We start from the raw sequence: 72,089 nt of genomic DNA on the forward strand, positions 1-72,089 counted from the left end.
AAAGGACTTTATGAACAGGACTCCAGTACCACATGCATTAAGATCAACAATTAATGAAAAGGACCTCATGAAACAAAGAAAAAAATCTGGACAATAAAAGACACCATCGTTTGAATGAAAAAGAAAAGTTACAGAAAGGAGAAAATTGTGACTAGTTACACAGCTGTCCTGTTTTTGTAAACTTGACACAAGCTGCAGCTACCTGGGAAGAGGAACACCAACTGGTAAAATGCCTCGATCCCGATTCCTGTAAGTCTGTCATGCATTTCCTTAAATTAATTGCTGATTGATTTGTTGATATGGCTAGGCCCAGCACACAGGGGTTTGGCCCACCTCTGGGAAGATGGTAATAATGGTAATAAGTTGTGTTAAAAAAAAAAACTGATGTAGGGAGAAAAAGTCATAAGGGATATTAGTAAATACCCACTTTAAAAAACCCTGTAATACACACACACACAGACACACACACACACACACACACACACATACACACACACACACACATACACACTCACCTACATGCATGCACACACATAGGCATATGCACATATACACACTTGCAAATGTACACACACATATACATAGACACACATACACACACACATATATATATGCACACACATATACAAACATACACATACACATATGCCACCCCACTCAAACACTCACATGCATTCACACATACACACACAAACACAAACACACACACAATAAAAATTTATCAACTGGGCTCACAATGTTTTCTGCAAAAATGAAAAGCCATCTAACAAAAACTTGACATCAGGCATAAAAAGCCCTGGTGAGTCATTAGCCAGAGTTGTACAAGATACTCTCCAAACATTACAGGCTATTGTTATTGCCCTTGCTTGCCTCCTGTAGGTGGAAGGTAAGTCCCTGGTGCTGCACTTCAGACACAGGGCCCAGAGACCCCTGAGCTGGAATTGATCTGAAAATATCCTCTATGAGCACTAGCTTTCTGTACCAGAAGGCACCATGCAGTCTTCCAAAGGAGGGGGCAACCAATAGTCCTACCCAGATATGATGCCTATGAGTCCTAACAGTAGCCATCATGTCAGGAAAACACTAAGAGTGTAGTAGTGGCATGCATATCTTGGCAATGACCAACAGCTCTCTAGACTTAAGGCCCATACAATAAGAAGGATATCATGCTAGGTACTAGAAACCCAGTCTAGTACCCCGAGCTTGTGAAGTCATGGATCTTGGAGAAGAACCTTCAAATGCCAATTTACAAAACCAGCATAATCTTGAACTACATTCTCAGTATTTGTCCTTATAAAAACAGGTAAGTTATGTGCAGTCTTCATTCCTCACTAAGGAAACTTCTCTTTTCATCATACAGAAACCATTATAGAAAACCACAACCAATTGAAATACAGAGTTGGGGAGCCTAGTCCCAATGTATTCATCTATAATCTAACTTTCTCACCTAAGCATCATGGGTCACTGCTGAGGAGACTGTGAAATATATTGGAAAAGCCAGAGTAACAACGACTTTGCTATGAGATTGTGTCTCCTAGGATGTTAGCAACTCTACCCATGAGGTCTCATGAACATAACTGTCTATACATGTGATGAACAAAGACAAGAACAGATATACTAACTTGGAAGGAGGAATGCTCCCAAGGCCTCAATCCTATACAAAGAACTACAAGCTGAGAAATATTTTTAAAACTTTTCAACATTCTTAGCCTTCATAAAAACTTGAATTAGAACTACTGTGAGTTTTTATGTTATCCCAATAAGAAGAGCTAAGATTAAAAAAAAAAATAAAACAAAAACAAATAATGGCAAACCCTAACATAGATTTAAGGGATAGGAAAACATCGTTGACCATTCATTTACACTATTAACAGAGATGACATGATACAAACTCACAAAAAATCACAAAACTTACATAATCTTATATCAAAAAAGGAAACCAGTCCTGCTGTAGGTCAAAAAGTTGGAAACTGAATCCTAAAACATCAAACAAATAAGAGAATGAGTATATCTAATACCAGAATGGGAACACAATCAGACCTTCCATGTAGTTGGCTTAAACTTTGCTTTCAGGGAACAGTTTTCAGGAATCAAGATCTTGTTATTATTGTCCTGGTATTTATATTGGCAATATTTGTTGCTTGATGACCCTTAAGAGTTCAGAAGTCACTACATGGATTGCTGTAGGATAATTCTCTTGTGTACTGTAAAGATTTGTTACTCAAATTGGTTTAATAAAATGCTGATTGGCCAGTAGCCTGGCAGGAAGTGTAAGCGGGGCAACCAAACCAAGAATGCTGGGAAGAGGAAGGGCAGAGTGAGGAGCTGCCAGTCAGATACAGAGGAAGCAAAATGAGAATGCCAGACTCAGAAAAGGTACCAAGCCATATGGCTAAACATAGATAAGAATTATGGGTTAATTTAAGCATAAGAGCTAGTTAGTAATCAGCCTGAGCTACCAACTGAGCATTTATAAGTAATATTAAGCTTCCAAATGAATTATTTGGGAAGCAGTTTCTGGGTATTTGAGAGTTGCTGGCCAGACAGAAACTTCTATCTACAGTGGAGGGAGGCTCTTCATGAGTACTGAATAGTCAATACTGCACCAAAACAAAAGGACCCATTGAGATTCTGTTTTGTGATTTATGAGTTTCTGCCATATATATATATATATATATATATATATATATATACATATGGAAGGAAAGGAAGGAAGGAAGGAAGGAAGGAAGGAAGGAAGGAAGGAAGGTGAGAGGAAGAAGTATGTCTGAAAGTATTGCTGAGTAGTCTGCCAAATCTTCAGCTCGGCTGAGTGAATTACCAGACAGGGAATTGGTATATACATAAGAGCATAAAATAGGCCCCGACTTCCCTTCTGGACCAGAGGTGAGTATCCAGGCCCAACATGGAACCCATCCCTGGGCACCAGCCACTCTGGGAAGACCTGCCCAACTTGGCCCCAGGTTCTGGCCACCAGGCAGGTCCCCTTCTAGCCCCACCTGGAGGGATCCCCTTCTGCAAGCACACACCACCCCACCCCCCCGGCAGCCCCTGCAATCTCCGTGCCCTGTCCCCATGCCCATCTGCCTGAGACTCCAGACATTTCCTGAGACTTAGAGACTGGTCCCCAGCTCCCATCCTGCCCCCGACTTCCCTTCTGGACCAGAGGTGAGTATCCAGGCCCAACCCGGACCGCATCCCTGGGCACCAGCCACTCTGGGAAGACCTGCCCAACTTGGCCCCAGGTTCTGGCAACTGGGCAGGTCCCCTTCTAGCCCCACCGGGAGGGATCCCCTTCTCCAAGCCCCTCAGCAGCCCTGTAAACTCCACGCCCTGCCCCCACGCCCATCTGCCTGAGAACCCAGCCACCTCCTGAGACTTAGAGACCAGCCCCCAGCTCCCATCATGCTCCCGACTTCCCTTCTGGACCAGAGATTTCCGGTCCAGATAAGAGCTTCCAGCCTGCCCCGGAGTTCCCATTTGGACAAGAGAACTCCCATCTGGACAAGAGAGAGAGACTTCCTGGATCTGTCAGCTCTTTCTGAACCAAGTACACTGATAAGACCAAGAAGGAAAAACAAGGAGATGGGCAGACGTCAAGGCAGAAGTACATACAACAAAATGAAGAGCAATACAGCATCACCAGTACCTAGCCCGCCTCCAACATCTAGACCTGAACATCAAAAATTAGAAGAAGCAGAAGAAAGTAGCCTTATGAGTAACATCATGAAGATGGTAGAGGCTTGTGTAGAGGAAAAGACAAGAAAATTGGAAGAACGCTGTAAACAAGTAGAGGAAAGGGCAAACAAATTAGAAGAAAACCATAAAGTCCTACAAGAAAACAATAAAGTCCTGGAAGAAAACAATAAAGTACTGAAAGAAAATCATGAAAAAGCAATGAAACAAACAAAGGCAACAGACCAAGACCTGAAAAGGGAAATTGAAAAAATAAAGAAGACACAAACAGAGGGAATGCTGGAAATAGAAAACCTGAGTAAAAGATCGGGAACTTCAGATGCAAGTATAACCAACAGAATGCAAGAGATGGAAGAGAGGATCTCTGGCATTGAAGATACAGTAGAAGAAATAGTTTCATCAGTCGAAGGAAACACTAAAGCCAACAAAGTCATGAACCAAAATGTCCAAGAAATTTGGGATACCATGAAAAGACCAAACCTATGAATTATAGGGATAGAAGAAGATGAAGAATACCAACTCAAAGGCACAGAAAATATATTCAACAAAATTATAGAAGAAAACTTTCCCAACTTAAAGAAGGAAATGCCTATGAAGATACAAGAAGCTTATAGAACACCAAACAGACTAGACCCCCCAAAAAAGTCCCCTCGACACATAATAATTAAACAACTAAATGTACAGAATAAAGAAAGAATATTAAGAGCAGCCAAGGAAAAAGGCCAAGTGACCTATAAAGGTAAACCCATCAGAATAACACCGGATTTCTCAATGGAGACTTTGAAAGCCAGAAGGACCTGGACAGATGTAATGCAGACACTAAGAGACCATGGATATCAGCCCAGACTAATATACCCAGTAAAACTTTCAATCATCATAAACGGAAGGAACAAGACATTCGAAGACAAAGCCAGATTTAAACAATACCTATCCACAAACCCAGCCCTACAGAAAGCACTAGAAGGAAAATTGCAACCGAAGGAAGTCAGATACACACTCAAAAAACACAGGCAATAGATAAAGCCACAACAGTAAACCCCAAAGAAGGGAAGTACACACACACTACTACCAAAAATAACAGGGATGAAGAATCACTGGTCATTAATATCCCTTAATATCAACGGACTTAATTCACCTATAAAAAGACATAGACTTACAGAATGGATACGAAAGCAGGACCCATCTTTCTGCTGCATACAAGAAACACATCTCAAATTCAAAGACAGACACTACCTAAGAATAAAAGGCTGGGAAAAGAATTTCCAATCAAATGGTCTTAAGAAACAAGCGGGTGTAACCAACCTGATATCTAACAAAATAGACTAAAATCAATCAAAAGAGATCAAGAAGGGCATTACATCCTCATCACAGGAATGATCCACCAAGATGAAGTTTCAATTCTGGACATTTATGCCCCAAACACAAGGGCACCCACATATGTAAAAGAAACATTACTAAAGCTTAAACCACATATAAAACCCCACACATTAATAGTGGGAGATCTCAACACCTCACTTTCACCACTGGACAGATCTCCCAAATGGAATCTTAACAGAAAAATAAAGGACTTAACTGATGTCATGACCCAATTGGACCTAATAGATATCTACAGAACATTCCATCCTAACAAGAAAGAATATACCTTCTTCTCAGCACCTCATTGAACTTTCTCTAAAATCGACCACATACTTGGAAACAAAGCAAATCTCAACAGATACAAAACAATTAGAATAACCTCCTGTGTTCTATCAGACCACCATGGTTTAAAGTTAGATTTCAACAACAACAAAAACTACAGAAAACCTACAATCTCACGGAAACTGAATAATGCTCACCTGAATCATCAATGGGTTAAGGAAGAAAAAAAGAAAGAAATTAAAGACTTCCTAGAGATCAATGAAATTGAAGACACCACATACCCAAACTTATGGGACACTATGAAAGCAGTGCTAAGAGGGAAATTCATAGCACTAAATGCCCACATAAAGAAGTTGGAGAAATCCCACACTAGTGACACAACGGCACACCTGAAAGCTCTAGAACAAGAAGAAGTAAAGTCTCCCAGGAAGAATAGACGCTAGGAAACTATCAAAGTGAGAGATGAAATTAATAAATTAGAAACTAAGAGAATAATACAAAAAATTAATGAAACAAAGAGTTGGTTCTTTGAGAAAATCAACAAGATAGACAAGCCCTTATCCAAACTAACCAAAAGAGAGAGAGAGAACCCAAATCAACAAAATCAGAAATGAAAAGGGGGACATAACAACAGACATTGAGGAAATCCAGAGAATTATCAGGTCCTATTTCAAAAACCTCTACTCCACAAAACTGGAAAACCTAAAAGAAATGGACATTTTTCTGGATAAGTACCACATACCTAAGTTAAATCAAGACCAGATAAACTATTTAAATAGCCCAATAACCCCTAAGGAAATAGAAACAGTCATTAAAAGTCTCCCAACCAAAAAAAGCCCAGGACCTGATGGTTTCAGCGCAGAATTCTACCAGATCTTCAAAGAAGAGTTAATACCAATACTCTCTAAATTGTTCCACATAATAAAACAGAAGGAACATTACCAAACTCCTTCTATGAGGTACAATTACGCAGATTCCTAAACCAAACAAGGATGCAACAAAGAAAGAGAACTACAGACTTATCTCCCTCATGAACATTGATGCAAAAATACTCAATAAAATACTGGCAAACAGACTCCAAGAACACATCAGAACAATTATCCACCATGATCAAGTAGGCTTCATCCCAGGGATGCAAGGGTGGTTCAACATACCAAAGTCCATCAATGCAATACACCATATAAACAAACTCAAAGAAAAAAACCACATGATCATCTCACTAGATGCAGAAAAGGCATTTGACAAAATCCAACACCCCTTCATGATAAAAGTCTTGGAGTTATCAGGAATACAGGGAACATACCTAAACATAATAAAGGCAATTTACAGCAAGCCAACAGCCAACATCAAATTAAATGGAGAGAAACTCAAAGCAATTCCACTAAAATCAGGAACGAGACAAGGCTGTCCACTCTCCCCATACTTATTCAATATAGTACTTGAAGTTCTAGCCAGAGCAATAAGACAACATAAGGAGATTAGGGGGATACAAATTGGAACGGAAGAAGTCAAGCTTTCCCTATTTGCAGATGACATGATAGTATACTTGAGTGACCCCAAAGATTCCACCCAGGAATTGATAAAGCTTATAAACACCTTCAGGAACATAGCAGGATAGAAGATCAACTCAAAATATCAGTAGCCCTCCTATATACAATGGACAAAGAAGCTGAGAAGGCAATTAGAGATACATCACCCTTTACAATAGCCAAAAATGTCATAAAATACCTTGGGGTAACACTAACCAAGCAAGTGAAGGACCTAAATGACAAGAACTTTAAGTCCCTGAAAAAGGAAATTGAAGAAGATGTCAGAAAATGGAAAGATATCCCATGCTCATGGATAGGCAGGGTTAACATAGTAAAAATGGCAATCTTACCTAAAGCATTCTACAGATTCAATGCAATCCCCATCAAAATACCACCACAATTCTTCATAGACCTGGAAAGAATAATACTCAACTTTATATAGAAAAACAAAAAACCCAGGATAGCCTAAAGAATCCTTTACAATAAAACAACCTCTGGAGGCATCACAATCCCTGACTTCAAGCTCTACTATAGAGCTACAGTAATAAAAACAGCTTGGTATTGGCATAAAAACCGACATGTGGACCAATGGAATCAAATTGAAGACCCTGACATTAACCCACACACCTATGAACATATAATTTTTGACAAAGAAGCCAAAAGTATACAATGGAAAAAAGAAAGCATCTTCAACAAATGGTGCTGGCATAACTGCATATCAACGTGTAGAAGGCTGCAAATAGTTCCATATCTGTCACCGTACACAAAACTTAAGTCCAAGTGGATCAAGGACCTCAACATAAATCCAGCTACTCTGAACCTGCTAGAAGAGAAAGTAGGAAGTAGTCTTGAACGCATTGGCATAGGAGATCACTTCCTAAATATAATACCAGTAGCACAGACACTGAGACAAACAATTAATCAATGGGACCTCTTGAAACTGAGAAGCTTTTGTAGAGCAAAGGATACGGTCAACAAGGCAAAGCGACAGCCTACAGAATGGGAAAAGATCTTCACCAACCCCACATGTGACAGAGGACTGATATCCAGAATATATAAGGAACTCAAGAAATTAGACATCAAAACGACCAAGAGTCCAATTGAGAAATGGGCTTTAGAACTAAACAGAGAATTCTCAACAGAGGAAACTCAAATGGCTGAAAGACATTTAAGGAATTGCTCAACATCCCTAATCATCAGGGAAATGCAAATCAAAACAACTCTGAGATACCACCTTAAGCCTGTCAGAATGGCTAAGATCAAAAACACTGAAGACACTTTATGCTGGAGAGGATGTGGAACTAGGGGAATTCTCCTCCACTGCTGGTCAGAATGCAAGCTTGTACAACCACTTTGGAAATCAATATGGCGCTTTCTTAGAAAATTGGGAATCAATCTCCCACAAGATCCAGCTATACCACTCCTGGGCATATACCCAAGAAATGCTCAATCATACCACAAGAGCACTTTCTCAGCTACGTTCATATCAGCATTGTTTGTAATAGCCAAAACCTGGAAACCACCTAGATGCCCTTCAACTGAAGAATGGATAAATAAATTGTGGCACATATACACAATGGAATACTACTCAGCAGAGAAAAACAATGACATCATGAGGTTTGCAGGCAAATGGATGGATCTAGGAAAAATCATCCTGAGTGAGGTAACCCAGACTCAGAAAGACAAATATGGTATGTACTCACTCATAGGAAGATGCTAGATGTCGAACAAGGATGACTGGACTGCTACTCACATCACCAGTGAGGCTACCTGGAAAACGGGACCCCAAGAAAGACACGGAGAAATAGATGAGATCTACATGAACAGCCTGGACATGAGTGGGAGCAATGAAGGGCGAGGGTGGAGGGAAAGAGAGCGGGAGATCGTAGCTGGATCAAGAAAAGAGAGGGAGAACAAGGAATAGGAGACTATGGTAAATGAAGACCACATGAGAAGGGGAGGAAGCAGAGAGCTAGGGAGGCCCACGGAGATCCACAATGATACCCCCACAAAAGACTGCTGGTAATGGTTGAGAGATGGCCGGGACTGACCTACTCTGGTGATGGGATGACCAAACACCCTGATAGTTGTGCCATAAACCCCATCCAAGGACTGAGGAATCTGGATGCAGACATCCACGGCCGGGCCCCTGGTGGAGTGCTGGGAGTCTAATTACTGAGAAAGAGGAGGGTTTATATGAGCGAGAATTGTTGAAGCCAATGTTGGATAAAGCACAGGGACAAATAACCAAATGAATGGAAGCATATGAACTATGAACCAAAGGCTGAAGGGCCCCCAACTGGATCAGGCCTTCTGAATAGGTGAGACAGTCGATTGACTTGATCTGTTGGGGAGGCATCTGGGCGGTGGTGCCGGGTCCTGGGCTCGTTGTATGAGTTGGCTGTTTGAATCCTGGGACTTATGCAGGGACGCTTGGCTTGGTCTGGGAGGGGGGGACTGGACCTGCCTGGACTGAGTCTATCAGGTCGATCCCGGTCCTCCGGGGAGACCTTGATCTGGAGGAGGTGGGAATGGGGGGTGGGCTGGAGGGAGGAGGAGGGGAGTAGGGAGGGGAGAGCCGGGGAATCTGTGGCTATTATATGGAACTGAATGATGTTGTAAAATAAATAAATAAATAAATAAAAATTTAAAAAAAAAAGAGCATAAAATAGAAACAATGGAGTTAACATATCCTAAGGCCAACTTCTCATAATCATGCAGTGGGGCGGTAATTCCACTTGACTTCTCAGAACTTAAGTTCTAATCAGAAACACAAAACGATGAGTCACAGAGTTATGCTGCAAGTATTAAATTTTATCACATCACTAGAACTATAATCTAAATGTTAGTATCTCTTAACATGACTCAACAAAATTTTGTGAGTTATCTCTAGACACACCAACTCAAAAGCTTGTTTACTTTCAAAGTCTATGTTAAAATGCAATGTCCAATATTAAATCAGACTAAAACACTTTTATCATTTTCTAACATGCTTGCTTACTTCATTATAACTGCCACAGATTGAGGCTTTATGACATACTATCTTGCAGTTTCCTAAAGCATGATTTTGTACTTTAGTACTGTAATAGGCTTTATGACTTGCTTTGATTTTACTTTTTGCTTTTACTCTTTCTCTTACATCTTCCTACCTTAGACAAAGATAGAGCTACCCTTCTGTATTCCGGCTGATTTTTTTGGTGTCTCTTGAAGACATTTGGCTGGGAAGGTACCTGGACTCACAGTTGGTGTATCCCATCCACCTTTCTCTCTGAATAACCCTTTAAGAAGCATAGGGACATGACTTTTTCAATATGCAAGCAATACAAATATGATCAGATTGTGTATTAAGCATATATTACATAATACAAATCAGAATTTCATAATATTTTTTATACTGTATCATACTAATCCACTAAACTAACTTGAACTTATCTGATAGCATCTTTAGTGGGTGCCAAACTGACTTTAGGAATTTTGCTAGATAAGCAAGCTAGAGGACATCACTTAAATATTCTTTTTATCTGCAGTACTATTGTAATATTTAAATTTACATTGTACTTGTTAATACATTCCTTTTTAAAAATGATAATATTAGGCTGAAAAGATGGCTCAGCAGTTAAGATTACTGGTTTCTCTTCCAAAGGACCCAGATCAATTTCCAGCAGCCACATGGTAACTCACAACCATGTGTAATTCCAGTCCCAGGAGAGATGACACCAGGTGGCCAAGATAGAGCCAAGCTAAAGATAGGCTTTGGTGTGCTAATGAACTAACCACAAGGTAGCAATGATATGTGAGTAAACCAGATGTAAGCTGTGACCCCTAATAGCATGAAGCTAAGGCAAAATGAAAAGTGACAAGCATTGGAACTTTGGAAGTGGCTCCTGGGATCACATGCTGTGCTCCTTCTGAGAACAGTTTACTGATCCTTTGTGTTGATACTCATCTGCAAGAGGACTTTGAAACTGGCCTCTGTGTATGGCCCTAGATTTGGTCATACTTCAGCACTGTTGCTAAGCTCACACATGCCGGTTTGTGCTCTCAGAGACCTCCTGGACCCTCACATGTGCTGTCCTGACACAACTGTTCAGAATCATGGCTTTGTAAGCATCCTCATGGTAGATTTCCCAAAGGAAACCTGTAGTAGCATTTACTGCCTGACAACTGTTCCCTGCTTGGTGAGGCTTCTGTTTGACTTTTATTAACATGACATTGTAATAAATGTTTGTTGTGAATAAACCGAGTATATTCAAAAAACAAATCTTTTTTGAGCAAGCTAGTTGCTGAGGTCCTCACAGCCCACTGGCCTTGCCCTCCGCATCCTCACTCTTACTTGGTTGCCTAATTCAAACGGTACAGCTGATGAGCAAAGTGCAATTGTGAGAGCAACATTTATCCTTAACCATAAACTTTGATCTTTGAAAAAAATGCTAACTGGGGAAAGATGTTTGCCAGAGAGTGTATTTCCAAATTTATTAAATATAGAACTTTCTTTCTTCAAGCATTTTCACAAAAAAGAGAGTACATTTTATTTACATTTCCCCCCTCTTTTACAATACAATTTCATTCTTTTCTTCAATTCCACTTCACCTTGTCTGCTTTTCCTATTCTGAGGCAATTATCAATATGATATTATGATAAAATATATGATTTTTTTCAGTTATAGTTTTTTTTAATTAATCATTGATCTAACTCACTCATATACATGTAATTACTCAACATCCAGCTGTAATCATGACACCTACGAATATGAGAAGGTAGGACAGGATGAGGTCATTACTCTTTTCAGTTTTTTTCACACCGTTATTTCATAATAGAGTATGGTTGATTTCTTTGTCCAAATTTCTTCCAATAATTTTTTATTGATTTTTTTGTGAATTTCACACCATGCACCCCAATCCCACTCATTTCCCAGTCCTTCCATATCTACCTTCCACCCCTATAACTCAACCATACACACACAAAAGAAATTAAAATTACAAAAAAAATCTCATGGTAGAAGCTGCAGTGTGCCATGGTGTCTCATACAGTATACACTTTTGTACAAACAGCTTACTAGTAAATGCTGATTACAATGAGTCATTGGTCTGGTTCAGGGCCTCTGGCTTCTGCTACACTATTGGTACTGGATCCTCACTACAACTCCTCTAGGATATCCTGTTTTTGCCCTGTGTCATGGAGATCCTTCAACTTTGGTTCTGCAGGTCCAGGCCCTTCGTGAACTCCAGCAGTTCATAAATGGTAGTATGGGCCAGCTCAAAGCCCTACATCTGGGCCTGGGTGGTAACTGAGTTGATCAGCCCTCCAGCTCTCCCTTGCCCGTGGCATCAGAGCCAACTCTCCCATAGTCCCCAGGCAAGGAGTGGGGCTGTCTCTCCTGTGCCCATGCTACCTGGGGCAGCTCATCTACACTGCTCAGATGAGGGGCAGGGCCAGCTCTCCCATACCAAGTTATGAGATAGCTCTTCCACACCTCATCTGGAGCCAGCTCTCCCACACTGCCCAGGCAAGGGGGCAGGGTCTTCTCTTCTGTGCTCATGTCACCAATGGTGCTACAGTGTGGTGACTGGTGAGTGGTTGGACCAGCTCAGCACAGTACTCAGACATTAACCTGGCCTCAAATGGCAGCCAGACCAAGGAGGTCCACATCACCATGAACACTGACACAGACCCCTGATACAGAAAGTCCACCGACCCAGATATGGCCCTCTGTGGCATCACAGATACCACCATGACCTCAGGTGGCAGTGCAGGCCTCTCACATGGGGTTGTTTCCTGCTGCCTTCACGTCTGCAGTTCTGCCTCTCTTCATAGAGCACAAGCTGCTTCCACTTCTCTTCCTCTCCTGTCTCTCCACCACGTATTTACTCATCATAGTGGTGCCTGCCCCTGCCCAGGCCCAGGCCTCTCCTTTGTTTGAATTTTTTCAAAATATTCATTTTTATTTGAGAAAGCAGAGGGTTTATTTCATCTCATAGCTCCATGTCCATAACTGAGGAAAAGTAGGTCAGAGGTTAAAGACAGGAATCAGAAGGCAGAACTGAAGCAGATGTAATGGAGGAACTTTGCTTACCATATTGTTCCTTATAGCTTGCTCAGCTTTTCCCTTTTAATTACGGTTTTTATTTTTTGAGATTATAATATAATTACATTATTTTCCCCTTCCCTTTTGTCTCTCCAAAGAAGATATGACTTGATAAATTAATCAGTGAATATTTGGAAGGCAGTTCATAAATTAGAATGATGCTGAAATATAGCTCATGTAGTACATTCTCAATGAGATCTACTCATTCTTCATTTTCTTTCCCATTTTTATAAACTTTTGATAAATGAATGAGCAGAATTTTATGGCAAGGAAAGCCATGGCTGCCACACAGGCGAGCAGGAATCCAATCACATCCAGAGAGTGGTACTGGTACCAGGTGAGGTTAAACGCAAGTGGCCTCAGATGCTTTGCTCCTTTGTGGCGCATGACAAACTCAATCCAGAAGATGGCTCTGTCCAGAGGCTTCACGAGCTGGTCATGGTGAATGGTTGATAACCACATAGCATTCTCTTTATAGCTGAAAGAAGTAAAATTTACATCAACTTACATAATGAATGAAAAATGCACGTGTGTAATTTTTGTGTAGATAGTAAAGATAATTACACAAAAGTAGAAGGAAAATGAATTATGTCTTATGTTCATAACTAGAAAGATCTTCAGAGGCATGTCTGAGCTCCTTGAGCATGCAAGATTAAGCAAGTAAAAAGAAAAATTGGAGAAGATCAAATATTCCTAAAGTAGAGTTTGGAGATGGCTAAGCCTTAAATACCAAATATATCAAAATGAGATACTCTTTGACTATATAAAACTTCAGTTATCCATAAGCAATTACTAATAACTTTGTGTGCAAAGTGCACACTAGTGTTAAGAGGTATCAGTAGAAGGAAAACTCCTCTCAAGTCTCCATGGTGGTTCATATCTCTGTAAAGCAAAGAGAGAGAAAAACTATGACACTGAATCATGTTCTAATTTGTCTCTGTACCTACCATTACTTTTGCCTTCAGGATAATTCTTGCTCCTTTGGTCTTCAGTAAAAAGCACAATGAATAATAAATAAATGAATAATCAATACACATTTTTAAAATGTTATACTCACGAAGGATTTTCTATGACTGCCTCCAGTGCATTGAGCAAATCTGACCTTGACATTGTTCTAATATTTAATGCAACAGCTGCTCCTTTGGCCACCATGTTAGCAATATTATCATGTTGTTCTCCAAACAAAGGAATGCCAACCATAGGGATTCCAAAATGGATCGCCTCATAGACGCCATTGGCTCCACCATGAGTTACAAAGGCTTTGGTTTTTGGATGACCTAGAATAAGATGAATTCTGCTTAGCATTAATTAGCTGACTTAGACATGAAATGAGAAATGTATACTATGAGGAACTGAAAGAAGATTTTTCTATATGAAGATTTTTTTTTAATTAATTAAATTTATTTATTTAGTTTAAATCAGTACTGGAGTTTCCCCTCCCTCCTCATCATAAGAAAACCAGCATGAAGATTCTTATGCCCTTAACCTGAGTTAAGTGAAATGTTTTCCTGTCTTAGAGCAAGAAGATACTAAATTTACAGAGAGATGTTCACAGATTGGTTTGTGACTTGAGACTTGAACTATGAAATACTGATTTCCAGTTGAACACATGGAGTACATGGCAGATAAGAGGAAATGAGCATTAAAAAAAGACCAAGTATACATGAGAACTTGTTATCTTAAATAAATAATACATTCATTAAATACAATATAAGGTATTTTGAAGTCAACTAGGATAGGTTTGCTTTCCAGAGTCTTACCTAGAAGGTCATTCTGGGGGAGCCATTTGTAGACTCTGGTATTGGGTCCTAAGGTGTCTGGTGTTTTACCATCAAATCTCCAAAGTACCTGTTAAATGTTAGATAATTTTTATAGCCAGAGCCAAATTTAATATTATACTGACTGAACAGGTTATATTTAGGAATCTAAGTGTATATACATTGCATGTATGTGTGTAACTACATTAATGAATAAAGACCTGTGAATTGAAAGAGCACAAGGAACATGGATATGAGAGGGTTTGGAGGGAGGAATAAAAAGGAAAAAAGGAGGCAATTATATTGTAATTTCAAAAACAGAAATAATCAGAATAAAGCCTTTTATGTTTAGATATAACATAGCTAAATGCCTGCCCAAGGAGGAAGGAAGAAATCAGAAGAGGTGATCAATGCGGACTGTTGAGAGACTGAAATGAAGACTGTGCCAACAGTTTCTGTGTTTATTTTTACATTCAGACTGGTTGAACATAATCATCATTTTCCAAGCAGAGATCTTTAGACAAATGAGATAGTTAATGATGCATGAAAATATTTAATACACTGCCATGGTGATGTAATTCAGTTTCAGAGAAGAGTGGTACATTACTAATAATTTATATTTTATATAAATATATTTTGATAATTCTAATAGTCTAGTTTTAATATCATTATATTGTAAATGCTTTAGAGTTTACTTTTGTTTACTTGTTCTACATTATTTTTAATGAATTTTAAAGTTTTGTCTTTGATTATTTATTTATGACAAATATTCCTGATCTACAATTCTCTGCAGTCTGGATTTCTTTGAAACAATGCCATCATGTTGGCCAACAAGAATAAGGAGTCATCTGACCCATCCCAGAGTAACCTTGTGTAGAGTTGGAACATGGTCCAGGAATGGAGTCCCATGAGTGTTGTAGCACACTAGGCTTCCTCATGGCTGTAACCAGCAGGATTGCATAGAGAGGATGACTGGACCATGGGCCTGAATGCAGGTATTTTGTAAATAGGAAGGGGGAGGTCTTTTGCTCCACCCCTTGACATTGTTATAAATAGACCTTTGGAATAAAGTTCTGCGCCCATATGGATAATGATCAAGGCCCACCTAAGTCGATCCTGTGTTTTCTCTGTTTCTCTCCACCTCTATTTCTAATAAGTCTCTTATCCCCCATTCCTCAAGAGTTTCTGGGGTAAATAAGTGTGGGGGACCAGCCCCCACATATGAGGAGAATTCTGAGTGCTTGAGAGACCACTCTAAGAAAACAGGACAAGAGTCTTGTGAGCTCAGTTTCCTCAACACACATGACTGTTCTTGGCATGTGTTTTCACCCTCCTCCCAGGTGTAGCAGAGAGGAGTGGGTGAACTTCTGGCTAACCACGGCCGCTTGCTACTGTTATCCAGAGAATGTTTAAACTGCCCTTCCTGTGCCTCTGTGGTGGTTTGCATAAAATGGCCCCCTAAGGGAGTGGTGCTATTAAGAGGTGTGGCCTTGTTGGAGGAAGTGCGTCACTGAGGGGGCAGGCTTTGAGGTCTCTTTTCCTCAAGCTTCCCTCAGTGTGACTTTCAGTGGAGTTCCTGTTGCCTGCAAGATTTAACACTTTCAGCTCCAGTGCCATGTCTGCCTGCATGCCACCATGCTCCCCTTCATGATGATAATGAACAGATTCTCTGAAACTATAAGTACACCACCACAATTAAATGCTTTCTTTATAAGAGTTGCCCTGGTCATGACATCTCCTCACAGGAATAAAAACCTAGCTGAGGCAGCCTCTATGGAAAAACACATTTTTTTTTGGTCACACATGACTTGTCTTTATGACTGTATACAGCTTCAATTCATATGATCTTTGCTCATGTGACCTTTCTTAACCCTCAGAGTATGCATTATCTGATTCTCAGAATAAAGTTGGCTACCGCATGAGACTTTAGTCTGCCTCATTTATTTTCTCCATTCTCCCAGAACCCACTGTCTCTGGAGCTGTGACAAGGGGCTTCTGAACAGGGAGCTGAAATTGGCTATGTGATAGGAGAGGGGGGATCCTCATAGAAGGAGGTGAATGAGAAAAATGGGGCAGAAACCAGGGAAGGCTTTGCCTTATGTTGAGGCTTGTGCATCCTTTTTTTTAAAAGAAAGAACACAAGTTGCCAACATCACAGCTATTAGACTCCATACAAATTGCTTGTGATTATAATCCCTAGTTTCTAGAAGAAGGGCTTTAGATAAATAAGTATGGGACAGTGCTTGAATGAATACTGAAAAAGCATATAAATAAGGAGAAAAGATCTCATTCAATTTTGTGTCACATGGGCATTGATTTGGACTATTATTAAAATACATAAGGAAGATAAGGGGGTAATTAACCATGAGGAAAAGATGGCTAATTCCTGGCATGAATATAAACTGGATCACATCTTAAAACTGGTAAAGGAGGCAAAGGAAAAACAAGACAAGATTTTCCCAGTGTAGATTAATCAAAAGTAAAAACAGCACCAGTGATAACTGTGCAGGTGGTGGCTCCCTCAGCTCCCTTACTGGAGTCTCCTCTAAACATGTTTCCTTTATTGCCTAAAGAATATCCTGAATCATGGGATGAGGAGTCTGATAATTAATCTAATATTGAATTCTCTCCATTTTTTTTGATGAAGATTTAGGAGAGCCTGTGAAAAGGCTAATTTACAACCTAGACAAGCTAGGGTATGACGTAGACAAGGAATTAATTTACCAATTATCTCCCTGGCCTCATGAACTGATTTTGGTATTTGCAGTGAAATTTCAATAAAATTAGAATGATTGTCAGGGACTAGATATGGATATAATGAAAGATTTTAAGAACTCTTGTGCTTCTTGTGGACCTACTGTTCCATGTAGTAATGAATATCTTTTTGGTTGTAACAATAATTCACAATGGTTGCCATATGATTTTCATATAATTGTTGAAATGGTTCTTGGCCCTTTCAAGCTTCTTCAGTGGCAATTGTGGCCTGCAGATGAAGCCCATAAAAACGTTCTACAGCTGGGACTGGGGGGTAATCCTAGAAATGTCACATAGAAAATGATGACAGGGAATGGTAGATGGGTGTCATCTGATTATCAGCTGCGTAATATGCCTCCTGAAGCTCTTCCACACATTAGGGATGTAACTATGGCTGTCTGGATGAAAACTTATATGGAGTCTGACTTCAGATCTAGTTATATAAAAAATATACACCATCCCTCTGAGCCTTATGCTGATTTCATAGACTCAAAGATGCTATTGAAAATCAAGTAAAAGGGGAGCAAATTCAAGAGTTATTATTAAAACACTTAGCTTTTGACATCCTCAATGAAGATTTCCAAGGATTAATCAAGCCTCAAAGAGAGATAGAAAATATTGTGGACTTTCTGAAGTAATGTAGAAATGTAGGGACCTCCAAACATAGAGAAAAAATAGCTGCTATAGAAAGCTATGCTGTACAAAAACAGATATTAATTAGCACAGTGGCCACTTAAAGAAGCAATGTAAATTGACCCTACAAAAATTGAATGTTCAAAATCAATGAGCTCCTGGCTAACGCTCTTTATACAAGAAAGGAAAACATTGGCTTAAGAAATGCTGATCTAAATGTAATACGGATGGCAATACATTGCCTGAAAACAATATTAGTACCAGCCAACAATAGGGAAGCATGTTGAGGGGGTCCCCTAAAGACTCCCCAAAACTAGAGGGTTTAAATCCAAAAACAATAACATTTATGGCAACTTCAGATTGTAATCACTCTATTCTTTTGTGACAGGATGCTCCTCAGGGAAGTACTTTTGGTAGTCCTTTCCTCTCTTCAATGTCCCTTTAAGCTACACACTGGATATGGGGGACCTATACTGCCTCATACATTTGGACTTGTATTGGGCTGCAGTAATTTATCCATGAAAGGAATCATAGTTCATACAGGAGTCATTGATGAAGATTATACAGGAGAAATTGCAGTCACAATCACGGTGCCTTCTAATTGGCCAGGAGAAATGATTGCAGTTATTATTATTGTTTATATAGTCCCTTCATGAAAAAAAATTGCTTTGTGAGTGAGGATGTAGTAGTACAGATAAGACTGTAGCATTAAGCACCTTATTTAAGGAAAATGATAAACCATCACTGGATTTTTAAAAAAGAGGAAAAATGTTTACAGGATTAATTGGTCATGGAACTGATGTTTCTATTATAACCATGGAATAATGACCACCTGAATGGCCTGTTATGGGAGGTAAATTCAATGCAGATTTTGGGACCTGTGGGTTGGGACCTGTGAGCTAACAAGATTAAACAAAACGCTACAAATTTTAATGTATGGGCCCAGAATTTATGGAAGTTCTCCGGCTTTACATTACTCAGGTTCTAATTAGTCTTTGGGGAAGAGACTTTCTACAAGTTCATGCAGAAATCTATATTCCCACCTCTAATGCTGTCCATTCTTCACAATCGCAATTGCTGATGAAAAGAGTGTGTTATCAAAACTGAAAAGGACTAAGAAAAGAGTTACAAGCGATTAGGGAACTTTTATTCCCACATGGACAAGATCATAAGCATGGTTTGGGTTTTGCATAGGAGCCAAAAATTGTACAAACATCTAGTGACCCTGTCCGGATACCTCAATGACCTGTTTCTAATCACAAGTTAGTCAGAGAATAGTGGAGAATGGGCACACAGAGCCCACTTTTTCTCCTGGAAGTCTCCTCTTTCTGTAATTAATTAAAAAATAATCTGGTAAATGGAGCTCTTTGATCGATTTATGAAATGTTAATGCCACCTTGTGGCCAATGGGAACTTTACAGCCTGGTTTGCCTACAAACAGCTATTTTTTAAATTAGTATTTAATTTTTTTTTTTTTTTTTTTGCTTTACATAGGAACCACAGTTTACCCTCCATTTTATTTTCCAACTCCCCTTTTACCTCCCCCACCCCATACACTCCTCAGAGAGGATAAGGCCTCCCTTGGGACTCAACAAAGTCTGGCATACAAAGTTGAGGCAAGACCAAGCCCCTCTCCCCCTGCATCAAGGCTGAGCTAGGTATCCCACCATAGGGATGGACTCCAAAAAGCCAATTCATGCACCGGGAGTAAATCCTGGTCCCATTCCCGGGGCCCGACCAATACATCAAGCCACACAAGTATCAACTACATTCACAGGGCCTAGTTCCCTCCCATGCAGGTTCCCTAGCTGTCAGTCCAGAGTCCGTGAGCTCCCACTAGCTCGGGTCCACTGTCCCTGTGGTTTTTCCCATCATTATCTTGAACCCCCTTGCTCATATGATCCCTCCTCCCTTTCTTCAACTGAACTCCAGGAGCTCGGCCCAGCGCTTAGCTGTGGATCTCTGCATTTGCTTCCATCAGTTACTGAATGAAGGTTCTATGATGGCAATTAAGGTACAGCAAAGGAACTTCTAGAGGCATCACCATCCCTGACTTAAAGCTCTACTCTAGAGCTATAGTAATAAAAACAACTTGGTATTGGTATAAAAACAGACACATGGGTCAATGGAATTGAATTAAAGACCCTGACATTAATCCACACACCTATGAACACCTGATTTTTGACAAAGAAGCCAAAATTATATAATGGAAAAAAGAAAGCATCTTCAACAAATGGTACTTGCATAACTGGATGTTGACATGTAGAAGAATGCAAATAGATCCATATCTATCATCATGTACAAAACTAAAGTCCAAATGGATTGAAGACCTCAACATAAATCCAGTTACACTGAACTTGATAGAAGAGAAAGTGGGAAATATCCTTGAAAGCACTGGCACAGGAGACCACTTCCTAAATATAACACCAGTAGCACAGTCACTGAGAGCAACAATTAATAATTGGGACCTCCTGAAACTCAGAAGATTCTGTAAGGTAAAGGACACAGTAAATAAGACAAAATGGCAGCACACAGAATGGGAAAAGATCTTCACCAACCCCACACTTGACAAGGGCCGACCTCCAAAATATATAAAGAACATAGTAGACTAGACGTCAAAATACCAGACAAGTATTGTTAAAGATTGGCCTTTAATAGTTTTACATTTAAAAGGTTGCTTTTCTATTATACATATTCATCCTGATAATAAGGTACATTTGGCCTTTTCTGTTCCTTCATTCAATCATAAAGAAACGTTGCCTCTGATTATCAATGAACTGTATTACCTCAAAGCATGACAAATCCTCTATTACTTGTCACTAGTATATAGGAAAGGTTTTAGAGCCTGTGAGTGAGGCCCTCCCTCAGGCTTATATTTGTTAGGTTTCAAACCTGGGACAAATGGCTGAGGTGCCTATTTCACATTTCAAGGCTGACCTGGCCTCCTGGTTTTCCCTGCAATCCCTCAGTCCCTATCTGTCACAGGGTCCTTCTGGCTGGCATACCCTGCCCCCTTTCCTGAACTCTCCAGCACAGGAGGCTGGTCTTCCCTATATAATCCAACCATTTTGTATGCCCGCTCTTTGTTGTACCTTTGACCTCCTGGCTGCTTCACTTGTTTCCCTCTCTCCCCTTTCCCTTAACCTCCCCTCTCCCCTCACATGGCACAGGTCAGTCTGTTCATGTCCACTCTGGACTCCCCCTGTCCCTGTCCCTGCCTCTGGCTATGCTCTCTCATATATCTATAATAAACCTTCTCCTCCACCATACCTAGGGACAGTCATGTCTTTACCTTTCCTTTTTATTTTTTTCATTCAATATTATTCATTATATGGATCATATCCTGTTAGTCACCCCCAAGGAGAAAGAGCTGTAATCCATATATGACATGATTCAACATGTGCTACATAAAAATGGGCTTATTATTACATCTCAAAAAGTACAATGATCATGCACTGTGTAATACCCGGGGTAACTAGTTCCTAGAACAAGTGCTAAGAACCACCACCTCTGGCCCCCACAAATGTCCATTAGACTCGACAATTTAAAAATACTCAACAATGACTATCAAGCATTATTAGGGAATATTAATTGCCTACATACTAGTCTAGGAATACTTTATTATGTGCTAACCAATCTATTAAATCTCTGACAGGAGAGACAGCATTGGACAGTCCTTATTTTATCTAGAGAGGCAAAGGAAGAATTACAGCTTTTGAATTGAAACTGAAGGAGGCGTTTGTGTATCGTGTGGATCCTTTGCTGCCTTAAAGCTACTTATTTTCACCACTAAATTGTCTCCTACAGGTAGTATAGCATTGGGATGGATTTATTTACACCAAAATGGCCATAAAATACTAATGGCACACCTTACTCTTCTCTCTCAATTAGTAAATCAGGGGAGGATCCAATGTCAACAATTATATGGATTTGAGTCTTGCTGCATTATATTGCCCCAACTAACAATAAGTTTAAAGAGAGTTACTGACCTCTATAGATTTTCAAATTTCATTTATGGATTACTATGGAAGGATAGTACACTGTTATAATTTCATCATTCATCCTATTATTTCCTGGAATGTATTTTTGCTTTCCTCCCAGGTGTAGCAGAGAGGAGTGGGTGAACTTCAGGTTAGCCATGACTGCTTGCCATTGTCGTCCAGATAATGTTTAAACTGTCCTTTAGGTGCCTCCATGGAAAATGTTTTTTTGCCACACATGGCTTCTCATAATGATTGCATAGAGCTTCAACGTATGTGATAATAACTCAAATGACATTTTTTAACCCTCAGAATATACATTGTCTGATTCTCTGAATAATTCTGGCTATTGCGGCCAGGCCATGGTGGTGCACACCTTTAATCCCAGCACCTGGGAGGCAGAACCAGGCAGATCTCTGTGAGTTCGAGGCCAGCCTGGTCTACAGAGCAAGAGCCAGGACAGGCACCAAAACTACACAGAGAAACCCTGTCTCGATGTGCGCCCCTCCCCAAAAAAAAGCTGGCTATTGCATAAGATTTTAATCTGCTTCATTTTATCAGCTCTATTCTTCCAAGTGCCACTGCCTCTGGAATGGTGACAGTGTAGGTTTTAAAACAAGACATTACACCTTCTGTGTCAACTTCACCCCCAAAGACATATCTTTGTAGAGCAATTTCTGTGGACAAACAGGCTCAGAACATGCCTGCATTATCTGCATTTTAGAACTGTGTCTGTTGTCCAAATGATGAATATGACCACACCAAGTGAGACTGTCATTTTGTGGTGATATACTGTGTACTCAAATAAAGCTTGCCTGAGGATCAGAGGACAGAGCCAGCCACTAGATTAGACATAGAAGTCAGACAGTGGTGGCACACACCTTTAATCTTATCACTTGGGAGGCAAAGAACCGTCTGTATCTCTATGAGTTCAAGACCACACTAGAAACAGAGCCAGATAGTGTAAGCATACATGCCTTTAATCCCAGGAAGTGACAGCAGGTTGGAGAAAGGTATATAAGGCATGAGGAAACAGGAACTAAAGCAGTTTAGCTGAGATCCTTTCAGGTGAGGACTCAGAGGCTTATAGTCTGAGGATTCTTGGGAATAGGATCGGCTAAGGTATTGGCAAGGTGAGGTTGGTTGTGGTTTGTTCTGCTTCTCTGATCTTTAAGATTTCACCCCAGTATCTGGCTCTGAGGTTTTTTTTGTTTGTTTGTTTGTTTTTTATTATAAGACCATTTTAAATTTGAACAATAGAATTTCTCTTTCTTTTTCATTTCTTTGGGATTTTCATGTAATGTGCTTTTATCATATTCACCTTCCCCCATCTCTGTCTCATTCTCTCTTTCCCTCCCTGGGTGTTCTGGGTTGTGTTGGAGTATATACAAGCCAATTTGTGTGTGTGAATGCATCTTTAAGCATTCCAAGGTGACTGTGTGAAATGGAGATTACTCTCTTCAGGTATTCATTCTGGTGTTTCTCCTGTTGGAGACAGAATATCTAATTTTCTGTTTGATTTTTTTTTTTCTGCTGCTGGCCCACAGGAATTCTCCTATTTCTGCCTTTCATCTCTGATAGGAGAGTTGGCATTACAGACATACAGTATTGTTTCTGACTTGATTTGGTTTTGGGGGATTTAAACTGAGCTGATCACACTGCACTAAAAACATTTAACACACTGAGCCTTTTGGTAGTTCAGAACTTCACTAAATGTAGCAAATAGATGTTAAACATGTAGCAAATGCCCCATTTTATGAGGTTTATCAGGGAGTTCTTAAATTATTACCTTATTTGGGGCCTGGATTGGAACTGATTTGGATATTGATGAGCATATTAATCTCTACAAGGATTCTTTGCAGTCGATGGCAAATAATTTATTATTCACAAGTGATGATATTGAAAAATATCCCCAAATTTAATGAAACTACTTTATGTCCTGCTGATGGGAATGTAGTCTTTATAATGAATTGCAAAGGTTCTTCCTTCAGAGTTCAGAATGTTCTGTGACAGGAAAACCAGTCCCAAACCAAAGCCTATGATAGGTGCTAATGTTAGAATTCTTAGGCCATCTCAGAAAATAGAACATTATCAATATATCTAACATAGATTATAAAATTATGTAAACGAACAAAAAATTAATGTAGATGATTAAAAACAAAAGAGCTTAAAACAAAACTTAAAAATATTCATGAACACTCAAATTTAATCTGTAGAAAATTACTTTGTGGTATGCTTTATGAAGTGAGACTTCTGAAACTTATTTTAACTTTAAGTTCCTCTGGACTCTGTCTTATTTTCATATTTCTTCCTTGAATGGTAGGAGCTTCACTCTGACTTGTGACAAGCAGGGTCCTGTCTTTCACCTTTTATGATGCACAGAGATCATTGTGAGGGAAGCTCCCATCTCTACCTTTCCTTTATATATTTCTCCTCCACATATTGTCAGGCCAGTCCATAACTTTTTTTTTTTTATCTCTTTCTCTCAATTAGCCAAAAATGTACTTTGGGAGTTGCTGACCCTTGGACTTGCTTCCTTTAAATGCCCCTTTCAACTGTGAACTGAACAAACAGGCCTACTCCAAAATGAAGATGCAGAGTCATGCTACACTTCGAACTTTTTCAATATCTGCTTACTGTTATTCTGCTAAAAATAATAAATACAAATTAACTTCCCCCCAAATTTTTAATGTATGCAGTGACTTTAAATATTCAACAATAGAGCAAACAATTCTGAAGAATTTGGCTGTCTACATACTCTGGATAGCAAGGTCATCATCATGCCAGCCTTTCAGAATGTGCCCACAGTGATCACAGTGTTTTGTCCAAGTCACTCTCAGTCAAAAACGCCAACTGTAGCATTGTTCATCTGTTGTGAATATCTGTTTCTAAATGTGGCTAAGGTAGATGAGAGCTTTCTCACAACTTTACCTTTCACACAGTCATTTCTATAATCAGACCTTTGAGGACTTTCACAGACTTAGTATACAGTTGCCTCCCATGGAGCACTTTACCTCACCTTTTGTGGAATCTGGGCAAGGGCCCACGCAATTGCATTGGCCTTTTCTTCTGTCATGTCTCTGACCATTGACCCCAGAGAAAACACCACAACACCATGCTCTCCAGAGCTCTGGACAAAGTCTTCCATTTCCTGTGAAGAGAATTTGCTTCATGACAAAATAACAATTGTAGAAAAGTTACTTATGAAATCTCAATGAAAAACTAGGAGAATAAAAATTGACATGTTCCTAGGAATTTTTAGAATAGTGGTGTTAAAACATAGAAGACAAAAATGGCAATGTCAAAGACTTTGAACTCCGTAGGCATCAATACAGCGTGTACTCACACATTGTGCCTCAAACATTCTAAATATTTTCCTCTCGCAAAATTAAAACTCAGGAGTGCAAGCATCATATATGAAGTATTATATATCTTCATTGACATGTTTTCATCCTACAGAAAGGGTGATATTTTCCCCTTGCTATTATTTCCCTCCTATTATAGCTGATTTAATATTTTTAACTAGTGTTTGATGAAATAATATATATGTTGCAGTATGTACACATGTGATAGTCAACGCAAACTTCCTATTATGATTAATAAAATGTTTTTGTTCTTTATAAAATAATCATGACTGCATGATAAACACATATACTATATAATAGTTTTCCGATATTTTTGTGTATAAATAGGGTATTTTCAGAGATGACTTCCACAATTGACTGGTTGAATAGAAACTATGTTTATGCTATTTCTCTGGATATTAAACAATTACCTTGATAAATTTTCATCATAGCTTTTGATGGTTTTCAGTTGCTGAAGTGAAAAGTTTATCTGACTTAATGTCTCTGTTTGTATGTGTGTGTGTGCTTGTGTGTGTGTATTTGCGTGCATGTGTGTGTGTGTGTGTGTGTGTGTGTGTGTGTGTGTGTGTATTGAGGGTGCTAGGGGGATCCCTGTCATTATTTAAGTGCATGGACACAAAAATTAAAATCTGATGTTTTCCTCCATCAATATTTAACATAGTTTTTGAGACTGTCTCATACTGAACACAAATCTCACTATTTTTAACAGATTAGTGGACAGCAAGCTCCCAGTATCAACCTGTTTCTGCAACCTCAGTACTAATGTCATAGTACTGTTCTGGGACACCCAACTTTTTACATGGGTGTTGGGATTGAAACTTACATCCTCATAGTTCTTTTCTAAGGGGTTTACCCAATGACTAACCACCAAGTACCCTAACTGACTTAATTTAACTTACTGATATGAATATTTCCCAGGTCTATCACATTCTTTCCTGAGTCTATTGAACTCCTAGTTAGCAGGATGTTTAATTCCACTTCCTATATCTCTCTATCACTGGGAGAAAAATGTAAGAAGTGTCGAATCACTTTCACCAGAAATTAAATCAAATGAAAAGGAGATTACAAAAACATATTTACCTTAGGCAAAGGTTTTGCCGGTTTGCAGTGGAGTCCTCCAACATAGTCAACATTTGGTAAAGTTGGGTGAGGAAACTCCAGATCCCAATAGGATCTAATGAGCCACATTTGTGCTTTGCCTCTTGTCTCAGCTAAGGTAGTGGGCCTTCCTAGATGAAGAAAATGAGCATGTGAGGAGGAGAAAAGTTGACAGGATTGTCATCTGAATATAAAATACATTTTCTTAAAAATGAAAAGAAGTAATGTTCGATGTAGAACATATGCATTTAAATCAGTGTTTATTGACATGTAACATAATTTGCATGTGTAATGGATTTGTGGCTTACATAATATATATATAAATGTTAGCTTTGCTTTATTTTTAAAGCAAACTCTAAGAATTACCTCATATTTCCTCAGTAATTTGAAATAATAGTCATTGAAATAACCCACTAAGCCACTATATGAATGAGCACACACTTTACTCCTCTCTAAATCTTCAAAAGGAACATTGCAAATATAAACACACATTCCAAAAGTCACACCACACTGTGTACCCTGGCCAGATTGACAGGGTCACTGTAGTTTGTGGCTAATCCTTTCTTCCTTGTTTTGCCTAAGGAGCTGTAGAGTTGATGAACATCTGAATTTCTGGTTAGTGTCTCTACTTCTGTTTCATTTTAAGACATTTAATAGTACTTATCCTATATAAACAATCACAGTATTTTCAGAAATTATGAGAATAGAAATTTTTTTTGTCTTTACTATGTCTTATTTTTTAAGAGAAAAAAATGACTTCAAAAAACTCAGACTAAGTAGTGCATGAGTGTCCCTGCTTCTGTGATGTTTGAACAGTGGATGTCACGAAAGCACACAATAAAAAAATGTGGCGTTGGCAAGAACCTCAGTTCCATTTTTTTAGCCTGTGAACTGACATGGTGTCTTTCAAGAATTCTCTAGAAAATACGAAGAAAATATTTTATGATTTATATTTTTCTTTATGTGTCTGTGTGAGTAGGTGCTATGTTTATTCAGGCGACTGCAGATGCCATAAAAGGGCAGCAGCTTCCTGAAGCCAAAGTTACAGGCAATTTTGAGCCACTGAACCTGGGTGGGTGCTAGGAACAGAACTCAGGTACTCAAAATGAACAGAAAACACTCTTAATCATTTGGTAATGTTTTCAGACTCCACAGTTTAATTTTTAAGAGAGACAGTGGCCTGTGCCAAAGAAAATAATTTCTTGAGTGTTACATACATATTGAAACTGTAAAATATGTCATCCTGTAATCTACAGTAATCAAGATTTGGTTAACTAGCTAGTGACTTACTAAAACAGATGAAAAATTACAGTCAAATGAGTAAAGAATCACTTAGGGAAGTCTGCTTCCATCTCTGCAACTGTCTAGCTCACCAGAATGTCCCGTGTCAGGACTGCAGCCTGCTTCTATTTGATCAATATCGGGAGCTTTTACAGGGTTAGTGAGTTTGGTAGCTAATACTGTATTACATTGGATCACCTATAAAAGACAGCTTCACTTTGCATTTCATGGACATAAGAATGCATTTAAATACTCATGAAATTTAGGTCAATGAGTTCCTGATAAGAAACATAACTTACCCAAAGTTTCACTGTAAAACTGACTCCATTTCTTCTCATTAAATGTCTGGGACCAAAAGTTAAAATAAAGCATGCATATCATATTTCTCACCCTCTCCATGAATGTCATTTGCCCACCTAATCCTGACAGAATCATAGGTACATAGGAGGGCGGGAGTGTTAATCCTCCACTGTACTTTTCCATTGTATAACCAGGAGTGAAGCGAAGACTGTACAAGAAAGGGATCTGGAGAAGTTCAGCTATCAGCTCCCCGCAGGGGCCAATGGCATCCGAGAAAAGGACATCAAACTTGGAATTCTGTAATTTTGTCATAAGTTGTTTGTTTGTAACTGTGTCTTCACAAATACTTTGATAGGTATCAGAAAATTCATCAAACACGTTTTGTAGCAAAGGAGAGAATGATAAACATGTATCTCTTGGTACTTCATAAGTCCATACATCCACAAACTTGTTGAAATACTTTTCCAGATCGTCTTTACTGAGAGATGTGGGAAAAGTCTCAAACTTCAGGCTAGGTGATTTTTGGGGATCAACAAAAATAGAAGATGCAGGTCTCAGAACTGTCACTTCATGACCTCTCTGTGCAAGTTCATCCAGTATTATCTTCAGATTCAGCCAATGACTGAATTCCATCGGCCATACCAACACCTTCCCACAATTCCCAGATCTGAAGTAGCAACTCATCTGCAGGAGCAGCAGAACAGACATCCACTTCACAGGCATCCTAGGAAATCAAATCCTCTGTTCACAGTGTGTTCCTTTTTGTCATTGCTCATCCTTATATCTAAGATGAAAAATCATGAGTTAAAATATAACCCAAGTTGGTTAAAGCAAATACACTAATTGACTGCACTGAACTTCGGAACTGACTAGAGATAGTAAAAGCAAATATTCATTATTTCATATTTGCATATGAGTGTTTAATGTCACATGTTTTATAATTAAGTAAATTTAGGAGTCAATGACCTGTTTGCACAACTTTTCTATTTGTAAAAGATTTGAGTAGTAGCAAGAACACTGGTTTAGTGCAAATTTAGTCTGAACTTTCTTCTCAACACAAAACCCAAGATGCAGTAATTACACAGTTTATAAGTATTTTATAGATATAATTTTCAAGAGTTTTTGTAAGAATGCTGATTAATGTATTCACTGATATACAGTTTCTAATATATCTTGACAGTGTACTTAACTAACTTGACTGACAGAATTCCTGGGAAGCACATAGGCAAGAGCCTCCTCCTATCTATGTCCCTAGGGAACGAGTTACACAGATTTGCCTATGTGATATTATCTCATAACGCATCCAGTTGGTTTAATTTATCTGTTCACTGGCCTTTCATAAGCCTAATAAGTAGTTGAATAGCTTATTATCAGAATCTTAGTCCACAAAGGCCTTGAAAAGTAGATGAGTACATGTGTATATATATATATATATATATATATATATATATATATATATATATATATTCCCTTCTCTCAAGGAAACGCTATGATCACACTTCCTGAGGTCAGCAATCTCTGTAAGATTGCCCATGCAGGTGTTGGATACTGACATTTGATCTGCCTGTGTTTTCCTGTGTGCCTTGTTTTTCCTATGAAGGTATACATTTTCAAATCACTCTGGGAGGCGTCATCTGGAGAAACTCTTTGATTATAAAAGCTACTTGTACTATGTAATAACTCATCAAATTGACCAGTCCTTCACCAAAATCAAATGTTGGTATTATAGATGAATTTTGCCCATGATTTGAAGGGGTAGTATCCATCGTTGTAAGCAAGGTCTATAGGAGTGTGTGTGAGGAGAACCTGTGACAGGGAGACCCCCACATCATGGAGAACTGAGAAATTAATTCTTTCTGGAAATCCCCTTACAGATATATACAAATATTTCTTTCAATAGTGCTTTTACCAGTCAACTGAGCAATGAGAATACTACCAACTCACAAAAATGAACAATAGGAGAGAAGAAAAGAACAATTGATACACAAATGAGAAATACAATTAATTAAATGGCAATAGGATTTATTGAAGTATAAATAACAAGCTTTGATGTTAATATGCCAAATTCTTTTATTAAAATATACAAACTATATAATTCAAACAAACAAATAAACATGAGACTCTATATATAAGAAAATTACTTCATAGGTAAGAAATACTTGCATTGAATATTGAAAAAATAAATATACAAAAAGCAAACTTCATTAGTAGATACACTTATAAGTGTCAAAAATAGAATTAACTTATAGAGTATAAAATAGGACCTCTAAGATCACTATATATTTACAAAAATGACAGTTCGACAAAGGAAAATCACTGTAATACATACAGATCCAATTATATTCAACAAAACATGGATGTTAAAAAGAGACTACCTCAGTAAGAGTTGGAGTTCTGAACAACTTACTTGAAATCAATGGAAAGATCACTTAGGCAAAAATTCAGCATTAGACTTTACTATAAATTAGAATTTACTATGAACTCAACTGGCTGAACAGATAGTTACAGAAAATTTCACTCATCAGGTATAGGATATACATTCCCCTCATCAGTGTTGTGCCCAGATTGTAACCCCCAGAGAGACCACCAAGGACAAGCATACCAGAATGCAAAAGCAAGGTTTATCTGTTACAAGTCATGACAGGGAACTCATCTCAAGCCATCTCAAGTGAGGCAGGGAAGAGTTACTCTTTCTTGGGGAAGTTAGTTTTTATAGGCAAAACCCATAAAATTTCTCAGAGGGGAGGGGGTTAGTATGGGTCCATCCTTGATTGGACCAGTTTTTCCCGGGCCTGGACTTTATCTTATTCTAGCTTATCTGTTTGCCCTGTCAGGAGTTTTACAACTCCTCTCCGGGGTCTGGTCATATTATCTCCGGAGAGGGGCATCTCGTGGTTAATTGGTTACCATCAGATATCCTGACTCTGTTCTTTTGTTCCTGGGGCTGGCACCATCATTTCTGGGGACTTGAAACTGGCCTGGGTCTATCTATATTGAGATATCTTTGTCTAAGGCCCCCTTTTTGAGACAATAGAGTGAGGTTCTTGCTGTGCCTAGATCACATCCCCAAAGCCGCCACTGGAGACTTTAGGTACAGAATGCAAAAGTAAGATGTTTTCTAAGTTTACAAGCCTCTGGGGAGGCTCTTCCAAATCTCTTACTCACAGCAGGGAGGTTGGAAGGAGCGCTCCCCTTTCTTTGTGAGGCTAGTTCTTAAAGGCACAGACCATATAATTTATTTTAACCTGCCTCCCTTTTTAGTCTTTTGGTCGAATATCCTGACTGTGTTTTCCAAAGTCCCTGTAGCAGATACAGCCACCTGGGGAAAAGGGGTCTAAGTTCTTATCTACACTTAGGAATCCTGGTTTAAGCTTCTCTTTGTCTGTAGGGGATAGAGTGGGGTTTTTTACTGAGGTATCACAATCAGCACATGTCACACTGCCCTGGATTTACCATGAATAGGACCACAGAAACAATTCCCAATAAACTGATACAAATTAAAAGCATAATTTGTGATCACAGTATAATAAAACCACAGTTCAATGTTAGAAACATTGTAAGTTGTAAAAACACAGAATTTAAAAACATTATTTTGTATAAGCAGTGAGCCAAGGAATAAACCAAAAATGAAATACAACAGTTTCTTGAAATCAATGAAGGATGGAAGCACAGCCTATCATACCCCATGGGGTCAGACAGAAGAGGAAAAAGTGAAGTTCATAGCACACACATCTACATTAAACCAGACAGTGTTCAAATAAACTCAAATGATTTAATTCAGGTCCCCAGGCAAACAAAAGTAATTAAAACAGAAGAAATTAGAATAAGACTCATTCATAAAAGTCCCTGAGCAAATTGCACCCAAGGGCTGTATTAACAAGTGGAGCTGACTGTAAAAGTGTTAGAATAAGCATAATGTAAATCCCAGAGTTGAATGAGTTGTTAATTGAAGACCAGCATATTATGAAGAGAGAAGGATGGATATAAAGCAAAGAATTAATAAATTCTGGAAATAATAAGAACATTCTTTTTGTATAAGTAATATAACTAAAATGTAATATTTATAAATGAGTAAATAAAAAATGGATGCAATCAATATGGATCAGAACTAGTAGATTTCCTGAATGAAACTGACTTGTAATGTTACCAATAGCTCATTCCTGACTGTTCCAGAAGTCATCAGTAAAGCAAATAGATGTACTTTTATCTAATACTTTACAAGAATGTCTCTTTGTCCCTAAATAATGTCTTAACATTCTCTTCAATTTAGGTGATTTATTAAACTTAACTATTTTGTGAATTCATTCAGTGTTGTCTCAATTTATCTCTTCCCAACTTACACCATAGCTTTACTCATTACAATAGCTCAATTTTTAAAAATGTCATCTAATCAGACCCATAATTCTTAATTATTACTAGTTCATCTTACATTGATTTCATTTCTTCTACAGTAATGCTGATTCATTTTCAGCACAACTCATCAGTTTAGCTTAAATAATTCAGCAAAATAACACTACTCTTTCTGTACCTAAGAGGAATAGTATATAAATGTAAAAATTTCCAAAGATATAGATATGCTATTTATATATAATATAAATATATTAAAAAATAAAAATTGAATAGAGCATACTCTTGGAAAAGTGTTCAGTTACATTATTAGACATATGCTACTTCAATTAATATTTTTTCTTACATATTGATTTAATAAGGACAAATATATATCAACCATAATTATAGCACAAAACAACTACTTCTTATGTTTCCTGCTAGACACTTGTGCATATGGAATGATGATATTTATTGGAAACTAGTGGGACCAAAAATATTAATTCCTTTATCTAGCACTGATCTAACTACTGTAGAAAGAGGATCCAACTTACTTTTATTCTCATTTCACATTTGGATATCAGGTGAATTACCACTGTTGTGGCCACAAAAAACATCCAGCTCTAAACTCACCTTTGTCAAAATTCCTGGATGTTCTCTTGTTCAAATATTTCATTTTCAATAGAACTCCAAGCCTCTTATTTATGATAATCTTAACATGAGGCAATACATAGCTAGCAATATGCTACTAGACTGCTAAAATTTGCAATGCAAACAAGTAAGAATTTTGAAAACATTAATTGCTATACCAATTTTTAATTTTCTCTTGGTTTCAAATTTTCTTCGCTAAAAACAATGAAGACCTTGACATATTAGTCATTTCCCAAATAGCTGAACATTGTTCCTGGTGAACCTGGAACCATGAGTGTTTAATTTAGAATATTATAAATTTTACATAAATAATGTAAGAGGAAATTTAACAGTATGTCTCCAAGGCTTATCCTTTAATACCTAATGATTTCTACATGTGTCAATTCAGAATACTATTAGTTATATGATGTGTTCTTGAAGTAGTTGACTCAATTTCATGTGTTTTCAAAATTAAACTCAGGGTTCTCTAAGTTTTGTCTCCAATCTCAATGGTGGTTGGTGTTTCTACTTTTAAGAATTCATTTTAAATTAAACACATATGCCTGGATTATTAAAGATATAGAATTTTATAAATGAAAGAAATCATAAGTTCATTGTTTATATGTGATGTAATTAAATATTTTAAATAAAGTGGAAACAGATGAATATTCAAAAAAGACTAGATACAAAGAGCACTGGAAAGAATTAGTTAATATTCTGTTTTCTTAGTGGATCTTGACTATCTTTGAAATGGGTGTTTCCTAAGTATTCTAGAAGGTACCTACAAATTGCATAACAGTTATGAGTTTTCTTATTACTTTATACAAGGTTGCATCTTCGTTTTTAAACTGATCTCAATTTCTCTTTCTTTCATAATTCACATTGTATGTACTCATTAAGATGGATTGGTTGTTTTTAAATGTCATCGTGTGAGACAATTGATCATTGGTTAATTATTACCAGGATACCTCACAATGATTTACCTCATTTCTTCTCCACTGATGGTGCGTCACTGTCATCATGACTCATGATTTAGCTTAATATAATATAAAATAATATAAAAATTACCCTATTTGTACCCATAAGGAAAGTATGCAAATAGCAAACTTCTCAGCAAAGACAGATGCAATTTAAATCAATTTTATATTTTCTTACATCTTTAATTAGTGTAGCTGGAAGTTTTACTGTGTCCTGCCTGGTCCTGCAGCTGCTCAGATCCAAGTAAACATACAGAGGCTTATATTAATTATGAACTGGATGGCTTATGGCTCAAGCTTCTTGCTACCTAGCTCTTATAACTTAAATTAACCCATTTCTACTCATCTAGAAATTGCCACGTGGCCATAGCTTACCAGTATTTTCACATCTTGCTTCTCCTACCAGTGGCTCACAATGTCTATTTCCTCTCCTTTTCCCCTCCCAGTACCTCTCTTGGATTTTACTGTCTGGCTACCTCCTGCCCTGCCATAGGCCAATGCAGCTTTATTTATCAACCAATCAGAGCAGCACATATTCACAGTGTACAGAAAGACATCCCACAGCACTTTCCCTTTTCTGTTTAATCAAAAAGAAAGGTTTTAACTTTAACCTAGTAAGATTATATATAACAAAACAGTTATCAAGCAAGAATTACAGTTACAATATCTAGTCTATTAATATTTGGCAAATTCAAAGAAAATATTCTATTTATCCTATATTTGTGAGTCTAAAGTTTTATATCTAACTTATCTTTTATCATAACCAAGGAAAATTATAACTATCTTGTCTTCAACTACATCAAAGACCTCAGAAGGATATAATATTAAGTAAGTAAATGGAAAATGCATTGTAAGCAATGTCCAAAATTCTGGAAAAGACAGAGACAGCTGGCTGCCTAGACAGTCATCCAAAGTTCCTCTGCAACATTGGGGCATTCATCTTCAGCCAATAGGCCTAGTGTCTTAGTGACTTTTTCCTGTGTCCTGTAGAAATTCTGGCAGTCATCTCTGTGAAGCAGGAATCTGAAGAACCATTTCACTCCATTTTAGCAAATTCAGTGGTCGTTTTCCTATGAGTCCTGTGTCCAGTTTATACAACATATTATCAGCAGTCCAGGCAAGAGCAGTTTCTTGCTCAAATGGCTATTTTTGCCAAGAAGAACACAAAGTCCAAATAGAGTGTCTTTGATGCCATCTTTCTTTTTGAAGTAAATCAGTGCTGCTAGAAGCAGACATGTCTCACTGCCCAGAAAGTCTGTTTTTAAAACATTTTAAATGCCATATTCTGTAGGTCTTTGAAGTGTTTGAAGATTACCTACCTAAATGAAATATACCTTGATATATCTAAAAAACTTACCTAACATAAGTTTGATTATCCTAGATGACTATTAATCTGTATTTCTTAATTATATATTACAATTTTAAATGAGCTGGACAAACATAATACTCTTCTTAAAGAAGAGTAGAAATATACATATGGTATAACAAAATTAACTTTAAATTTTTATTAATAAACTAAAATCCATAGCAATGTAAAACATTTTAAACAAGTTGTGGCTCTTTAAAAGTAGATTCAATAATCTACCCTTTCATCATATCATATTTATATTCTATCCCCCTTTATTCTTTAGAAGGATACTGTCTATGACCAATAACAATTTGTAACCAATCTCTAAACAAAGACAAATATCCATAATCCATTTTTTGGGAATGTGGTTGTAGTATTTAGGCTACTTCCTGCTGATAGGGGGCACTGGTAGTCATCCTGAGAAAATTTGAGATAATAGTCAGGTCCTAGGAAGACCAGCTATAACCTTTGGTGATAGGTACCATCTGTAAAGGTTCAGGAGTTCTCGATTGATCAAATCTGATCCATTTTAATCAGGAACAAATCCATAGCCTCTTGCTTCCTGTGAAAACAAAAGCAGAGCCTCCTTCCAAAGCAATATATCTTTAGATCCAAATTTTGAACTTAAGATACCTTTAAAATATACATATTGGTTTAACTCAGCAGCCTTTATAATCAAATGTCTTTCTGCAGTTAAAAATCCCAAAAACGATATAATCCAGACTCTGTGTGTGATTTCCATGTTTACATCGCTTATTTTTTATATTACTTTTACTGTCTCTTTAAAGACTTTTTTAAAATATGATTTCTTTATATAACTTTGTATCCTCCTTTTCCTCTCTCTTTCAAGCCTACATGCATTCTTTACACATAATGTAAACCATTTAAAGTCTTATTCCATCTGAATCTGCCTTATTGTGAATCTAGCCAATGGAAGCCTTGACTGCTGACTCTGCCCACTTTAGCTTCTCAATATGGCAGTGGTACATTTACCACCAGCTCTGGGAGCCACGTGTACCACCAACTCTTGCAAGCTGTGGGTCTATGCCTCCATCAAAGCAGCGTGTAGCCCAGAAATAATTTTTTTTTTTGTCTGTACTAGCAAAAGCTAAATCCACTATGCCGCATACTGTGCAGCTTGGAGATGTCTCTGTGTACCATGGCAGGAATCCACCATGCTGCTTAGCTCAAGCCCACACACTGGGAACCCACCATAGATTAGCTCATGGTTTGCCTGAGCAACACATTTAGTGCTGCAAGCCACAGGAAAATGCAATGGAATTCAGCTACTATAACAAAAGCTACTACTTGGAAAAGTCAAGGACTTCTCCAAAGGTCAAGTCATGGCTTAAGAAGTCTTGATGATATTTTAGCTTTTGTATATATTAGCTGGTTCCTACAGTGATTTTCTTGTAATGCTATGTGTGCTTCTTAGAACTCCTAACAGAGTATTTATCTAAAATACCTATCAAGCATCTAAAGCCAAATGAAACAACACCTGTCTCCTAGGTAAGGTAGATAGCTTTATTTCTTATGCTATTTAGGATGAGACCCTCCTTTCTTATACAACCTCACTAATAGACCCCTAACTTCTTACCTAACCACTTCTAGGAATGTAGATTGAGCACATAGATCTCCTTTTTGATATACTAATCAGTCATTAGCACTCAGTTGACCTCCTCTTTTACCACTCCCATTTTGGGTTGTAAAAGAAAGCCTGACGGTGACCCCCTGAGGAAAATTCTTACCTACCTTTATGACCCCAGTAATAATTCAAGCCTGGTAACCTTGTTCTGGCAGAGGATGGCTATGGCTTGGGTTTATAATTGAACACCTCATAGACTTGAGGGGACGTAGAGTTATAAGGAAACAGAGAGGAAGAGAGGAGTGGAGAACTTGAGGATGGAAAACTGAGAGGGATAAGGTAGATTTTGACCAGAGAGAATGTGTAGACAAGATGGAAGATGGGGAAGTACTAGCTGGGTAAGAACAAGATGAGAAGGACCTAGATGAGGCAGAACTAAGATGAGAGAATTAAGATAGAACTTAGAGGGAACAGTAGCTAAAGGTAGAGAGAAATCAGGCAAGAAAGGAGCTAAGCATGAGAACAGAACTGAAGCTGTGTAGATAGGATTTTATCTCAGAGGAATAAAGTGGATAGACAAAGACCTAGGTGTACTTAGATTCATTTCCCTAAACTAATTCTTTCTGTTTGTTGTTTTCTCTTCTGAGCCCTTGGGAAGTATAATATTAAGACTGGTCCTTTTAATATTATACAAGAATTTAGGAACCTGTTTTTCTTCCATTTTAGAATCATTTTTTTTTTTGTTTTTGTTTTTTATTTTTAAAGCTTTCTCAGGTATTTCATGGAAATTCTTGCTTCTACATCTGGGCACCAAATTAGTAAGGATAAGTATCCACCACATCTCATTCTCTAAATACTTTCCTATTCTGGTTCCTGTATGACAGGATGGTGATGGAAACTAATGACTTGCCAACATTGACTCCTTTATTCAACACTGAGCTAATTATTTCAGAAATTAAACAACGGCTATGCTAATATATCAATTATAAGTATGTATCTGGATAGCTCATGAATAACTAATAGTGTTGTTTCAATATGACATCCAACTCTATATTCAACTTTCTAAGAATGTCTGTATATTATACTCCTTTTTTTTAAAGGCATGCAACACCACTGCCCAGCTCTTATATTCTTTTTTTTCAAGCACTTCATTTCTAAAAATACTCCATGTCTCTTTCTTATGGTATATTACCATGAACCAGTACCTAAGTAGTAATGGTGCTAGAGCACTAAAATAGTTATGTAATATCTTTTCTGAAAAAAGTCTCGGCTTCAAATAGAATGAACTTTTGTTAGATCTTGCAAACAAGTTAATAATATGGGTTAATATAATTGAATTGTTGACCAAAGTGGCCTCATGTTGGCCAAACAACTGAGATTGTTTCCAGGGCTCTTCGTTTTTTCTGCAAAAACTGATGGTAATTTCTGTTGCTGGAGATGGCCCCTATATATCTCACTGAACATGAAAAAGTTGAGGTGGTGCCTACATAGACCCTTCACCCCAACTGACTAGTGTTCATGGTACTGGGAGGCACTCTAAATGCTACCATAGGAGAAAGGTAACCAACAATATAGTTACCAACTTTGTGATTTACACTGTTGAGTTACCTACATAAAACACTGTACAATCATGTTACAAACACTGAGTTAACAACTAACCAGTCTCTGATGGAATTGAAGGCCTCCTCCATGAGGTAAATGTTTTGCCTGACACTTCTTGGGTATCAAAAACTTGAGACTCTATGGGGCCTAGGGAAAACCAAAATACTATTGTGCAAAATTAACATAGCAATAAAATGACACCAAATGATATTCTGCTATACCCCTAAATCAGTGTCTCATTCAGTCATCAGTGGAGATGCTTCATTTTGCAGTATAGGGGAGCTAATACAGGGATGCAAAACTGAACAATGTATAGAGAATGAGAGACTTTGCAAAACTCAGTCCTAAATGGGATGTTTTCATCAAACCATTACCCTCAGGACTCAGGGAACATGTAAGAGGAGGCAGAAGACTGTAAGAGTCAGGAGAGATAGATGATATTAAGTAAACAGTTTCTTCAAGATACAACAGGACCAACACATATATGAATTCACAAAGACTGATGTAGCATGTACAAGAATTGCACATGTTCAAGCTGATGTGGTCAAAGTATGAGAGGGGGTCACAAGCTCTCATGTCTAAACAAAAACCTATTAACCATTAACAACTGCTGAAAAGAAAATTGGTTTTTTTCCCCCCATGGAATCTCATAAGATATATAAATAACATTTAAGTATAAGCCTAATGTCTAGCTGTAGATGGTTGACACAAAACAAACCCAATGATATTTTTGTAAATGTATGACTCATATTACTGTGTTTGGGCATTTTTTTTGTCTTACTAGTCTTTTGCTCATACATTAGGATTTCTGATTCTGTGTTTTTAAGGGCTTTGTGTGTATGTTTCTTGTGCTATTTGTTGATAACTTTTTAAATTTAATAATCCATGGAATTGGTTGGGTGAGTAGGGATGATCTTGGAGAAGAGAGAAGAAAAATGGTGATACGAATATACTGCATAAAATTTCAACAAAAAGGGGAAAAGTGTACCTTGATATTATTTAGAACTTTGTACTCAATCTGCTGTCCTTCTGTGTGCTTAGCCTGTTTAAGTTTAACCTGCCACTAAGAAAACAATGACACCAACCTCATCATGCCTTCCAATTACAACCTTTCACAACCTAAGATAAATATGTAGCTTTGAAGTATGTGCTATGCGATGCCTATGATCCATAGTAATATGCGAGTGCATGTATATGTGATGGTAATAACTTTGCAAACAGAAACTAGACTTACATGACCCTTCAGTGATAAAAATATAAACGTTGAGGGAAGTACATGAACATAAGTTGATAATATCCATGTGTTGTTTTGGGTGCTGTTTTAGGTCAGTTGGTGTCAGTAAAGTAACTTCTTCCCTTGTAAAACTTCAGAAAAGATTTCTGTAAAAGTATCTCTACTCCTTTCCCACACAATTTGTTTTCTATTTTGTTCAGTAAATATAGAACAAAGCCCTTTGTTAGAGACAAATAGGAAATATGGACAGGTATCAGGGGCAGACACAGATTATACATAAAACAACAAGCTATACAGCACAAAATATAGACACATTGATAACATGGGGAGAGATGTAGAAAACTCAAATTTAGGTTTACTCTTCTAAACTGCTAGAAGAGGAAGTCTTTCTCTTTCTGTTTAATATAATATCAACACAGCTATTGTCTATGGTACTAGACTTAAAACATTTGGGATGTTAACAAATGCAGTTCTAAGTAATATTATATGCCTTACCGATTTCTATTTTTTCTAGGTTCAAAATTTTATTTTGCTAAATATTGAAACATACTAATGTTTCTACATTCTCTATGGCTTAATGTTGATCTTTATCATAGGGAGCACTAGAATATTTTAAAATATTAAATAACTATTTAAAAACTTAGGACAATACTTTCTATTAGCATCTGAATTATTTAAGTTATTTTTATTGACAGCCAGACCAAGAGCATTCTTCAGGTCCAAAAATTATGTTCATCCCCAACTTCAGGCAAATTCCACAAAGATATATCAACATTAGACGAGGGTCAAAGTAACCTTGAAGTGTTTATTTCTGGCAGAACACGGTAGTTATTTTAGACCTAATTTGTTGATTATTTCAGTTAATACATCTAGACGATGGTCAAGGGCATGGAAATCTCAAACATGTGGCCTGGGCTGCCATGACTGTTGGGAGAGGAAGGGATAGGATGGAGAACTGTCTAACAAAATACAAAATGGAGTCAGAACAGCTGTCTTTTTCTTATAGAGTTGGCTTCAGTGTATCCTGAATTCTCTTCCCTCTACTTTGCTGGTTTAAAAAAAATCTTCTTTGACAGACAGAATGTCCATTTCCTTCCATTTTATTTAAAAAACTATATATCTGCAAATTCACAGTTATATGTCAGGCCCTCTTTTTTTCTCCAGTAAACAGGTCGATGTTTCTGTGATTGTCATTATTCTCAGGATTATTACATCAATAAATAAGTATGAAATATAATTATGTGAGAAAATACAGATTTGGAATTGTTAATCTTTTAAGTTTTAAGCTGTAATATATATACATATAAACTAAATAGCCCAGTTTCTTCTAAATCAAGAAAGATAATCTTGCTGCACCTGAAACAGTGTTAGAGTTGAATGGAATAGTCCTCCCCATCATGGCTGTAGATGTTATTCATGTTATTAAAGAGCTCTATTCTCTTTTTTTCTTTCCTGTCCTTACAAAGAATCGGAAAACAGTCAAGCAGCATTTTACAACAAGGAAAGCCATGGCTGCCACACAGACGAGTAGGAATCCAATCACATCCAGAGAGTGGTACTGGTACCAGGTGAGGTTAAACGCAAGTGACTTCAGGTGCTTGGCCCCTTTGTGGCGCATGACAAACTCAATCCAGAAGACAGCTCTGTCCAGGGGCTTCATAGGCTGGTCGTGGTGAATGGTTGACAACCACATAGCTTTCTCTTTATAGCTAAAGGAAAATATAATGGAAATTAACTTAGAGAACAAATTAAAAACAAACATGTTTGTTTTTCCACAGGTAGTAAAGATGATTACATTAACTGTAGAAGAAAAATAAATTATTTTTTTCACTCAGTATTAAAGAACACTTATCATTCAGACCAAAAAATGTGCACAAAATATTGAACACTGATGAAAAAGAAAAGAACAAATATTTGTTAGCAACAGAGTGCACCACTAAAGTCCTAAGTACAAACAGAAAAATAAACAGAACTGAGCTATCTTTTGGGTGTATGAAACTTGAGTTATCTGGTAAGTAACTATTAGTTTCACAGATGTGCAAAGTTCATGCCAGTATCACAGTTTAGAGACAGGAGGCAAATCTTTGTCAACTTATTTGTGGTGCCTATGTAGGCAAAGAAGAGAGAGAATTGGAATTGTTTTGGACCTTGTATTGACCATTTATCAGCAATTAATTATAACTATCAGTGTGGGTAACTTTTACTTAACGACCCTGATTGTCCATTCCTGCCCTTCATATACCTTGCTGCGAATTTGATCCCATTGTTAAATTATTGTCCAGTAGAATTTTTTCCTTTTGCGACTGAAGACATGGCTAATCCAGCCTGAATTCTGATGTGTGCTATACCATAACACAGTAGAATGTCAGCGGAGGTAACATCCTTCCCTGCTATTATAAATATCATAGAGAGAGGACTGTTTCTCATGTTGGAGTGCTAATCTTAATGAGTTTTATAACATAATACATTATATTTCAAATAAAAGAAAACAAGCCATGTTCCAGAAAGTGGTGATTTAAATTACCTGTATCTCCTAAAATCCTAGAAAAGCTGTTTATAAGCGTGTGTTTTTTATTACCTCTGTACAACCAAATATGTTCTTTTTTTATTTAAAGTCAGTGAAGAAAAGGAAAAATATACTGAATATTTCTGATAAGAAGACAGATGATATAATACAATTAATATTGATGTTTGTACTGAAGATTTTAATGGTGAGTTTGTTTTTTAGATAGGTTAGGTTTTAAATAAATGTTTTCTAAGTTATAATTTTGAGAGGAAACTTTTATTATTATTATCCAAAATAAGACAAACACAGCCCTGACTCCTAAGGATCTACACAGATGTAAAAAGCAGCCTCATATCTCCCCACTGATGTTAAATGGGTCAAACCAAAACCCCAGTACTTTGTCATTTGTCAGCAATGGAGTAAAAATATTTGCTCAAAACACTTGGAGAGCATTAATTACTATTAAAGTGAGAGCTTGATTATGTCCAGTGGTTAGCAATGAAAGTCATTATAGAAGAATTTTTAAAAAGCAAAGAATTATATGCAAAAGAAGTATTTTTTTATCATTTGCTTCATTAAAATAAAATTTTAAGAATATAAACTTATCCTAAAGAAAAGGTTCTATACTTTAAATTTCCACAATTCATTTATTTATTTTTAAGGTTTATTTTATTAATGTTTCTGAATATTTTGCATGCATTAATGTTATATTCACTATGTGAATGCCTGTTGTGCCTGGAGACAAGAAGAGGGAATCCAATCTTCTGTAAATGGGGTTATGTAAGCCTGTGAAGAACCATGTGAGTGCTGGAGACTGAGGACAGGTCTTCAGCCACAACAGCAATTTTTTGGAGGGGTGATTTTTTTATTTTTTTATTTTTTATTTTACAATACTATTCAGTTCTACATAATAGCCACAGATTCCCTTGTTCTCTCCCTTCCTGCCCCCTTCCCCTTCCCCCCAGCTCACCCCCCATTCCCACCTGCTCCAGATCAAGGTCTCCCCCGAGGACTGGGATCGACTTGATAGACTCAGTCCAGGCAGGTCCAGTCGGAGGGGGGATTTTTTTAATTTACTTTATAATTTTAATTTAATTTTACATATCAGCCACGGATTCCCCTGTCCTCCCTCCTCCAATCCCCCCTCCCTTCAGCCCACCCCCATTCCCATCTCCTCCAGGGCAAGGACTCCTTTGGGGATTCAGCTCAACCACTGTCCTCCCTTCGTCCAGGCTGACCGAAGTGTCCCTGCATAGGCCCCAGGTTCCAAACAGCCAGCTCCTGCACTAAGGACAGGTACCAGTCCTGTTGCCTGGGGGCCTCCCAAACCGTTCAAGTTTCAACTGTCTCGCTTACCCAGAGGGCCTGATCCATTTGGGGGCTCCTCGGCTATTGGTTCATAGTTCATGTGTTTCCACTAGTTTGGCTATTTGTCCCTGTGCGTTTTCCAATCATGGTCTCAACCATTCTCACTCATACAATCCCTCCTCTTCCTTGCCGATTGGGCTCTCAGATCTCCACTTGGGGCATGACCATAGATCTCTGCATCCACTTCCATCAGTCATTGGATGAGAGTTCTAGCACGACAGTTAGGTGTTTGGCCATCTGATCACCAGAGTAGATCAGTTCGGGCTTTCTCTCGACCATTGCCAGTAGTCTATTGTGGAGGTATCATTGTGGGTTTCTGGGGACCTGTCTAGCACTTTGCTTCTTCCTATTCCCATGGAGTCTTCATTAATCATGTTCTCTTTTTCTTTGTTCTCCCTGTGTTCTTGATCCAGCTGGGATCTCCCGCTCCCCTAAGCTCTCTTTCCCTTGACCCTTGCCCTTCATTACCTGCCCTCACATCCAGTTTGCTCATGTAGATCTTGTCCATTTCTCTGTCGTTGGGCGATCACTGTGTCTTTCTTAGAGTCCTGTTTTCTAGGTAGCCTCCCTGGAGTTGTGAGTAGCAGTCTAGTCCTCCTTTGTTTTACATCTAGTATCCTCCTATGAGTGAGATATCACCTTACACCTGTCAGAATGGCTGAGATCAAAAACACTGAAGACAGCTTATGCTGGAGAGGATGTGGAGCAAAGGGAACTCTCCTCCACTGTTGGTGGGAATGCAAGCTTGTAAATCCACTTTGGAAATCAATATGGTGCTTTCTTAGAAAATTGGGAATCAATTTCCCCCAAGACCCAGCTATACTACTCTTGGGCATATACCCAAGGAATGCTCAATCATACCACAAGGACACTTGCTCAGCTATATTCATAGCAGCATTATTTGTAATAGCCAGAACCTGGAAACAACCTAGATGCCCTTCAACTGAAGAATGGATAAATAAAATGTGGTACATATACACAATTGAGTACTACTCAGCAGAGAAAAACAATGACATCATGAGGTTTGCTGGTAAATGGATGGATCTAGAAAAAAATCATCCTGAGTGAGGTAACTCAGACACAGAAAGACAAACATGGTATGTACTCATAATGTAATTTTTTTAAACACTGAGCCATATATCAAGCTCTGAATGTTTACACTAATCTCTCTACTGAGGTCTAATGCTAAAAAATCGTAGGTGTGATAAAAAATTCAGATTGCCATTTTACATTAATGCTTCTCATCATCAGTGTTTTCCCAATTTGTCCTTGTAAAATTTTCCTTGACAGTTTTAGTGATTGTTTGCATTACACTTATGAGCTATTTCAAATTTTGTACTGTACTTCAAATTCTGGCAATAATTTTCCACTGAAAGAAGGAAAAGGGAAATTGTTCAGGGTGGTAGTACATGCTTATAATCTTAGTACTCTGAAGATGAAACAAGAAAATTGAAATTATAAAAACATATTTCATCTCTGTATGTAGTCAGACTCACCTAGTGAAAAACCCAGAAAACAACAAAAGTAATTTTACTGTGACAATCATACTGGTTGAACTTTGCCATATTTAATTTTTCTTCACTCTTATAACTGCACCTTTGTCACTCAACAAATAGTTAAGAAATACATACTAAATAATGAATGTATAAATGAATAGGTAACTAAATAAAATATGAAGACAGAGCTCACTGGTAAAACACACACCTCTTTTGTACAAAATCCTGTTCAAAGGCAGGACAAATAAATCAGTAGATACGTAAGTAAATATGGAAGAGGTTATACTCACAAAGGGTTGTTAATGACTGCCTTCAGTGCATTGCGCAAATCTGAACTGGACATCGTGCTGAATTCCAACCCAACAGCGGCTCCTTTGGCTTTCATGTGAGCAATGTTATCACGTTGTTCCCCAAATAAAGGGATGCCGACCATGGGGATCCCATGATGGATCGCCTCATAGACCCCATTGGCTCCACCATGAGTTACAAAAGCTTTGGTTTTGGGATGACCTAACATCAGATGAAAGACAGTAAATACCCCGAGAAAGCATAAAACAGAACATAGAAAGTGGGGGGACTTCCTGTAAATATTATGTCTTGTAACTGCCTTTAACTTGCTTTGTATGTCAGAGCAACAAGCACCAAGTTTACATATAACACAATGGAAGATCACATAGCAGCTGTTGTATGTGACCTAGGATTTAAACAAAGAAATTTTTATTTGATTTGATTTATTTGATTGTTAACTGAACACACTGAAATCATTTAATAAGTAAAATAAAGCACTGTGAGAAGAGTCCAAGGACGTGCCAGAACTGATTCTTCTATAGAAACAGTGGATTCACTCAATGGAGCATAAGAGTATTTAAGGGAATCAGGAGAGCATATGTGAATCACAGGAAGTCTTCATGATTAAGACTGTGAATCTTTAACCACTTACAGTAGAGTAACTAATAATAAAACAGAATGAAGAATGTTTCTTAATGGTATTTGGGAAAACTTTACTTCATTCAGAAAAAAAATGTGATAACTGAACTAGACAAAAAGAGTTAAACTCAAGTAATTATAGAAAATTCTCTTTGAGGAGCAGTTACAATTAAAGTATATACTTTATTTCTGGTCAGAAATATTACTATAATAGAAAATGTATATTTCATTCCCATGAAAACTCAAAAGACATTTAAACAGTGATATTCCTTTGAATTTTCCATGACTAAAAACTCAGTTGTCTCCTGTTCTGCTATCTATCCATGAGAGATTGCCTTTCACTCATCATTCAGTGTTCCAGCCTTACCCAGAAGGTCGTTCTGGGGGATCCACTTGTACACATGAGTATTCGGTCCTAAATTTTTTGGTTTCTTGCCCTCAAATCTCCATAGAACCTGTTAGTTGTAAGACAATGCTTTATTACAAGAGTCATGGTTTTAAAAGTAGTATTTAAAATTTAGAGATTGTATACCTAAATACCTTTCATAGAACAGATAGAGAAACTGAAGAAGAAAAATTGAGTAGTGAGACATATATATATATATATATACATATATATATATATATATATATATATATATATATATCAACAAACAGTATGTGCTTATTTTCATATTCATTCAGGTTTAATGTAGTCATGATTTCCCAAATATGTTAGACAAATGAGATAATTAGTGTTTAGTGGTTTTATTTAAGATACTGTTTCGTCTCCAAAATTCTATTGTAATGAATTGTAACAAATTACCAATGATTCATATTTTGCATATATTTATTAAAATAGCTAAAATGAAGAAACTATGTTTACATGAGATATCTAAAGTTCATGCTACATTAAAATCCTTCAATACATATTAATGTTATTGTGCTAGTGCAGTTATTAAGCAAAATTTACTCTCTCATGAATTATCTTTAGAAAATTATCCTCAGATAATTTTCAAGAAAAAAGGAGCAAGTGACTTGGCAGAATACTTAGTACTCTGTACTCCTGCTAGCATTATTTCCAGAACGCCATAGTGTCTCACTTCTAAATAAGTTAATGTAATTTAGAGTACAATATTTTTTATCTGTCATGTATTAAATTTCTGCAGTTAGATCATCTAAAACTTTACAGACCAAGTACATAGTGGGCTCCTATGTGGACATATGGCCCCACCTTTTGTGGAATTTGTGCAAGGGCTGATGCAATTGCCATGGCCTTTTCTTCTGTCATGTTGCTGACCATTGATCCCAGAGAAAACACCACAATACCGTGTTCTCCAGAACTCTGGACAAAGTCTTCTATTTCCTTTGAAGACAGAATTTGTATCAGCATCAAATAACAACAGCAGGGAAAGGTCTATGGAGAAAATGCTATGAAAATATTGGGATTAAAAGTCAAATGTTATTATGAATTATTAGGTACATCAAAGGTAACACTAAATTTTCCACCTTGCATACTTTGTAGTTTTCACACAGCAGTATTAAATATATTCATACATTTGTGCAACAAGAAATGTACAAACTAAACCTTTAGGTATAAAATTTATCATAGGATGTATTCAAAAAATTAAAATAGCAATTTATATGTATCTTTTACTCTATGAAATGTGTGATTTTATAAGTGTGTTTTGAGCCAGGCAGTGATGGCGCACGCCTTTAATCCCAGTACTCGGGAGGCAGAGGCAGGAGGATCTTTGTGAGTTCAAGGCTAGGTTGGTCTACAGAGAAAGATCCAGGAAATTGCAAAGCTACACAAAGAAACCCTGTTTCGAAAAAAAGAAAACAAAACAAAAAAAGGGGTGTTTTGATGATGTGCTCTTAAGCAAAGATGAGTCCTGCTCTATTGGGGAAAGGCTTCCACATAATAATGTGTAGTGTTAGAAAGGATGCATATGAAGCAGGGAGAAATTTGATATTCACATAGTCATCTAGACCAACTAAGTCAATCCTGGATATCAGTGATGTGTCACCATTAGATCACCCTCACCAATCTACAAGGCTACCCATCCATCATGCTGCCAGGGGACTGCTTGGTGTTATGAGACCACAGGCCCAGGCAAGGTACATATAAGTTACTATTTTAATTTTTCAAATACATCCTATGATAAATTTTGTACCTAAAGGTTTAGTTTGTACATTATCCATACTAATATAATATTGAGTCAACCTTTGACTTTGAAAAGTTAGTATGGATAATCCTAATAATTCAATTGAAGAGTAGTATTTGGTTTTATTAAATAAAGGGATATAATTCTATTAGCAAAAATAATTCTTTCATAAATTAAATTTAGTGATTGTCTTCACTGAAAATAATAAGAATTATTGGGTTTTCACATGCAATGAAATATTTTTCTCTATGTTTAATTTTCTAGTCAGCTGTGATGTCAAGAGCCGTGCTTCTCAAGAAATCTTTAGTGCAGTGAATCTCAACCCACGAGTCATGAGATCATTTGAGATTGCCTAAGACTATCAGAAAACACACATTTCCAGTGGTCTTAGGAACTGAGACACACTCCTCAATCTATCTCTAGGCAGGTCTGCCCACATGCAGACATGCCCATATATAAGTGCAACTATTTTAAAGGGTTTCAGCCTCAGGAAGGCTGAGAATCACTGTCTCCTGTAGGCATTGCATAAGACCTTAAAAATATATACCAATGACATAAACTTCCAATTTGTATCCAAAACTGAGATCCCAAGTGATGAATGTTTTAAATGATGGAGTGAAAGCCAGTAATATTAGTTTTGGCCAAAGTGTTACTGAGACCATTCCTAGAATTGTGGAATGTATTTTTTGTTTGAGCTAAAATCCTGGTGAACAACTTTCCATCTTCACCTGTCTATATGTGTACTATCTGTGATCTATTCATTCTATGGTTATATTTGAAAATATAATCTTAATATTGTGGCATACTTTTCCTACTCAGCAAGATACTTAAAGTATCTTCACATACATTAGGTAATTATTAACATTAACAATCATTATAATTTGAAGATTAATTGCCCCCCACAGTCTCGGTGCTGAAGGAATCGGTCTCTAGATAATTGTACTGTTTTGGAAGGTTCTGAAAACTTTAAGAGGAAAGTCTAAATAGAGAAAATACATAATTCCAGGCGTGTCTTGAGGGCAGTATATTGCTCAACCAGACTCTACTTCCTGTCTTCTATGGAATGTGTAGCTTCCCTCATATACTTCAGGTGTTATCTAACACAGTCTCAGAGTTAATAAACTCTGAGATGTTCTGTGATTCCAACTTCTCATAGCATTGTAATCCTTTCTTTAAAGGCAGTTTTCACAAAGGTTTTATTAAGTGATAAACCTTTGCCTTTCCTAAGGAGCTTTATAATAGGGGTGGTGGCAGAGACCATGTCTATGCTGTCTTTCCATACTTTGAATATTTATTTTGAAGTATTCTAACTACTTCACAGTTTTTTAAATGATGAGCGATACTTTCTGACATGATGAATTTAACTGATTTAATCTTGCTAACTGGTCCTGTATATTTCCAAGGTCTCTCATGCTGTTCCCTAATTGTGGAAATACAGAAACACATTACCCTGTAAAAAAAAATTTATCCTTTTCATTGGCAAGACTCAGTACCTCACTTCCTACATCTTTTTCACTGAGAGAACTGAAGGAATGATGTAGAACCATTTCCACTGAAAACATAACCGTACAGCTGTGAACAAAAAGGCATTTATTTACCTTGGGCAAGGGTTTGGCAGGTTTGCAGTGATGTCCACCAATAAAAACAACATTTGGTAAGACTGGGCGAGGAAACTCCAAATCCCAGTAAGACCTAATAAGCCACATCTCTGTTTTCTTCATCATTTCAGCTAATGTAGTAGGTCTTCCTACACAGAGAAAAATGAAGTGGTCAGGGAAGGGAAGGGAAGGGAAGGGAAGAGAGAAAATGGTAAGGTTGTCTTCACAATATACTAAGATTTCCCAAAAAGTGTTTGAATAATTTGCGCTCAATTATGTAGAAAATATGCATTTATAAACAAAGTATTTATTCAAGTACAATGTAATTTTTGTGTGTAATTCATCTGTGGCTTACACAATAAGTTAATATATGTGCTGTAGGCAAACAGAAGAAATTCAATGTCCATAGCTACCTCAGTAAAGAACCATCATAAAGACTCATTAAGAGAAGCCTCCATATAGTTAAGCCTGCACTTCCTTCCTCCCTAAAGATTTGAATGTACTAGGGAAATATATAAACAAATACTCAAGCTCCAGAAAAAATAATCCCACCACAGTCATAGATACGACTTGAAGCTTGACCCAGCAATTCTCACCCTATTTGTGAAACATAAGCAGCTGCTCCTTGTTCCTTGGTTTTCAAAGTGATTTTTGAATTTGATGCCTGGCTGAATTCATGATCCCCACTTCCACTTCTCCTTTATATAACTTAAGAACTTAAAAGTTCTTAATATACTTCTACTTTTATGTCAGGAATTTAATAGTATTTGTTTATTATATAAATATAGCCATAGCATCTAGAAAATGTACAGAAATTATGAGAATAGAAATTTATATTTACCATTAATGGAGGCTTATATTTATTAATGGAGAAACTTGACTTTAAATAAATGACAAGGAAATTCATATGCAGCCATGCTTTAGGAGTTTTAATATACTGAATGGTTACACAGAAAGGAAACTTGTGAAGGAATACAGAGTCATTAGAAACTTCAAATTTAATTTTTTGAGTCTGTGGTTAAACAGACTATCATGCAGTAGGGAATAAATCCTTCAGGGCATATATACAATTTTTAAATAAAGAAAAAATTATCTATGTAAGATCACCAATAGACTATAAATTTATGTCATTTCCTGTTGTACACATGTTAAGCTTATTTTCTTTATAAATGAGAAAAAAATTGAGTAAAATGATTAGGCAATGGCTTATAGTAACCCTAGAAGCTTTGCTTGGTAATTACATGACCTCCTTGAATGCCCTGTGTCAATTGTGTACTAAATGATTCTCTCTGACCAATGACCTGACTGCCCACTGTTTGTGAAGATGCAATTTTACAAATCATTTATCAATTGCACCTTTAAAAGACAATGCATCTTATTTTAGATGCATATGATAATAGATAAATACAATGAAACAGTCCCCACCTAGAGATAAAAAAGTTAACTTACCCAAAACTTCAGTGTAAAACAGACCCCATTTCTTCTCATTAAATGGCTGGAACCAAAAGTCAAAATAAAGCATGCACATCATATTTTCCACCCTCTCCATAAATGTCATTTGACCACTTAATCCTGACAAAATAATAGGTACATAAGAGGGAGGGAAAAGAAGTCCTCCACTAGTCTTTTCTATTGCATAGCCAGGAAAATAGCGAATGCTGTATACAAAGGGTATTTGGAGTATTTCAGCTATCAGCTCACCACAGGGACCATGTGGATCTGAAAGAAGGACATCAAACTTCGATTCTTGCAGTTTTGTCAGAAGCTGTTTGTTTAAAACAGCTTCTTTACACAGATTTAGCCACAGATCAGAATATTGCCTATACACTTCATCCAGCGATGGAAAATATCTCAAGCATGTATCTCGTGGTACTTCATTCATCCAGCCAATGACCCATTGTGTATAAAAAATTTCCAGATCATCTTTACTAATAGATGTAGGAAAAGTTTCAAACTTCAGGCTAGGTGATTTTTGGGGATCAAGAAAGATGGAAGATGAGGGTCTCAGAACTGTCACTTCATGACCCCTCTGTGCAAGTTCATCCAGTATTATCTTCAGATTCATCCAATGACTGAATTCCATCGGCCATACCAACACCTTCCCACAATTCCCATGCTTGAAGTAACAACTCATCTGCAGGAGCAGCAGAACTGACATCCACTTCACAGGCATCCTGGGAAGTCATAAGGCTCTTGTTCATGTAATGTTCTCCTTAGTTATAACCGGGAGATATATATTTCTTTGTGTTTATATCTGAGTGAAAATTAAACTGTAAGTTAAAATATAACTTGGGTTGAGCAATGTTGACATAGTAAATGATTAGGCATATATTGACTGAAGTTATACATTAAGTTAGTTAATGTATACATTAGTGTGTTTAATGTATATTTTGCAATGAAGTGTGTTCACTTAGTGTTGTGTAGGAAACTTCTTTCTTTGGGAAGATACAGGACAGACAAACACATGTGTTTCTGTTCACTCCAGAAAAGGAATCCACCAGAGATCATAGTCATGTTAGCACCAAAGTCCAACTTGCAGAACCAATGAGTTTCATGAAAGGTTTTCAGAGCTAGAAATCATTAAAAAGAAGCAAATATACTCTAGCAATATTGGTCCTCCAAATGAGATAAAAGTATGGTCCATGTCAAAGCAGAGAATTAGGAAGAAAAAGAGTTTCTGTGATAGAATGTAAATAATTTGGAACAAGTAAGTGAATTTGAAAAAGTTAAAAGAACTTAGTACATGATAACCATTAAACATCCAAATATTGCCATCATGGACGGTACAGGAGAAAATTAAAAATTATCAAAAATAATTCTACGCAATAACTTCTGGAAATATTCTCTTATAGAAAGATAGGGATATCCTAACAAAGAAATTAAGAAGATATCTTATGTATTATATCTAAATCACTATTTCACATGTTATCATGTTGTCAAAGTCCAAAACAAAGAGTTAATCCTGAGATAAGCATGAATCAATTATTAATCCACTATGTGGAGTTCTACGAGACTGAGAAAAGATTTCTCAGCAAATATTTAAGATTATGTAGCACAGGGGAAATATATTTAAATTTCTCAAAGGAAAAAAAAAACGTTCAGATAGGATACCCAGACAAACTGCTTTAGAATTCAATGAGAGATGAACGTTTCTGAAACAAGAAATACTGAAAGCAATTATTACCAGCAGGACAGATTATCCCATATATCTGGGGAGTCCTATACCAGAAGCAAATTACAGCAAATACAGTCATAAAAACAATGTAAAACAGAATTTAATAGTAGAGCAAACAAACAAAGAAATTGGAAAAGAACCACAAATTTTCCTGTATAGAAAATGAACAAATCATCAATATGGAAAATAATAATAGGAGCAAACATATACAAGACAAGAAAAAATGAGCAACAAGACAGGTATGTGTATTTATTTATATACAAATAACAAATAACACTGAATAACAAATAAATCCTTCAGTGGTTTTTCATTGTTTATGTACCATATAATTAAATGTGTAAAATGGGAGTGAATGTGTAAGTAAAATAAAAATGGATATAAATAGTACAGGAGAAAATCTGTCAGTTTTCTGATTTCTGACTGATAGTGTGACCATTAGTAATTTACTAATTTTCTAGAAACTGATGGTACACTGAATAACATTATTTCCAATATTTTACCTGAGGAGAGTCTGCATCCCTAAATTATATCTAAATATCTCTAATTATTTTAATGAATGCAACCATCCAATTTTTTATTTTTGAAGTATTTGTGAATCAATTCAATTTTATCATTTTAAATTGTATCTATTTTTCCTAATTTATGTCATATCTGTATTTACTGTTTCAAAAGTCATCTTGTAATTCTAACAAATCTTAAATAATTTTAATATTATTATTTGTTAATTTGACATTAATTATTCTCCTTTCTTTTCTAGTGATGATGTGCCACTATTACCATGGCTCACAATTTTAAATTAACAATATTAAGAAGACTATTTCCCATTTCTCTGTCTATAAGAAAAGATAATGAATTGGAAAATGTCAAAACACTATATATATATATATATATGTGTGTGTGTGTGTGTGTGTGTGTGTGTGTGTGTGTGTGTGTGTGTTTGTGTGTGTGTGTGTTTATCTAACTATGTCAGAAACAAAATTCAAGCCTTGTTGATATCATTTCTAATTATTTATTGGGACGTCATATGAATGGCCACCAGCGTGGCTGAAGACCCAATATCCGAATGTGAGTTCATCCTTCTCAGAATTTCTGTCTGTTCTTTGTTCAAGTACTTCATTTTCAAAAAACTCAATGCTTCTTTCTTATGTTAGTCTTACTATGATGGTTTCTACTTAATACTAGCTTAGTTTCTAGGGTACTAGGATACCAACAACATTTAGAATGCTAACAAATGAGACTTTTGAAATACTATTTTCCATATAATTTTTATTTTCTCTCAGTTTTAAGAATGTTCCAGTTAAAACAAATAAATGAATTCATGGTCACAAATGAGTGGTCTGAGTTCTGTGTCTCACATAATGTACAAATGGAAAAGATCAACTTTAATTAAACATCAGTGAACTTCCATAAGGTGGTTTAGAAATCAGAAAGATGGAGGAACATAGCTGGAAGTTTTCCTGTGTCCCAGCCAGCTGGCGATTGGGACAAATCTCTCCCACTAGCATCCCCCAAGTAAGCACACAGAGGCTTATATTAATTATAACTGCTTGGCCATTAGCTCAGGCTTATTACTGACTAGCTCTTATAGTTAAATAACCCATATTTCTTATGATTAGCCATGTGGCTTGATACCTTTTCTCTTTCTGCCTTTTCATCTTGCTTCCTCTGTGTCTGGTTGTCAACTCCTGACTCAGCCCTTCCTCTTCCAGAATTTTCCTCGTCGGCTTGCCTATAGTTCCTGACTGGCTCCTGGCCAATCAGTGTTTTATTTATCAACCAATCAGAGCAACACATATTCACAGCATACAGATTGACATCCCACATGAGAGGAATTTGTCTTACAACACAAAATATATTTATAAAATCTTATGTTGTGGGATATTTGTACACTGTGTGAAGAGATATTGCTGTAATTGGTGTAATAAAAGGCTGAATGGCCAATAGCTAGGCAGGAAGGGTAGGCAGGACTTCCAGGCACAGGAGGACTCTGGGAAGAAGAAAGGCAAATTCACTGGGAGATTCTGAAGAGACTGAATATACAGTACAGAATAGAGGTAACCAAGTCACATGACAGAATATAGATTATTTAGAGACAGGTTAATTTAAGTTATAAGAGCTAGTTAGGAAAGAATCTAAGAAAAGGCCAAACATTCATAATTAATAATAAGTTTCCAGGTCATTATTTGTGGTCTGGCAGTCCTGACAATAAAGTAATACTATATATGGTGACCAATGTCTAGTAATGAATATGCATATAAGGCCTAAAATAGCTTTCTGAAAATCACGGTTTCTCAGGTAGGCTTGTGACATACAGAGGCACCTCTCTTTTAAGAGACCCTTCTACCAAAACACTTGAATGGGGTTTATGAGCAGCAGGCAGCATGCTACTCAATGGTGGGAGAAGGGAGAAATGCTACCACAGCAAATGGACTCAGAAACTTCACTGAGTATGGCCAGTGTGAGACTAGGTAGGCCCTCAGGGAACCTATGGGGAACTGAACCAGTCACCCAGAGCCATACAACAGAAGGTCTAGCTGTGGCCTAACAGGTTAAGGCTCTGCTCTCATGGTCAGAGAGAACTGCAGATGTGCAGAAAGCCAGGTCTACACACACAAAAACCTCTAAAAAGGCAGAAGGTGCTTAAGAAGCTGTGTAGAGGGGCTGGAGAGATGGCTCAGTGGTTAAGGGCACTTGACTGCTCTTCCAGAGGTCCTGAGTTCAATTCTCAGCAACCACATGGTGGCTCACAACCATCTGCACTGCGATGGGATCTGATTCCTTCTTCTGGTATATATGTTAAATACATGAATAAACAATTGTCCCTGATTTAAAAAAAAAAGGAAGTGTGTAGGGTAGTCATCCGTGCTTCACCCCTGAAGCACCGCCCCTAGCAGGCAGCAGGTAACTACAAGTACCTGCCTCCCCAGGGTGTGGACGAGGGGGTATCCCTTAAGACCTAGGATTCATACATGCTGCTCTCTTGGCTACCTCGCAGTCTTGGATGCTGAATGCTGGATGTTGGTGCTGTGGATCAAGGCAGAGTTCTCCAGAGAACTGGGTTGAACCGCGCCCCATCCATTTTGGATTCCATGCTCCCTTATCCTTGTTGTAAGTTATCCCAGAATAAATTCTTTTGATTATCAGATAGACTCTGTGGAATTCCCTCATTAAAAGTACTTAAGTGCTAAATAAAGAAAAGAAAATTCATATAGACAGTAATAGAAAAATAGTTTAAAAATAATAAAGTCTTTTTTTTTTTTGGTTTTTCGAGACAGGGTTTCTCTGTGTAGCTTTGCGCCTTTCACGGGACTCACTTGGTAGTCCATGCTGGCCTCGAACTCACAGAGATCCACCTGGCTCTGCCTCCCCAGTGCTGGGATTAAAGGCGTGCACCACCACTGCCCAGCTAAAAATAATAAAGTCTTTAAAGAAAAAGTAAAGTAAAACAAATAAGCCACATAAGGGTGGAAAATAAAACACAAGGAGTTTTTGACCTTAGATAATGCTTTGCTAATTTAAAATTTTTCTCATGCTAATGAACAGAGAACAGCAACTGCTGAGATACATTGGATTATGAAGAAACTACTAAATTAAACCAGCGTATATATTTTAAGGGGGTCTTAAATTTAAAGTGGAAATCAATGTATATATTACATTGAGTGAGAGGTTATGCTTTTGTTTCCATAGGAAACACAAAGCTGTGGATTCCTTCAAAGTTAACAGAGATCAGATTTGGCCAGGTGAGCCCGGCTGAGGATCTTCACTGAGGACATGAGGGAGGAAGCCACAAAACTGTAGGACAAGTGACATGTGTGCTGGTTATTTTGTGTGGGAACAGCTCTGAGAATTGAGGAGCTGTGATAAATCTTGTTGGCTATTGAGTTCTCAAGACTTATGATATGTCATCCTTTCATATGGATGGATAGAGATTTATATTACAATTTGGTTGTGCAATCCTAATGGACTTATAAAGTTGACAGATGCCTTTTACCTGCTCAAACATAGAACAAAAATCATATTTAGCTTTCTCGTGCATACTGCACATTCCATACTTGTGTTAATGTGGACATATAGGTTACCTTTAGAAGTTTATGTGTTTTCAGGAAAAAAAAATCAATGAAAACAAGTAGCTCAGTTGTCCAGCCTCTCAGCATGTCTCAGTTGCAGTTTCCTCAAAATTCTGCATCCAGATCAACTTTAAAGCTGATAGCTGAGATAGCCCAGCCGTAGAGACTATTCCATACAAGACTTTAGACAAATTCTACACTTTCCCATCACACTGATATTAAACAAAAAATAATGCAGCTAGCTTCCCCCCAAGACTTCACCATTGTTCCAATTTTCTCAGGGCCCCCTAAAGATTCCATCACTCCCAGACAACAGGAGGCAGTCTAGAGAACATGACACCCACATTTCCAGGAGATAAGGTGGGTGGCTTCTGGCCATTTGAATGCTTGTCATTGTTTAGGGGAAGTTAGTTACAAGTTGTCATTGGTTATCATCTGGGGGAAAGAAAAAAAAAACTAAGCAAAGGAGATTAGACAGGGATCTCATTCTGAAAAGAAAAGCAAGGATAAAAGAAAGATAGGATAAAAGGGTAGATTATTGAATGTACTTTTAAATAAAAAAAATAACTATTAATCTCAAATATTTTACATTGGTATGGATTTTTGTATATGATACAAATTTAGGGTTATTTCTGTTTAATATGATGTATATATGTTTCAATTTCTGTTTAAGGTATTCTACCTTTGCAGCTCATTTTAAAATGTAAAGTTATAGTTCTTAAAGGCTATTTATTATTACAAACTGTTTAGGAAAACTAAAAAATGTAGGTTAGTAGTTAGTCATCTATAACAATCAAACTTGTAGTCATGTCGGTGTTTTCAAGGTTAAACAGACATATTTTAGGTAGATAGGTGATCATCAAACACTTTAGAGACCTACAGAACTTGGCATTTAAGATATTTTAGTAACATTAGACTTTTCATGATAGTGAGACATGTCTGCTCCTGGAAGCACCTACTTACTTCAGAGAAAATGATGGACATCAAAGAACCTCCCTATGAAGTTTACTTTCATTGTAGCAATGTTAGCCACTTGGCAAGAAACTGCCCTTGCCTCGACCTCAGACAGTATGCTGTCCAAACTGGACAAGCAGGACACAAAAGAAAGTGACTGCAGAACTTTTCTAAGACAAAGTAAACCAGTCCTTCAAAATTCCTGCTTCACAGAAAAGTCTGTCAGATATTCTAGTCCTGTAGACCAAAGACAGACGCCCCAATATTGCAGAGGAACCTTGTGTGACTGTCATAGAGTCATATTTCATTGTCATTTCTATAGTTTTGGAAGTTGCCTGCTCTGTACTTCCTTTTCTTTTTTTTTTTTAAGTAAATTTATTTTACAACATCATTTAGTTCAACATAATAGCCACAGATTCCCCTGTTCTCCCACTCTCGCCCCCCCTCCCCCTCCCCCCACCCCACCCCCCATTCCCACCTCCTCCAGATCACTTGAGTTTACAAGAGAATTATTCCACAGCATTTCCCCCTTTCTGTCTAATCACAAAGGAAGGGTCATTGGGCACCATTTTTAGCCAGAAGTTTTTCTGTGCTTACCCAGCACCAAAGTCCCATGGGCACATAAAATTCCTATGTCCCGCCTGGTCCTTCAACTGCTCAGACCCAAGTAAACACACAGAGGCTTATATTATTTACAAATGATATGGCCTAATGGCTCAGGCTTCTCACTAGCTAGTTCCTATATCTTAAATTAACCCATTTCTATAAATCTATACTTTGCCACATGGCCCATGGCTTCCCAATACCTTTACATCTTGTTTCTCATGATGGCAGCTGACAGTGCCTGCTCTGCTCTGTCTTTCTTCTTCTTCTCTATCTAATTAGAATCTCCTGCCTAACCTTATTCTGCCTCACCATTGGCCAAACAGTTTTACTTATCGACCAATCAGAGCAACACATTCACAGCATAGAGAATGATATCACCCATCAAATTATCATTATTATTGGTAAAAATTATTCTAAGAGTTTTACATCTATCCCTTTGGTCAGAACATATTCAGCAAATCTTCACTTCCTTCCCCAGCAATTTTCCATTTACCAGTAGCTGAGCATTCTGTCCTGATTTCTACTCCTTTGATTCCCCTTACTTTCTATTTCTGTTAAAATCCCAGTCACCTTATCTTGCAGGGTTGGGTTCAGTTTATCTTAAAATCTCTCTCTCCTACTTCTATAGTTCAAATAAAAGTGCATTGCCAAAGTGCAATGCAAATGCAAAGAGGTCATGCCTTTGTTTTCTTTGATTGACTTTGGTAGTCAATTTTAGTAAAAAGATAGTGCTTCTGAAAAAGCTCTATAAAACTTCAGGCTTCATTCTCCTCTACTTTAGACAGACTGATGATTCAGTGAATATCATTATTTTTAGGATTACAGTATCTTTAAGTCAGCACTAAATTGTTGAAGGAAACTATATTAGAACTGCTTAGTGTTTAATGTTTATGTAGAAGGAAACTATGTAGGTATATCAAATATTCCAACACCTTCTAAAACACAGAGGATTATCTTGCCACAACCGATACACAGTTCTGTGTTAAATAAAATAATTTGTATTATCACAAACACCCTTAGACCATACACTAGGTCTCAATGAACTCACAAGTAGATTATTCATATTAGTGGTTTACTCTGAGTCATCAATAATGCATCTCTTGGTATCATTAAGAATATCTTGGTATCATCACATTAAGGTAAGAAAGAAAAGCACTTTCCCTTTGAGTCATTTGTCCGAGACTGAGTCCAGTTTTAAATACTTTAATTCATGCTCCCTGTATCTTCAACCCTTTTTGCATGAGTCTGGATCTGTGCCTACCTGAAAGCTGTGTCTGTCTCTGTGTGTCTTTATTGAACAGCATAGAAAACATCACACAGAGAAAGACTGGGATACTTCACAGAAATCTTTTACAGGGTTTTACATGGGATCCAGTCACCAGCTCCAACTAATCTCAACTGACTCAGACAACAAACAGTATTACAAACATCATTATCATCCAATCTCCACACATGGTTGCTTTCAATCTTTATGGTGGGTTTTAGGAAGTTGCTTTCAACTTGTATATTTGCTTCTCTCAGTAGATGACACACATACATTGTCTGGGTTAGCAGAATGGAAGACTATGTGATTTAAGATTACAGTTATGCCTTAGCTTGGATTATAGAAGTTGATTTCATGAGAAATCCTAGGCAAATAATTGTTATATTGTCTTTCTTTAATTTATTTTTTATTTAAATTTTTTTCATTTTATATACCATCCCCAGTTCTCCCTCCTTCCCCTTCTCCTGTTCCCTTTCCTCACTCCTCAGAGGGGATAAGGCCTCCTTTGGGTAGTCAACAAAATCTGGAATACTAAGTTGAGGCAGGGCTGAGCAAGGTATCCCACCACAGGGCTCAAAAAAACCAATTCATACACCTGGGATAAGTCCTGGTCCCACTGCCAGGGGCCCCCATAAACATATCATCTGTTACATTGTCTTTTAAAATTCAAACTGAATGAACAGTTTGAGCATTAGGCTGGCTCAAAAATCATAAATCTTAAGTGACCTCAAGGTGTATTATTAACTCTGGCTGTGAGCTCTATCTAGCAAAAGTTCCAGTCTCTTAGAATGTAAGAGGTATTTTCAGAATATTGCATTGCCACAAGATCTACTCATTCTCTTTCTTTCTTTCCAAAGTTTTGATAAACAAGCAAGCAGAAATTTTGTTAAGGCCAGGAAAGCTATGGCAGCCACTCAGGTGAGTAGGAATCCAGCCACATCCAGAGGGTGTTACTGGTACCAGGTGAGGCTGTGTGCAAGTGGCCCCATGTGCTTGGCCCCTTTGTAGTTCATGATAAACTCAGTCCAGAAGATGGCTCTGTCTAGTAGCTTCATTGGCTGGATAATGTGAATGGCTTATAATCATACTGCATTCTATTTATAGATAAAGAAATGAAATACATGTCATTATGCAGTATGAATTAGAGAATATGAGCACTTTCATAGATGGTGAAGAGGACTTACATGAAAAGTAGAAAGAAAGTGTTTTATCTACTCTTAATTATGGAGGTCTTAATATGTAGGCCCCAACTAGAAAACAAAGCATAGAAACTCAAGAAAATACAGAAAAGCCTAATTGTTTCTAAGCTACAGTTTAAACCTGTAAAACCCCCCAAACTAAACAAAAATGAAAATGAGCTGTCTGTCATTTGAGGCTTATAAAACTTGAGTTAGATGGTAAGCAAATATTAATTGGGTAATTATGCAAAGTCATAATTCAGGGATAGGAGCCAAATCTCTGTCAAGTTACCAGTGCAGTGCTTATGTGAGCAAAGATAAGAAGGAATTGGAATTGACTAGGAATTTGTACTGACCTCTTACTATTGATTGATCACTGTAATTACCAATGTGCATGGCCTGTATTTTTTACAATATGAGTGAGAGATTGATTATGACTTACTGCTTAACATAGGAAGTCAGTCATTGTTAGACACCTTTTAAGAAGCAAAGAGAAAGGCTTCAAATAGATCTATATCTGTCACCGTGGACAAAACTCAAGTCCAAGTGGATCAAGGACCTCAACATAAATCCAGCTACTCTGAGCCTGCTAGAAGAGAAAGTAGGAAGTAGTCTTGAACACAATGGCATAGAAGATCACCTCCTAAATATAACACCAGTAGCACAGACACTGAAAGAAACAATCAATCAATGGGACCTCTTGAAACTGAGAAGCTTTTTTAGAGCAAAGGATACGGTCAACAAGACAAAGCAACAGCCTACAGAATGGGAAAAGGTCTTCACCAACCCCACATCTGACACAGAGGACTGATATCCAGAATATATAAGGAACTCAAGAAATTAGACATCAAAACGACCAACAGTCCAATTAAGAAATGGGCTATAGAACTAAACAGAGAATTCTCAACAGAGGAAACTCAAATGGCTGAAAGACATTTAAGGAATCGCTCAACATCCCTAATCATCAGGGAAATGCAAATCAAAACAACTCTGAGATACCACCTTACGCCTGTCAGAATGGCTAAGATCAAAAACACTGAAGACACCTTATGCTGGAGAGGATGTGGAACTAGGGGAATTCTCTTCCACTGCTAGTGGGAATGCAAGCTTGTACAACCACTTTGGAAATCAATATGGCACTTTCTTAGAAAATTGGGAATCAATCTCCCCCAAGATCCAGCTATACCATTCTTGGGCATATACCCAAGAAATGCTCAATCATACCACAAGAGCACTTGCTCAGCTATGTTCATATCAGCATTGTTTGTAATAGCCAAAACCTGGAAACAACCTAGATGCCCTTCAACTGAAGAATGGATAAATAAATTGTGGCACATATACACAATGGGATACTACTCAACAGAGAAAAACAATGACATGATGAGGTTTGCAGGTATATGGATGGATCTAGAAAAAAATCATCCTGAGTGAGGTAACCCAGACTCAGAAAGACAAATATGGTATGTACTCACTCATAGGAGGATACTAGATGTGGAACAAGGATGACTGGACTGCTACTCACATCACCAGGGAGGCTACCTAGAAAACAGGACCTCAAGAAAGACACGAAGATCACCCAATGATGGAGAAATGGCTGAGATCTACATGAACAACCTGGACATGAGTGGGAGAAATGAAGGGCGAGGGTTGAGGGAAAGAGAGCCTGTGGGAGCGGGAGATCCCAGCTGGATCAAGAACAGAGAGGGAGAACAAGGAATAGGAGAGCATGGTAAATGAAGACCACATGATGAAAAGAAACAAAGTGCTAGAGAGGCCCACAGAAATCCACAAAGATACCCCCACAATAGACTGCTGGCAATGGTCGAGAGACAGCCGGAACTGAACTACTGGTGATGGGATATCAGTAGCCAAACAACCTAATAGTCGTACTATGCTGTGGGATGTTCTGTATGTCCTGTGGGAGCCCTTCTTGGGTTCCTCGTGGCTTTACCCAGCAGGTCCGCATAAAGGATGATTAGGACCATGGGCCTGAGTGCAGGTGTCTGAGATTGTCTGCACTTGGCTGTGCTGGGGGATGGTCTGTATGTCAAGTTGTTCTGATTGATCAATAAATAAAACCTGATCGGCTGTGGCTAGGCAGGAAGGATAGGCGGGACTAACAGAGAGGAGAAATAAAAGGACAGAAAGGCAGAAGGGCTGGCTGCAGCCGCCGCCATGGGGAGAGACACTGCAGCCGCCGCCATGACCAGCAGCATGTGAAGTCGCCGGTAGGCCACCAGCCACGTGGCAAGGAATAGATTTATGGAAATGGTTAATTTAAGATAAAAGGAAATGGTTAATTTAAGATAAAAGAACAGTTAGCGGGAAGCCTGCCACGGCCATACAGTTTGCAAGCAAAATAAGTCTCTGTGTTTACTTGGTTGGGTCTGAGCGGCTGTAGGACTGGCGGGTGACAGAGGTTTGTCCTGACTGTGGGCAAGGCAGGAATACTCCAACTACAGTACTAGAAACCCCATCCAGTGACTGAGGGATCTGGATGATCCACGGCTAGGCCCAGGGTGGAGCTCCAGGAGTCTAATTATCAAGAAAGAGGAGAGTTAATATGAGCGAGAATTGTTGAAACCAAGGTTGGATAAAGCACAGGGACAAATAGCCAAATGAATGGAAACACATGAACTATGAACCAATGGCTGAGGGGCCCCCAACTGGATCAGGCCCTCTGAATAGGTGAGACAGTTGACTGGCTTGATCTGTTTGGGAGGCATCTAGGCAGTAGTACCGGGTCGGGTCCTGTGCTCATTGCATGAGTTGGCTGTTTGAAACCTGGGGCTTATGCAGGGACGCTTGGCTCAGTCTGGGAGGAAGGGACTGGACCTGCCTGGACTGAGTCTACCAGGTTGATCTAAGTCCTGGGGGAGGCTTGCCCTGGAGGAGGTGGGAATGGGGGGTGGGCTAGGGGGAAGGGGAGGGGGGCAGGAGGGGGGAGAACAAGGGAATCCGTGGTTGATATGTAGAACTAAATGGTATTGTAAAATAAAATATAAAAAAAAAAAGGAGCAAAGAGAAGTGAATTGAAATGTCAATACTAGTCTAGCTTTCCTACATAGCTAGACATGCTGTAAGAAATAAAACAAGCCAAAACAAAAACCCGGTAAACAAAACACCAAAGTTTTTTGTGGTACTCCACCATATTTTCACTTAACCTGTCCCTATTTTTTCCTTCATTGTTACTTCTCTTTTCATTCAGTAAGAACTCAACAATCAAGTCGATTACATAGTCACACGTGCCATGGGCTCCATCATGAGTTACAAGATTAGAATCAGAAAGCTTGACTAGGAGTCAGATCTCTGACAGGTAGACAGGTACGGAATGGGGGGTCACAGATAGATAAGAAAGGCGCTGAACTTCCGGCTTCTTCTTCACCTCCTGACCAGAGGCAAAGGCTTTTTCTTCTACCAAGCATGCCCTGTCACCTATGTACCGGTCCAGGCTGGTCAGTTAAATGCAAGTGCCTTATCTTCATTTATTTCCCCAAAGCTGTTAGCCTATCAGTTTCCCTATCTTTGATTGAACTGATCAATCCTAAACTAGGGAAGAAATCAAAATCCAGGCTTCCAAACAAATTTAAAGGTCCAAGTCCTCTAGGTAAGAATGGATTTTTATTTCTTGAGTTCTACAAAGGGCCTTTGTCTCTACCTCTTTCTGTCTGTCTGTCTCTGTCTGTCTCTCTCTCTCTCTGCAAGCCTTTTCTCAGTTAATACAATTATTTTTCAGCCCCTGATTCTGCTGATTAGTCTGGAGTTTTCTCTCACACTGCTTGTTATGCTTCAGGTTTTTTCCTGCCTTGTAATTGTTACCTGATAGAGAAAAGAAACCTCATTCAGATCCCTAGACAACCAGAATCTCAATAAATACATAAGAAAGTATTAAATGGTGGCACAGGAAGTAGCAGGTTGATCTTTTAATATATATAAGTTAGTATACTTTCATACCTGCATTTAAACTGCCAACATATCTTATACTAACAAACAACTAGGCCTACACATAAAGCAATTGAAGGCTCCATAGCATATATGGTATAAGAGTTTAGAGTTGAGAAATGAAAACCTAATTGCCAGTTGAACATGCAGACAGAACACGTTATGAAGAAGAGGAAATTACTGTCAAAGAAAGGCCATTTGTATGTTAAACATTTCTTAAAGAAATAGTGGATGCATTTAGTCTGGCCTGAGGCTGCTTAATAGTGCAGGGGACACTTGTGAATCACAACAGGTGTGTTATTATTTATTGATAAAATTGTGAATCTTTTTCCTTTAATATACTGTAATTGATATTGAAACACAGGTGTAATTACTTTATAGTCTATCCATACACAAAAGAGAAATGTGTAATTATTGAATTAGAGAGAATTAATCCAGATAATTAAAGAAATTTCTATTTAAGTAGCAGCTAGAAATAGAAGTATATATTTACTTTCTATTCATAAATATAACTGCATAACAAAATGAAAAATTTGTGTTGTTTTCATTAAATGGCATCTGTGCATGTAGTAGTTCCCTTGCATGATAAAATGTGATGCTCAGGATGTTGCTCATGATCCCTCAGAGTGAAACTACTTCCATTCAGGACCAAGATGAAGTTAGACAGAATCCAAAAGGAACAAGCCCAATGTGAGAGGAACTTAATATGATCCATTTTATAATGCTATTTTTTTTTTTTTTGGTTTTTCGAGACAGGGTTTCTCGGTGTAGCTTTGTGCCTTTCCTGGAACTCACTTTGGAGACCAGGCTGGCCTCAAACTCACAAGAGATCCACCTGACTCTGCCTCACGAGTGCTGGGATTAAAGGCATGTGCCACCACCGCCCAGCTTATAATGCTATTCTTAAAAGAACTAATTTTCTACAGACAAAATGTTAGTCTTTGAGTGTTATCTATGGACAAGTCCCATCTTTAGTCTTTTACAAACTTTTCCTATTTCAGATATTGCCAGAATAGAGTTCTGAAAGAAGGATGCATTTTTATCTATTTCTCAATAATCATTGTGAAATCCTTCCCTTGGGATTTGGAAAAAATTTGCTTGCTCTCTCTCTCTCTCTCTCTCTCTCTCTCTCTCTCTCTCTCTCTCTCTCTGTGTGTGTGTGTGTGTGTGTGTGTGTGTGTATGTGTATGTGAATTGTCCTCCAACAGATACACAAACAAATTTGCTCCAAATTTAGCATAATTAGGGAAGGCCTCCAAGAATTCCTATATTGCATCATTCATTTCAAACTTTATTCAGGCTATAATTAATATTAATGTGTATGTACAGTGATTACATAAAATCTTACTCATCCCTGAATTATCTTTAATATATGTTTGGTACCTCAACCTCAAGAGAAAGCAGCAAGTGACTAGGCAGAATTGTTTATTTTTTTATACTCTTGCTAGCAATAGCATCAGAATGCCAGAATTCCGCACTGTGTTCATTAACCACTCCTCTCCATATTCATGCTATTTTTACTAATACTACTATCAATAAAAACACATTCTGTTATTGGATCATTTACCATGTATAACTCTTACTTTGAAACAGGTTAACTCAGAACTATCATAATTTTAATACATCACATACTAAATATCAGTAGTTAGACTTTCCCAGATTTTAACAGAATATATATATAAAATATATATATATGCTCTTTATCTCTACCTTTTGTGGAATCTGTGCAAAGGTTGATACAATTTCCTCAACCTTTTCTTCAAATTTCTCTTATTGACCCCAAAGAAAATACCTTCATTCACATCATACTCCTCAGAGCTCTGGATTAAGTCTTCCATTTCTTCTGAAGAATGTGTTTCATCACAAAATAGCAACAATAAATTCAACTGAAGAGATTTTTATATATACAAAGGATAAACAGACTGAGAAAGAAATCAGAGAAACATCACCATTTACAATAGCTACAAATAATATAAAATACCTTGAGGTAACTCAAACCAAGAAAGTGAAAGACCTGTAGGACAAGAACTTTAAGTTTATGAAGAAAGAAATTGAAAAAGGTATCAGAAAATGGAAAGATCTCCCATGCTCATGGATAGGTAGAATTAACATAATAAAAGTGGCAATTTCACCAAAAGCCATCTACAGATTCAATGCAATCCCCATCAAAATCCCAACACAATTTATCACAGACCTGGGAAGAACAATATTCAACTTTATATGGAAAAGCAAAAAACATAGGAAAGCTAAAACAATCCTGTACAATAAAGCAACCTCTGAAGGCATCACCATCCCTGACCTCAAGCACTACTATAGAGCTAATAGTAATAAAAACAGCTTGGTACTGGCATAAAAACCAATATGTGGACTAATGGAATAGAATTGAAGACCCTGACATTAATCCACACACTTATGAACACCTGATTTTTTTTACATAGAAACCAAAACTGTACAATGGAAAAAAGAAAGCATCTTCAACAAATGGTGCTGGCATAACTATATGTCAAAATGTAGAATATTGCAAATAGATCTGTAGTGGGTAGCCATTCCAGCTTGGATCTGGAAGTTCCAACCCCCATTGAGACTCTGGCAACTGTCACTGAGAGCTGGATGGGCGAGCGCTCTCTCTGTGCACTCTCTCTGTGCGCTCTCTCGGTGCCGGGACGCTGAATGGTGGAGGTTGACTGTGCAGCACACAGAGAGAGCACACTCACAAGGCTTCAGTCCTATACAAAGAACTCCAGGCAGAGAAACATTTTTAAAATTTTTCAGCATTTTTAGCCATCATGAAAACATGAATTAAAACTACTTTGGGTTTTAATGTTATCCAGTTAAAAAGGGCTAAGATTAAAAAACAAAAACAAAAACAAATAATGCTGGCCTGGAAAACTGAAAACTAAAGCTGCTGAATGTGGGGCTTGAACCCATGTCCCTGGGATTAAGAGTCCCATGCTCTATAGACTAAGCTAGCCAGGTAGTTATTGGGTGGAACTAGAAAATATCATCCTGAGTGAGGTAACCCAGACTCAGAAAGACAAACAGGTATGTACTCACTCATAAGTGGATATTAGATGTAAAGCAAAGGATAGGCAGACTACCACCCATATCTCCAAAGAAGTTAGCTGACAAGGAGGCCCCTAAGAGGGACACATGCATTGCCTTGGTAAGGGGAAATAGATGAGATCTCCATGAGTAAACTGGGTCTGGGGGGGGGCAATGAAGAGGAGGGGATCAGGAATGTGAACATGAGGGAAAAACCTGGTGCTAGGGAAATTCCCAGGAACCCACAAGGAAGACCCCAGATTTGACTAATAGCAATAGTGAAGAAGGTGCCTGAACTAGCCTACCCTGGTAATCTGATTGGTGAATACCCTAACTATCATCGTGGAGCCTTCATCCAGTAACTGATGGAAGCAGATTCAGGGATCCACAGCCCAGCACTAGGCTGAGTTCCAGGAGTTCAGTTGAAGAGAAGGAAGAGGGATTATATGAACAAGAGGGGTCAAGATTATGATGGGGAAATCTACAGAGACAACTGAACTAAGCTCATAGGAACTTTAGACCCACAGTCGTGGAACCTTCATGGGACCAGACTAGGCCCTCTGCATAAGGGAGACAGTTGTGTAGCTTGATCTGTTTGAGGGGCCCCTGGTAGTGGAATCAGGATCTATCCCTGGTGCATGAGTTGGCTTTTTGGAGCCCATTACCTATTGTGGGACACCTTACTCAGCCTTGATGCAGTGAGGAGAGGCTTGGTCCTGCCTCAACTGAATGTACCAGGCTTTGCTGACTCCTCATAGGAGGCCTTACACTTTTGGAGGAGGGGATGGACAGTTGGGTAGGGGGGAAGGTTTGAGGGGAGCAGGAGGAAGGATGAGAGTGGGATCTGTGGTTGGTATATAAAATGAATAAAAAATTTCTTAAATAAAATAAAACAAATACAAATAATAGTAAACCCTAACATAGACATGGAGGACAGGGGCCATGTATTTCTTTCTTGGTGAGAATGCCAGTTGGGTTAACCACTATGGAAATCACTGTGTAGTTTCATAAAAAAAAAAAAAAAAAAAAGATTGTGGCTGGTGCAAGGTTCCCTTGCGGGGAGGGGAAGAGTAGGCACAGAGTCAAGGACATAAACTGTGGGAAGATTGTTGAAAACAACAAGCTCATTTTACTCAGGAAGAGGCAAGCCTCAAATACCCTCCACTCTGCCGGGGGAAGGGCTGATGAATATGCATCTGCTGGTGTGACATGGCTGCCTTTCATTGGTTCAGGCCATATCAGATCATGGCTCAGTTGCTTAGGCAGACCCAGGTTGGCTCTTTGGAAATATCTTTTTTTTTTTTTAGAAGCAGATACACAAAAAATTTTATTAAGTGGAAGTTAGACTGACTTCATGGTCACTAACCAGTTACAAGTGCATCTAAATTCATGTGTGTGGACACCATAGAAATCAGAAGGGTCTTCCCGAAAGACCCGTATTCTGGCTTGGTTTGTGCCAGTGCGAGCCAAGGGTAGAACCATACACAGAGTCAGTACAGGTTGGCGATGACGTCATACGAGATTGACAACACCATATTCATTGTTACAGCTAAGCATTACAGAACATGGAAGTCCAAAGACCAGAAGACTATTTCTAAAGGGTTCTTAGACTACTCCTTTCCTTCTATTACATGCTTTGAGGACTGCCCAGCAAATCCTCCTCTCTGGGGGGACGGGCTCCTTGCTGTGTTACACATAAATGGTAAATGGGCCATGGATACTGTAAACATCTGCTGATCCTCTTGATGCCCATTGTAAGTGGACAGCAGCCATCCCCTTGGGAAAGTGCAGTTTAACTGGTGTGAACATTTTCTTTTGTAAATCTTGAAGGGGAAAATTTTCTTCTTTTCCAATTAGCACCAGTTTATTTTAAAATATTTTTTTCCTGGTGTTAAATCTTAGGAAACATTTTGTAAAACTAACACAAAGTCCAGAACAACAAAGGAAAAAAAAATTTAAAAAAAAAATGTGTTAGAGAACAGTATTTAGAAAAACAACATCATTGGAACATTTGACAAATCTATGTACAGTGTGCCAAAAGCTGGTAAGGAGCATGGCTGAGGAACAGTCTCAGAAAAGGTTTCTCCACCTGAACCTCTGCAGGTGGTATTTACAGTCAGAAAAGTATCAGAAATGGAGTATCAGAACATCTGGATTTGGCTAAAAATCATATAAAAAGACACATCGCCCCTCCCCCACTAACTTCTACTTAGGTAGCAGACATGTCCAGAATGGCCTTAAGTACAGGGTTTAGAAGCGGGTTTTCCCATATTTTACAAACAGCCAAGAAACCTCAACAGACACAGAGGAGATCCAGAACAGCAGAGAAATGGAGTGCATTTCCTCACTGTCAGCTGGAGGGAAGGATGCTGAGGGATGAAGGAGGGAAGGATGCTGAGGGATGGAGTTAGCACTGGAGGGGGCAAGACCAACCATCAGTGGGAAGGTTTGGTGAACACGCCTATCATCAGGAGGCTGAAGAAACCCAGGTATATTCTATACAAAATTTTCAAAATATAAGCCACCATCTCCATGTAATTTTGAAAAAAAAATGACTATTTGCCTTGTCAGATAATATTTTTCTATTTTATTCTTTGCAACTCTAACCTAAACTCTTAAAAGAACGCTACTCACCCCCTGGTTGGAGAATTAACCACAACAGACCCGAGCCACCTTTAGCCAAGGCAATGTTAACTTCCTACAGTTTTGTTTGCCTGCTTCTTGAGATTGTTTCCCAGTGCTGGGTACTGAACCAAGGCCCTCACACATGCCAGGCCAGTGCTCTAACTCTGAGCCACATCCCTGGTCCTTATTAACCTATTGATCCAGTGTGATTAAAGCATCTGTCTCTAAGAATTGGGCACCATTTCTGAGTGGTCCCCTCTCAGGCAGAAGGTGTATCCTCATCCACTGTACTGGCTAGCTTTGTTTTTTGTTTTGTTTTGTTTTGTTTTGTTTTGTTTTGTTTTGTTTTTGAGCCCAGAGTTTCAGGTTAAAGTCTGGATGCAGTCTTTGGAAATATCTTATGTCCATGCTCTCATTACTAGTTTGGGCCGGCTGGCCCTCAGGCCTGTTAGGGCTGAGTCATCCCACGATAGATCCACTTATTATGTAATTTCTGAACTTTCAGATTTTTTTTAGAATGGGAAAATAATAGTGTGAACATTTGGTAAATGAAGGACAAGTAAGCACCTTGGGGAAAGACAGACATTTTAAACATAGAATCTGACATGGAATCAAATCTTGTGAAACATAATTAGAGTGAGTATTATCTCCAATGCCAAAATTTTGTTTTCACAGATTGTTAGTAGGAATTATTACATGGTGATATAAAATGTACAGTTTCTTTGTAGTCATTCTGTGAGTCAGCTTTAATGGCAAGACAAGGGTTACTCAAGAAAATTTAATGTCTCCTATATATTTAACATAAAATATTAAAAATGTGCTCAAATCAGGTAAATAAATCCATTTGTATCCTAACTACAAAACTAGGTCTCCTACAAATTGGCCAGTTGGTCCACTTATCCATCTATAATCCCAACAAGTGTTCTAGTGGTTTACCTAACTCTTTTTTTTTTTTTGTGATATATATTTTTTATTTTACAATACCATTCAGTTCTACATCAGTTCTACATATCAGCCATGGGTTCCCCTATTCTCCCCCCTGCCACGCCCTCCCCTTACCCCCAGCCCACCCTCCATTCCCACCTCCTCCAGGACAAGTCCTCCCCGGAGGACTGTGATCAACTTGGTAGACTCAGTCCAGGGAGGTCCAGTCCCTTCCTCCCAGACTAAGCCAAGTGTCCCTGCATAAGTTCCTGGTTTCAAACAGCCAACTCATGCAATGAGCACAGGACTTGGTCCCACTGCCTAGATGCCTCCCAAATTGATCAAGCCAATCAACTGTCTCACCTATTCAGAGGGCCTGATCCAGCTGGGAGCCCCTCAGCCTTTGGTTCATAGTTCATGTGTTTCCATTCATTTGGCTATTTTTTTTCAAT

The 72,089-nt window shown here is 37.9% G+C and overlaps 2 protein-coding genes across 3 annotated transcripts; both read right to left on the bottom strand.

The window, feature by feature from the left end:
- Window positions 1-11,310: 11,310 nt before the first annotated feature.
- On the bottom strand, window positions 11,311-28,888 carry LOC114707555 (UDP-glucuronosyltransferase 2B17-like). 2 transcript variants are annotated; one of them, XM_028890351.2, is made up of 6 exons: window positions 28,116-28,888; window positions 26,518-26,666; window positions 25,092-25,223; window positions 14,709-14,796; window positions 14,006-14,225; window positions 11,311-13,426 (listed from the first exon to the last, which is right to left on the bottom strand). In XM_028890351.2, exons 1-6 carry the CDS (start codon window positions 28,837-28,839, stop codon window positions 13,147-13,149), a joined length of 1,593 nt encoding a protein of 530 aa, XP_028746184.1. In that variant the 5' UTR covers window positions 28,840-28,888; the 3' UTR covers window positions 11,311-13,146. The 2 variants fall into 2 exon arrangements, with proteins under 2 accessions (XP_028746184.1, XP_028746244.1); XM_028890411.2 differs by lacking the exon at window positions 25,092-25,223.
- Window positions 28,889-40,603: 11,715 nt separating this feature from the next.
- Window positions 40,604-52,073, bottom strand: LOC114689669 (UDP-glucuronosyltransferase 2B15-like). Its single transcript, XM_028864079.2, has 6 exons — window positions 51,310-52,073; window positions 49,861-50,009; window positions 47,329-47,460; window positions 46,483-46,570; window positions 45,479-45,698; window positions 40,604-41,527 (listed from the first exon to the last, which is right to left on the bottom strand). The coding sequence occupies exons 1-6, from the start codon at window positions 52,031-52,033 to the stop codon at window positions 41,251-41,253; spliced, it is 1,590 nt and encodes a 529-aa protein (XP_028719912.1). The 5' UTR covers window positions 52,034-52,073; the 3' UTR covers window positions 40,604-41,250.
- Window positions 52,074-72,089: the final 20,016 nt, after the last annotated feature.

This window comes from Peromyscus leucopus, chromosome 10, assembly GCF_004664715.2.
Source record: "Peromyscus leucopus breed LL Stock chromosome 10, UCI_PerLeu_2.1, whole genome shotgun sequence".
Lineage (NCBI taxonomy): Eukaryota > Metazoa > Chordata > Mammalia > Rodentia > Cricetidae > Peromyscus > Peromyscus leucopus.

Coding starts and splice junctions, on each gene's coding strand:
- LOC114689669 (XM_028864079.2), bottom strand. CDS start 52,033: ATGCCTGTGAAGTGGATGTCAGTTCTGCTGCTCCTGCAGATGAGTTGT. Junction 47,461..49,860: donor CTGCCAAACCCTTGCCCAAG/GTAAATAAATGC, acceptor CTGTCTTCAAAG/GAAATAGAAGACTTTGTCCA. Junction 46,571..47,328: donor TTGCACAAATTCCACAAAAG/GTGGGGCCATAT, acceptor TACAACTAACAG/GTTCTATGGAGATTTGAGGG.
- LOC114707555 (XM_028890351.2), bottom strand. CDS start 28,839: ATGCCTGTGAAGTGGATGTCTGTTCTGCTGCTCCTGCAGATGAGTTGC. Junction 14,797..25,091: donor TTGCCCAGATTCCACAAAAG/GTGAGGTAAAGT, acceptor AACATTTAACAG/GTACTTTGGAGATTTGATGG. Junction 13,427..14,005: donor GCAGTCATAGAAAATCCTTC/GTGAGTATAACA, acceptor TACTTCTTTCAG/CTATAAAGAGAATGCTATGT.